This window comes from Schistocerca nitens, chromosome 6 (assembly GCF_023898315.1).
Source record: "Schistocerca nitens isolate TAMUIC-IGC-003100 chromosome 6, iqSchNite1.1, whole genome shotgun sequence".
Classification (NCBI taxonomy): Eukaryota; Metazoa; Arthropoda; class Insecta; order Orthoptera; family Acrididae; genus Schistocerca; species Schistocerca nitens.
The window spans coordinates 79,002,989-79,075,077 of NC_064619.1; positions in this window are offsets into that span (position 1 = coordinate 79,002,989).

The window sequence follows — 72,089 nt, forward strand, 5'->3', positions numbered from 1 at the left end:
AGGTGCAACGGAAGAATTGAATTGTTGTGCATTAAGATGTTGGTGCTGGAAGATTTTTAGTTCTCGCCTAGGGCGACAAAACACCTAGCAATAGCCCTGTTTAGACATGGCAATAAATTCCTTACGATGACGTTCGGGATCTGTTTGCTTCCACGCTGCAATGAATAAAATATTGTATTCGTGGCCATGGTAGGTCATACCTCATACTTATGCTGACGACGGACATCGGTTTAATAATTTAATATATTTTATGCGAGGAATATCACACAAAGTTTTGTGATTTTTGTGTTGGTGCTTCATGGTAAATCACTTTCCATTTCGTTCACTGTATTCACGTTTTCTGACAATAAGCTAGCATCAATTTTCTTGAATCAGCGTGGTGTGTCAAGCAACAATTCCACAAAAACTTCTGCAGTGTAGTGTTGCGTCGGGAGTGTAGCACGCATTACTAAAAGGAATGGATGTGAAACCTAATATCAATACTAATTAGGAAGGCGGCTAAACTGAACATTCTCGTAAGCTGGATGTATCAGGATGAGCTGGCAAATACACTGTGATGTAGTTTAGATGAACGGACGTAACCCACATTAATGATGTATGGTATTTTGATCGGGAACTGACGTCCCTCTCCTCAACACTTTGGAGATTCTAATGTCGAATAGCTGTACTTCCGCCATTAGCTGAACCTTCAGACTGATAATAGCAAACTTCGTAAGTAATACCGACTACAGTTACAGGATTTCTCACTGAATTGGTCAACATTTTACAATTAAAGATTGTGGATTAACAGTTATTGTGCCAAAACAAACATTTTAAATGAATTTGAGTAACGGTCCTATTGTTTAAACGATATTACGTTCCAGTTATTGAAACCTGGTGGTCAAGGAAGGCAGGATTCGGTAACGATTCTGGACGGGGCCGTAATCGGTTACTGTTGGTTGCCTTTTGCAATTACATACATTTAGTTTAAAACGATAATTCCAAACTCAGCAATAAATAAAGATATCACACGTTATTAATGAAGAAATAATCAACTGTTTAATTAAAAGTGCTTTCAGTGCGCTACAGTTTACCAAATGAGCATAAAATACAGACACAGCAAATAATGTTTTAAACCAAGCCAATGTGATCCCAGTTAGAATTTTAAGGCAAGTAACCACAGTCATGGCTGAAGGCCTTCAACGTCAAGAACGGCTATTACACGAAGTTTAACAAACATAGTGTAAAACAGCAATGCAACAGCAAGGTTAATTTAAAAGTACAAGCAACTGATCACCAAACAGGTGAGACAAAACGATGGTAAACTTGGTAGCACAATTATTTAAACCTGCTATAACGCCAAGAACCCCAATAATATAAAAAAATTTAGAAACATACAACAAAACAGCAAATACAATAATAAAACACAAGGGCCAGTCACAGATAGTGCACTAGGAATCGACCTCTGAGTAGGTCTGGCAAAAAAACATTTTTGCGAGCGATGAGATATGCAGCCATGAGTTGCATTTGCTTCACAAGATGGTAACTTAGACTAGTGGCAGTCTAACGAATGACTAATGATAATCTTGCTAAGGCTACCTGACGTCCAAAAACCAAATGCAAAGATGTAAACATACGCCAAAGCCAGAACCGGCGTTCTGGACTCCTCCTGCAGAATACTGTGCTTAGAGCGCCAAGAACGAGAAAGGAATCATTAGCACCAGAGTAGAAGAATCGACAACCTACCTACAATCAAGAAAGCTGTCAAAACTACATGCCTCACTGGACAGCAGAAAACGGCGAGGAAACGTATACTGGCGTTAGATACCCTAACCCCAGGGCAGGTAATTGGGGCGTTAGCTGCCACAAGGTAGGAAAAATACCGCTGGTTGAACTTAACAAATAGTAAGAAACTGAACGCAATAGAAGTCCAGGAAAGCTAATCAGATCCGCCTTCCCCAAGCACTCCACTCGCTGCTCTTCGCCTCGGCAACACAACGAACAGTAACACAAACCCAAGTCACAGGAGAATCGCATGAACTCACAATGGTGGAGGTTTCTCTACTTGAATCCAAATGCACTCAACTTAAAACTTTCAGGATCCGGTTTACGACGAGATCGTGCACCCTCGTGAACACAGTCCTTTGATCCAGCAGTCCATGAGCACCGCCAGTGGTCGCGGCGTGTTCGCGCACTGCACAGACCTGGCTCCTCCTGAGTCTCCAACCGAGCTGCATACGGACGCGACCCAGAGCAAGCACGACGTCGCCCCAAAGATAGGGCCACAGTTACTACATATCGATAATCGCCGCTACTGCCACTAGTGGACAGGCAACGCTTGCGAAACCAAGTGGGGCCAGTCAACACGAGAAGAAGACAAACAACAGCAACCATGTCAACTAAACGATACGGTCTGGCCTCCAACAGAGGACAGAAACCTACAAATAGCACCAACGTGAGCCGCAATACGGCTCACTTGTGGCTTCCTACATTTTATTGAGCTTTATTGCAATTCCTTAGGATCGAATATAAACGTGTTATCAACCCTTTTTCGAAGATGTCTGTTTGCACTGCAGCTTTGTGCGGAACTGAAACGTGAACGATATACATTTCAGACAGGATGAAAATGCGAGGTTTTGAAAAGCAGTGTTACAGAAGACTGCTGAAGATAAGTTAAGTAGATCGTATGGTAATGGAAGGGTACTGAATCGCATTGTGTTCTTGTTGTGGTCTTCAGTCCTGAGACTGGTTTGATGCAGCTCTCCACGCTACTCTATCCTGTGCAAGCTTCTTCATCTCCCAGTACCTACTGCAACCTATATCCTTCTGAATCTGCTTAGTGTATTCATCTCTTGGTCTCCCTCTACGATTTTTACCCTCCACGATGCCCTCCAATACTAAATTTGTGATCCCTTGGTGCCTCAAAATATGTCCTACCAACCGATCCCTTCTTCTAGTCAAGTTGTGCCACAAACTTCTCTTCTCCCCAATTCTATTCAATACCTCCTCATTCGTTATGTGATCTACCCATCTAATCTTCAGCATTCTTCTGTAGCACCACATTCCGAAAGCTTCTATTCTCTTCTTGTCCAAACTAGTTATCGTCCATGTTTCACTTCCATACTTGGCTACACTCCATACATATACTTTCAGAAACGACTTCCTGACACTTAAATCTATACTCGATGTTAACAAATTTCTCTTCTTCAGAAACACTTTCCTTTCCATTGCCAGTCTACATTTTATATCCTCTCTACTTCGATCATCATCAGTTATTTTGCTCCCCAAATAGCAAAACTCCTTTACTACTTTAAGTGTCTAATTTCCTAATCTCATTCCCTCAGCATCACCCGACTTAATCTGACTACATTCCATTATCCTCGTTTTGCTTTTGTTGGTGTTCATCTTATATCCTCCTTTCAAGACACTATCCATTCCATTCAACTGCTCTTCCAAGTCCTTTGCTGTCTCTGACAGAATTACAATGTCATCGGCGAACCTCAAAGTTTTTATTTCTTCTCCATGGATTTTAATACCTACTCCGAATTTTTCTTTTGTTTCCTTTACTGCTTGCTCAATATACAGATTGAATAACATCGGGTACAGGCTACAACCCTGTCTCACTCCCTTCCCAACCGCTGCTTCCCTTTCATGCCCCTCGACTCTTATAACTGCCATCTGGTTTCTGTACAAATTGTAAATAGACTTTCGCTCCCTGTATTTTACTCCTGCCACCTTCACAATTTGAAAGAGAGTATTCCAGTCAACGTTCTCAAAAGCTTTCTCTAAGTCTACAAATGCTAGAAACGTAGGTTTCCCTTTTCTTAATCTAGCTTCTAAAATAAGTCGCATTATGGGAAAAATAAATTAGCGGCACACTTTGACTAGAAGAACGGATCATTCGAGAGGACACATCCCGGAGCACCAGGGCATAGTCAGTTTCATAATGGAGAAAAACGTGGAAGTGAAGAATTTTAAATGGGTACGGAGGCTTGGGTAGAGTAACGAGGTTGAAACAAATTTGGTTCCTTTATCTATGCAGAGATTAAGAGGCTTGCAGGGGACAGAATAGCGCAGAGAGCCCAATCAAGCCAGTCTTAGCAATTGCGACCTTAACAGCGACACTGGTCCAGTTACATGCACGATTAATTTGTGCTATTGCACAAATTACAGGTGATGTGAACTGTTGTGTATTACGTCACACTATTAGAAACCAGTAGAAGTAGTAAAGAAAACAACTAACGCAACAGACATAACTACTGCAGTCTTAATCGCTTTGTGCAAACTGAAACGCAGATGAGGCCTTGCAAATTAGAGTCACGTCATAGACGCGAGATATCATCTCTCACATTACGCATATGCACGCAACGGCACCGGTACAAGTAAATCAAGCAACTGCATAATATCAAATCAGGAAAAGTAAGTTATTTAAAAAAAGGTAATTCCATCTATAGTCCTTAATCTGTAGTTAAGACAATACGGAGAGAAAGAAAACAAACACATTATAATAAAAATTGTTCTTCAATACACCAATATTCCTAGTAATACCCTTCAAATTACACAAACCAGAAGAAAAATATTTGGGTAGAACCAAAATATTTCCAAACTGTTGATAAATTTGGTGGTTTTGGTGTCGCAGTCTAAATGATCATACCACAGTGAAAAAAATTGACAAGTTTTATAGAAAACTGCATTACAATATGTCACAAAGACTATCGTGAATTTACATACTTCCAAATCTAAGCAATGTGGTCTCACATGGATGTTCGTCATTCGATTTGGGTGCAACCGACGCGTCTGCTAAGTAGTAAGATACATCTATAACGGACAATCTCCGTTGACAGGATAAAGACATTGAGGTGCTAAGCATACACAGTCAGAAAATGTTCCTCGCGTTGAATTCCTAAGGCGCTGTCCGTATCACTGCCCGTCACGAAATCATCTAGTAGGCTCTAGCGAATGCGCAGAAAGCACCGCCGCAGGAAGGTAAGCGGGTAATATAATTTGAAACGAAAATGGAGCTTTAAATGAGGATGGGGAAGGGAGAGGAGGGCTTAAGTTTACGCGCGGTGCAGTTTTGGCGCCGTCGTCGCGACGCTAATGTCGCCTAATGCCGAGTAATTCGCCGGGGCTTTGCGGCCGGCAACAGCCGGCGAAGGGGCGGTCACCCGAGGGCAGCCCGCGCGGAAAACACTGTCCGACGGGCGCTTTTATCGCAGCCATTCAGAGCTGTCCACCTGCTCGGCTAATTCTAGCCGAAGCGACTTCTTGAATATGGCTGCTCGTTTCTGGATTCACTACCCCACTTCCTAAAAAATATTTGGATAGGCGCTAAGTAAAGTAACACAGCTTCCGTCAAGAGAAAGCAGGAGCGTCGGCACAGGACGAAGTGAAGTGGCGCAATGTTTAAGTTAATCGACCCTTGCTAGGGAAACGCTTATCAAGCCTCGATTCGGCCACCCAGAATTACGATTTCTGTAGTATCCCTAAAACGAATGAAGCGAAATTTAGGATGGTTTCCTTCAGAAGGATCAATCGAACTCCTTCCCTGTTCTTGACGATTCAGAGCCCTCCCCCACCCCTCCCTCCTCCAGTATTCTACAGGTCGAGTAGTTGTCAAACTTAGTATATGTCACTAGAGTCCCGGACAGGTTACGTAAAACAGAGAATCTAACAGCATCTTGTAGCTACCGAAGACAGTGGTACGTTCGTCGCTCATTGAGCTGATCCGGGTTCGCCACGCCACACCTCTGCTCTGAACACCTCTATTTGATCGAAAACTTCTTTCTGAGGGCTGTCAACAACATCACTATGCACTGAAGAGCCGAATAAGTTGGTACACCTGTATAATATCGTGCAGGGCACCGCGAGCACGCAGAAGTACTGCGAAACGAGGTGGCATGAGCTCGACTAATGTCTGAAGTAGTGCTGGAGGAAACTGACACCATCAGTCCTGCAGGGCTGTCAGTAAATAAGTAAGAGTACGAGGGGTGGAGATCTCTTCTGAACTGTACGCTCCAAGGCATCCCAGATAATCTCCATAACGTTCATGTCCTGGACTCAATCTGTAGCAGTTCTGCATGTGTGGGGTGTCGCATTGTCCTGCTGTAATTGACAAAGTCCCGCGGAATGCACAACGGATATGGATGCAGGTGATCAGCCAGGATGCTTCCGTACGTGTCAACTGTCAGAGGAGTATACAGACGTATCAGGGGTCCCATATCACTCCAACTGCAGACGCCCCACACTATTGCAGAGCCTCCAGCAGCTTATACAGTCCCGTGCTGAGATGCAGGCTCCATGGATTCATGAGGCTGTCTCCACATCCATACACGTACATCCGTTTGATACCACTTGAAACGAGACTCGTCCATGTTTCCAGTCATTAACAGTTCAATGTCGGCACTGACGGACACAGGCGAGGCGTAGGAATTTGTGTTGTGCATCATCAAGGATTTAAGAGTGGGCCTTCGGCTTCGAAAGCCCATATAGGTGATGTTTAATTGAATGGTTCGCGTGCTGACAATTTTTGATGGCCCAGCATTGCAATCTGCAGCAATCTGCAGTTATTTCACGTTGAACGATTCTCTTCAGTCATCGTTGATCCCGTCCTTGCAGGATCTTTTCCCGGCTTCAGCGATGTCATAGATTTGATGGCTTACAGGATTCCTGATATTCACTATTGAAAGGTGGCTACACTGAGTCACAGCACCAGAGATTGCACCAAAGAGTATTATTCCGCGGCCTCCACTGGGGCAGTTGTAGTTCAGAGGTTTTCGTGGGCAGTGCTTGTTGAGAGGATGTCGAGAGCTGTACTAGTTGAGAGCATGTCGTGTGCAGTTGTTCTGCTGGCTGAGGGAGTTGATGCTGTTCGGTTGGTGTAATGTATACAGGGTGAGTCACCTAACGTTACCGCTGGATATATTTCGTAAACCACATCAAATACTGACGAACCGATTCCACAGACCGAACGTGAGGAGAGGGGCTAGTGTAATTGTTTAATACAAACCATACAAAAATGCACGGAAGTATGTTTTTTAACACAAACCTACGTTTTTTTTAATGGAACCACGTTAGTTTTGTTAGCACATCTGAACATATAAAAAATACGTAATCAGTGCCGTTTGTTGCACTCGTAGAATGTTAATTACATCCGGAGATATTGTAACCTAAACTTGACGCTTGAAACCTCCGACGTTCAGTTGCGTGTTGTGACAGACACAGGCCACGGTCGGCGAGCAGCATCTGCAGGGACATGTTTATGATGGCGACCGTGTTTACGAGTGTGGCTGTAATGCACTGTTGTGGTTTGGTCTAGCTGTCGCAGTGTCCGCATGTAGCGCTTGCTGCTATTGTTATTCTACATTCGTCTCCGCACGCAGACCAACTGTACTACACCGTGTTACCAGACGTCTGTGATAGTATAGTGTTGTAGGAACTGTGACCATGGTGTATTCGAACTCTGAAAAGGCGGAGATGATACTCATCTATGGCGAGTGTCGACGAAATGCAGCTGAAGCTGCAGGGTATATGCAGAACGGTATCAGGACAGAGAGCATCCAACGTGCCGCACATTGCAGAACAACTACCGCCAACTGTATGCAACAGGTATGGTCGCAGCACGCAAACGGGTCCGTTACAGGCCCGTCACAGGAGAAGCGGGTGCAGTTGGCGTGTCAGCTGTTGTTGCCATGAACCCACACATGAGTACACGGAACACTGCGAGAGCCGGTGGACTGAGTCAAAGTAGTGTCATGCGCATACTGCATCGTCACCGCTTTCACCCGTTTCATGTGTCGCTACATCAGCGATTACATGGTGATGACTTTAATCATAGAGTGCAATTCTGTCAATGGGCATTAACAGAGGATGCGTTGCAGTTCTACCTGTTTACCGATGAAGCGGGTTTCACAAACCACGGGGCAGTGAATCTACGGAACATGCATTACTGGTCCGTGGACAATCCTCGCTGGCTCAGACAGGTAGAGCGACAGCGACCGTGAACTGTTAATGTATGGTGCGGAATCATTGGCGACCACCTCATTGGTCCTCACTTCATTGCAGGGGCCCAAACAGCTGCAACATACATCGCGTTTCTACAGAATGATCTGCCAACGTTGCTCGAAAATGTCCCACTGGAAACACGTCGACGTCTGTGGTATCAGCATGATGGTGCACCTGCACATTCCACAATTAACACCAGGCTGACCCTTGACAGGATGTTCGACGGGCGTTTCATAGGACGTGGAGGACGCGTAAATTGGCCAGCCCGTTCTCCTGATCTTACACCTCTGGACTTCTTCTGTGGGGTACGTTAAAGGAGAATGTGTACCGTGATGTGCCTACAACCCCAGAGGATATGAAACAACGTATTGTGGCAGCCTGCAGCGACATTACACCAGATATACTGCGGCGTGTACGATATTCATTACGCCAGAGATTGCAATTGTGTGCAGCAAATGATGGCCACCACATTGAATATCTATTGGCCTGACATGTCGGGACACACTCCATTCCACTCCGTAATTGAAAACGGAAACCACGTATGTACGTGTACCTCACCCCTCATGCTAATGTACTTGTGCGTCAGTGAAAAAGACCAATAAAAAGGTGTTAGCATGTGTACGTAATGTGCTGTTCCAGTCTCTTCTGTACCTAAGGTCCATCACCGTTCCCTTTGGATCCCTACGTAATTCGGTGCTCTCCGATACACACGATCGAACAGCGGAGGAGTGGTACTCAAGCGTCAACTTTAGGTTACAATATCTCCGGATGTAATTACCATTTTACAATGCAACAAACGGCACTGATTACGTATTTGTTTATATGTTCAGATGTGCTAACACAACTAACGGGGATCCATTTAAAAAAAACCTAGGTTTGTGTTAAAAAACATACTTCCGTGCATTTTTTTATGGTTTGTATTAACCAATTACACTAGCCCCTCTCCTCACGTTCGGTCTATGGGATCGATTCGTCAGTATTTGATGTGGTTTACGAAATACATCTAGCGGTATTGTTAGGTGACTCACTCTGTATATGGAAGATGTTGCAATGATCACAGTGTATTTTTCGTCAATATATATGGAGGTAACAAAAAGTTTTTATTTCAAATTTCCTAAATAACAATGCGTCTTGGACACAGGTTCAGTCAACAAAGCATCTGGCTCGTGTTCATGTATTAGACTTGTAATTCTGATTTCTATGTGCAATTTTAGTATTTCTTGTTTTTTAATTACTTCATTGTAAATGGTGTTTAAAATTTCTTGTCGTATTGAGGAAGAACCGTGCCAGATACATGTACGTTGAACCACGCTACCACACACAGAACAGTTACACTTGTGCTTTGTTGTTTCGTAGCTTTTATAGTTGCATGGGACTTAATTAATCAATTGAGTTAATGGAGATTTCCTTTCATTCTTTATTGTTATTTTATGCAGTCAGATTGCGTACTAATACTACTCAGGGCCAACCGGTTACGAGACTTCGTAACCGGACACACAGCTACTAAAATTACATTTTCATTCAATAATTAAGCCGCCATGCACGTGGCGACCGCTGCTTCGGATCGTCACTTGGAATTCTTTTGATAGTAAAAATATCAGACAGTATTATTGTTGTAGTAATTTGTAGTATAGTAATTGTAGTCTGTATTACATGTGTAGATTTGGTAATTGAACATTTGTAGTTGTCTTGTCATTCTTCTAATGGTATTTTTGCAGAATTTAATTTTTGATGTCTCGTATATGGGTTTGACAATTTTGTGCAATTGTGAAGGTTTTAATTGTTCGTTAATCGTCTTTGTCGGGAAGCATTTCGTGTGATAAAGTGTTATATTGTGTGTAATTTTCGTATAGTGACGGGTTTTGTATGTTTTGTGAATGATCACGTGATCGATGAAAAAGGAAAAAATGATGGATAGTCATAATAACGAAATTGTTAATATGGCGAAATCGCCAACACAGGAGAACAGTAGGATGAATAATGAAGTAGAAAACTATTTAATGAGCCGGGAAAATAGTCCGGAACCAGTTCAAAATTTTTCACAATCGGAAAATTTTCAGAATATGAGATTAACGATAGAAGATTCTGAAATAGTATCGAACACAGATAGCTTTACAGCTATGCCGAAGGAAGTTAGTTTTACGGGATATATTAGGGGCGAAAAGAATTTAGAACCATTTAATATGGAGCAGTTGATGGGTGCAATATTAAATTTGGGATCACAAGTAGGAACAATTAAAACTGGTATGGGAACAATGGAAACACAGTTAAGATCTGAATTAAAAACAGAGATGGGACCATTGGCAGCACGGTTAGACTCGCAAATAGGAACAATTAAAACTGATATGGGAACAATGGGAACAATGGAAACACGGTTAGACTCACGAATAGGGACATGTTTCAAAAACATGAAAGATGAATTACAGAAAGAAATTAGAGAAGAAGTACAACCGATTTTGAATGCTCACAATAATAGATTAATTTCAATAGAAATCAGACAAAAGGAGCAGGATACAGAACAGGAAGAAAGAGATCGCGTGATAGTACAAAAATTTTCAGAGTTAAATTTACAACTTGCACATGATAAGGAAGAAATATTTGAAAGAATTGAGGAATCCGTACCAAATGACAGAATAAATAACCTAACACAACAATATGAACAGTTAACTACTAAATGTGTCAATACTGAAACCCGAGTCGCGACACTTACGGAAGACGTAAACAAACAGAAAGAACACATAGGTGACTAATTGGAAAGATTTGAGGAGATTTCAGATAAATTGACAAGTCTTAGTTTAAATGGGGACGGAGATTCAGATGATACAGCTCCACTGCCATTTACAGAAACCGAAGAGTACCAGAACATAAATAAACATGTTGAAAATCAAGGAAAATTTAATGAACGCGTTAAAAGGGAATTTGAGGCGTTACGAAAGCAAGTTAAACAAATTGAAAGCGAAATCGTACGAAAAGACAGTAGAAGAAATTTAGAATCACATTTAGCAGCGGGGTTTGAAGAAAATAATTTATTTCATTTACGAGATGCAACAAGAGAGCGCCAGGCGCGCGAACTTGACAATAATCGACATTTGGACTGGGACAGACGCGGTAGGTCTTTGTCGCCACGAGGTGAAAACTTTGACTATAAACACTGTTTAACTTCTCAGAAATTAAACATCTTTCGCAATTCTAAGAATGACATACATCCATGTTCATGGTTAGATCAATTTATGTACGCACTTCCACCAAATTGGCCACTAAGTCACAAACTGGAATTTATGTGTGGCTATTTAAGTCCTCAGGGGATTCACTACACTAAGTGAATATGTGCCGTAGCGTGCACAGGGCCCCGAGCTCTAGTGGTGCTGTTTCCATTTTAGTTTTCTGCACTGCTGCCTACTCTTTTACTATTCCTTGTATCTATCAAAATAACTCTTCAACTATCAATCTATCTAGAAAAGGAGTCAGTAAAGAATAACCGGATATGACAATTTTACCCAAAAGTGATTTTGGAAATTACCGTTTGGACTTACTGTATCTTCAGCAGCATTCATTCGTAGTTTAAACGAAATCTTACCTGTTTATCTTCGTGACAATATTACTTCATATGTTCACGATATTCTTATTGCTAAACGTTCTTGGAGTGAGCGTAACAAAATTTGGGATTCATTATTACGTATTTTTGCAAGAGTTGGCATTACAGTGAACTCGAAAAAAATCTGGATTTGGTCGTTCTCGGGTGAAATTTCTTAGTCATATTATTTCTACAGAACGTATTCTTCCTGATCCAGAGAAACTAGACGCTATTCGTAATTATGTTGTTCCTACTACAAAACGTGATGTTCGTAGTTTCCTTGGTGTTTGTAATTTTCTTAGACGCCTTGTTAGATTGGACAATTTGGCCACACATCGTTTATGTGAACTATCTAAAGAATTCTAATTGGTGTTGGGATGAGCAAGCTCAATCATAATTTGAACAACTTCGTGATGGTTTAGTTGCTGCTCCACTTCTTTCACATCCGGATTTATCTAAAGATTTTTGTTTGGCGACGGACTCATCATACAAAGGCCTAGGTGCACATTTATTTCAAGAGATAGAAGAAAACTGCGTTGTAGTACAGAAAACTATTGCATTTGGAGGTCGTGTTCTCTCTAAATCAGAAAAGAATTATTCGATTACAGAACTTGAAACTTTGGCTGTTGTATGGGCTTTCACAAAATTTCGTATATTTTTGTATGGCAGACATACTAAGGTTTACACCGACCATCGAGCTCTGGAATTTCTTATGTCAACAAAATTAACACATGGAAGATTGTCACGATGGGCGCTGTATCTACAGGAATTTGATTTTAGTATTGTTTACATACAAGGTTCTTCAAATATTATTGCTGATGCTTTATCACGTGCACCTATGGGTTTAAAACACTGCTGAGGAGGACTGCAAAGAAAACAATTATTGTTTGATGTATATTCAAGGTGTTGCGTTTGAAAATTTTATTTCGTCTTCGCTCCAGGACATCGCTAAGGAGCAAAACAAGGATCCAATCTGGAAGGACATTAAGGAGAAGTGGAGGAGAAAGGAAAGCGTAGCGATTAGACAGTATTATTTAGTTCGCAATGATATTCTTTTTAAACGAAAATCGGTTGACAACTCTGTTTGGTTAGTTTGCATTCCTGATGAGTGTGTTAATAAATTGATTTGGTATACACATTTCAGTTATGCACACTTTGGTTCCAGAAAATGCTTTCATAAATTACGACAAAATTGCTACTTCAGTAATATAGAAAAACGTATTCGATTTGTTCTTGCCAAATGCAAATTATGTCAAAAGACTAAGCCGCCAACTATTTCTCACAGAGCACCGTTGTTTCCTATCATTCCAGTGAAATTAAAGGAGATGGCTGCAGTCGATTTGTTCGGTTCACTGGTTCGTTCTACTAATGGTTTTGCGTACATTTTGGTTACAGTGGAATTGAAATCAAAATATGTGTGTTTTACACCTTTACGCAAAGCAACAGCTCCTTCAGTATCTAATGCTTTCATCAAACATTTTTTTTAAGAAGTGGGTCATGTTGATAAGGTTATATCAGATAATGGATCACAGTTTCGCTCTAAAATTTGGCTTCGTACTCTACGCCGCCGAAGATTAAACCTATTTTCATTTCACTTTTTCACCCTCAATCCAACGCTTCAGAGAGATGGATGAAGGAAATCAACAAATTGTGTCGTCTTTATTGTCATCAGAATCACAGAACGTGGGATCAGTATCTTCATGTTTTTCAAAACATTCTGAATGAACTTGTAACGCCGGAAATGCATATCCTCCTATTTCCATCTATTGTACTATAATTTTTTTCCTTGTTTTGTTACCTCAAGAGATGACATTTCTGTCTCTTTATATATTGTAATTGTTTTACTGTTTGTTTATATATATACACTCCTGGAAATTGAAATAAGAACACCGTGAATTCATTGTCCCAGGAAGGGGAAACTTTATTGACTCATTCCTGGGGTCAGATACATCACATGATCACACTGACAGAACCACAGGCACATAGACACAGGCAACAGAGCATGCACAATGTCGGCACTAGTACAGTGTATATCCACCTTTCGCAGCAATGCAGGCTGCTATTCTCCCATGGAGACGATCGTAGAGATGCTGGATGTAGTCCTGTGGAACGGCTTGCCATGCCATTTCCACCTGGCGCCTCAGTTGGACCAGCGTTCGTGCTGGACGTGCAGACCGCGTGAGACGACGCTTCATCCAGTCCCAAACATGCTCAATGGGGGACAGATCCGGAGATCTTGCTGGCCAGGGTAGTTGACTTACACCTTCTAGAGCACGTTGGGTGGCACGGGATACATGCGGACGTGCATTGTCCTGTTGGAACAGCAAGTTCCCTTGCCGGTCTAGGAATGGTAGAACGATCGGTTCGATGACGGTTTGGATGTACCGTGCACTATTCAGTGTCCCCTCGACGATCACCAGTGGTGTACGGCCAGTGTAGGAGATCGCTCCCCACACCATGATGCCGGGTGTTGGCCCTGTGTGCCTCGGTCGTATGCAGTCCTGATTGTGGCGCTCACCTGCACGGCGCCAAACACGCATACGACCGTCATTGGCACCAAGGCAGAAGCGACTCTCATCGCTGAAGACGACACGTCTCCATTCGTCCCTCCATTCACGCCTGTCGCGACTCCACTGGAGGCGGGCTGCACGATGTTGGGGCGTGAGCGGAAGACGGCCTAACGGTGTGCGGGACCGTAGCCCAGCTTCATGGAGACGGTTGCGAATGGTCCTCGCCGATACCCCAGGAGCAACAGTGTCCCTAATTTGCTGGGAAGTGGCGGTGCGGTCCCCTACGACACTGCGTAGGATCCTACGGTCTTGGCGTGCATCCGTGCGTCGCTGCGGTCCGGTCCCAGGTCGACGGGCACGTGCACCTTCCGCCGACCACTGGCGACAACATCGATGTACTGTGGAGACCTCACGCCCCACGTGTTGAGCAATTCGGCGGTACGTCCACCCGGCCTCCCGCATGCCCACTATACGCCCTCGCTCAAAGTCCGTCAACTGCACATACGGTTCACGTCCACGCTGTCGCGGCATGCTACCAGTGTTAAAGACTGCGATGGAGCTCCGTATGCCACGGCAAACTGGCTGACACTGACGGCGGCGGTGCACAAATGCTGCGCAGCTAGCGCCATTCGACGGCGAAAACCGCGGTTCCTGGTGTGTCCGCTGTGCCGTGCGTGTGATCATTGCTTGTACAGCCCTCTCGCAGTGTCCGGAGCAAGTATGGTGGGTCTGACACACCGGTGTCAATGTGTTCTTTTTTCCATTTCCAGGAGTGTATATATGTTGGTTTGTTTTGTGAATATTATTTGTATTTATACGCTGGGTCTGGCCTAGGGAAAACTATGCTATCGAACGAATACATCGATAGGTCGTGTGGAGAACCAAAGTGTTTAGGATCTTTAGTAGTGTTAACTCTGTCGCGTGGAGCGCGGGCAGAGAGAGAGTCTGGCTGGAGTAGTGAGTGGAGCAGGTGTGCCGTGTGACGCTCCCGCGAGTTGCCGCGCTTTCAGGGTTGGGCAGCACGTAATTGCGCTCGACTTGCTATGATAGTTTCTGACACGGTGTCGCGGACGGGAAGCATTAGCTGGCGCACATCAAGAGCCCGTTTCGCCTGGTGACCGTGTCGAGAAGAAGGCGCGCCAACATCCAGCTTCTGCAACAGCGACAGCCGACAATGAGTGACTGTCGCCACCTCCTCGATCGACGGTTTCAAACCTTCAATCAACCAACAAGGAAGACTGGAAGCACGTAAAGTTTTAGAACTGTATGGCAGACCTCAGCTTTTCAAACTGTTCCATTTTCGTAACTACAATTACAGCAACTTAGCATGAGCATTTGTTGCTCATTGTCCCAATTGCATTACCAAGCAGGGTCCCTTCCTTTTCCAGAATGAAACCGAGTGTCGTTGAAATTCAAATGCCAGCATTAAAATAATATTATTCCATTTCACTGCTTTAAAGTTCAGTAAGGTATTCATAGCTGGCTACAATATTTAGATTACACAAGCACAAATTAAGAGTGCGAGTTTTGTTACCATATTTTAGCTTACCTGAGACTGCAGCTCAGCTTGGTACGTACTAAATTTAACTATTTTTAATTGTTCAGAATCATTTAAATCAAGTTCAAAGTTAAATCTCTTATTTCTAAATTGCGTAGATTCAAGTGGCTTTTGAAATGATTGTTGAGGTAGTCCAAGACTAACCGTATGTTACTGAATTTCTATGTGCTTCAGAAACAAAGCTCACTATTAACTTCAGTCACTATATTAACTTTCGATTTTCCGGTTTTATTAATTCTTTTGCTAAATTAAGTCAGAGTGTAGCGAAATTTATTACTTCTGGCAAACTTTCAGTTTACACACTACACGTGTCAACCTTCAGTTGCCACGCTTCTAGTGCTAATTATATGTGTAATAACCTTCCTTTTTCAGTTACTATAGTAATTGTCCATAGGACTGGCGACCGTCATTTCCCCCAAATCTCAAATATCTAATAACCGCTAGTTGATTGTTAACGTAACGGCCGCACATTTACTTTCTTTATTAACTTTACCCCTTTTCAAAATTAATTTCCACCAGTTTCACTGGCATTTTTTCTTTCATTTAGATGTAACCCTTTCCTCCCTCTTTACCGACAAATTAACTTCCGTGACGATTGCTTTTCCCAAATTTCCATTAGGTACACGCGGTTTAATTTTTCACTGTCATTAAGGACGATAAGTGAGGGGGAGGTTACACGTGGCGACCTGGTGACAGGACAATCTTCAAATTTGAGGTTGTTCTGGACACGAATTTTGTATGGTGCAAATGTTGTAACAAAGTATTGGTTACGAACAGGTAGTTACGTCAGCGAGAATATTAGTGTGAGGAATCCTAATTAGATTTGAGATTTGGTATTTATATTGAATATTATTAAAATGAGTGAAGGCAACAATTGCAAAAATTTGGTAGACTTGGATACGGAACAATCAGTCGAACAGTGGGAAACGCGCACCGCGTTACCCATTGTTCAGGGGCAGGCGGCTAGCATGAAAGACGCGACCGCCGAAACGCAACAAAGAGCAGAAATGGAATTCCAAACTTTAGAAAATGTTTCGGAATCGGAGGTGAAAATCAAATGTGAATCGCTTGATGACGAATACGGGGGGACAATTAAAGAGGAAGCCGCTACGAAAGTAAAACCGGTAGTTTCCGGGAATTTAACTGATTTATTGAATGTTTTGATTAACGAAATCACGAGTCAGTCTGAAAAAATTGAACGGAAGCTAGACAATCAGAACAAAGCTATTAATGTTGTTAACAACAATGTTGGAGTTGTTAGCACAAAAGTTGATAAAATCAAAGAAGATATTGTTGTGATTAATACCGAAATCGGTAATCTTAAACAGGAAATGATATGAAACTTCCAGGCAGATTAAAACTGTGTGCCCGACCGAGACTCGAACTCGGGACCTTTGCCTTTCGCGGGCAAGTGCTCTACCATCTGAGCTACCGAAGCACGACTCACGCCCGGTACTCACAGCTTTACTTCTGCCAGTACCTCGTCTCCTACCTTCCAAACTTTACAGAAGCTCTCCTGCGAACCTTGCAGAACTAGCACTCCTGAAAGAAAGGATATTGCGGAGACATGGCTTAGCCACAGCCTGGGAGATGTTTCCAGAATGAGATTTTCACTCTGCAGCGGCGTGTGCGCTGATATGAAACTTCCTGGCAGATTAAAACTGTGTGCCCGACCGAGACTCGAACTCGGGACCTTTGCCTTTCGCGTGCAAGTGCTCTACCAACTGAGCTACCGAAGCACGACTCACGCCCGGTACTCACAGCTTTACTTCTGCCAGTACATCGTCTCCTACCTCAGTTGGTAGAGCACTTGCCCGCGAAAGGAAAAGGTCCCGAGTTCGTGTCTCGGTCGGGCACACAGTTTTAATCTGCCAGCGCACACTCCGCTGCAGAGTGAAAATCTCATTCAGGAAACATCCCCCAGGCTGTGGCTAAGCCATGTCTCCGCAATATCCTTTCTTTCAGGAGTGCTAGTTTTGCAAGGTTCGCAGGAGAGCTTCTGTAAAGTTTGGAAGGTAGGAGACGAGGTACTGGCAGAAGTAAAGCTGTGAGTATCGGGCGTGAGTCGTGTTTCGGTAGCTCAGTTGGTAGAGCACTTGCCCGCGAAAGGCAAAGGTCCCGAGTTCGAGTCTCGGTCGGGCACACAGTTTTAATCTGCTAGGAAGTTTCATATCAGCGCACACTCCGCTGCAGAGTGAAAATCTCATACTGGAAACATCCCCCAGGCTGTAGCTAAGCCATGTCTCCGCAATATCCTTTCTTTCAGGAGTGCTAGTTCTGCAAGGTTCGCAGGAGAGGTTCTGTAAATTTTGGAAGCTGGGAGACGAGGTACTGGCAGAAGTAAAGCTGTGAGTATCGGGCGTGAGTCGTGTTTCGGTAGCTCAGTTGGTAGAGCACTTGCCCGCGAAAAGCAAAGGTCCCGAGTTCGAGTCTCGGTCGGGCACACAGTTTTAATCTGCTAAGAAGTTTCATATCAGCGCACACTCCGCTGCAGAGTGAAAATCTCATTCTGGAAACATCCCCCAGGCTGTGGCTAAGCCATGTCTCCGCAATATCCTTTCTTTCAGGAGTGCCAATTCTGCAAGGTTCGCAGGAGAGCTTCTGTAAAGTTTGGAAGGTAGGAGACGAGGTACTGGCAGAAGTAAAGCTGTGAGTATCGGGCTTGAGTCGTGTTTCGGTAGCTCAGTTGGTAGAGCACTTGCCCGCGAAAGGTAAAGGTCCCGAGTTCGAGTCTCGGTCGGGCACACAGTTTTAATATGCCAGGAAGTTTCATATCAGCGCACACTCCGCTGCAGAGTGAAAATGTCATTCAGGAAATGATACGCGTTCAGGCTGAAGTTGCGAGCATAAATATTCGTTTTTATTCCGAAATTAGCAGAATCGAGAAAAGTGTAGGAGAAGCAGTTGCTCCCATCATCGAGAATGAGGTGACGGAACAAATTCAATTAGTGAAAAAAGAGGATCAAAAGGAGGTGGAAACTTTAAAAGCTTTAGTATCCGAAGTAGATACCAAAGTGACGAAGCAGGCTAATACCTGCGAAGAAAAAAGGGAAGTACAAACGCTTGCGACAACCACTTGCCAAGTAATTACGAGAGTGTCGGAATTAGAAAAGAAACTTGACGAAAAACAGAGCTAAGTGCCAATCTGTGTACATAGTTCGGAATTGTTGACGAAAGAGGAGCGGTTCGACCCCTTGAAAAAAGGCGGTATACACGCGACGGATTTCATTAAGAATTGTGAAAGAGTTTTACCCAGATCATGGACTAAAGAGAGAAAAATTAATGCGGTTATTGATGTGTTGGCTGGTGATGCCAAGCGTTGGGGCTTAAACCTCAACATTTCCAACCTGACTTTTGACGAGTTTAAAAGTTTGTTTCTGGCTGAATACTGGTCAGAGCAAAAACAGCAAAGTGTCTGGCGCGAATTTGTCGTATCGAGGCCTTTCGATGCGAATTCGCGCGGCTCGATGAAGGAGTTTTGTGAGGGCTGTATCCGCAAGTTGGAATATTTGCGTGATCGCCGCACGGAATCCGAAATAGTCTGGGAACTCTACAAGAAGCTTCCAGATGATGCAAAACGCTACGTAGGAAGCAATTACAAGACAATCAATGATTTCCTGGAAAGAGTTGAGGACGAGGACAATTGGCGCATTAATCGCGATAGTGGTAGAGGCCGTGGTAACAACAACGGGTACCACAGCAACCACAAAAACGATAACCATGGGAATAATGCATACCGCAACCGTGGCAACAATAACAATAATGGTTCGGACCGTAATAACAATCGGTACAATGCAAATAATAACAGAAATGACGGAAACCTGTATCATACTAACGTGATACGGGCTTCACAGGATAGTAATAACGCCAGAGGTTGCGATAAGCCGCCTCAGCAGCATCCGGGGAGCAGATCTGCTGGGACGAGACAGAGAAACCATTAGCCGCTCCGGTGAGGGGCCCTTGGGGCGTGGAGAAATTTTGGAGGCCCAATAACAGGAGAAAACCCAGGTGTCGTCGTTATGAAAATTCCGTATGGAATATTCAACGGTGGGTGAATGTGCCAGTGTTAAGAGAAAGGAGTGCGCCCAACAGTAGTAGATCAGCTATAGACACGGCGGTAGAAAATACATTCACTGTCAGTGAGAATAATTTAAGTAGTGTTCCGGAAAACGATTATAAAGTGGCAGCTGTAACACCCACAGCGGAACTGGAGATTGAGTTTAAGAATGATTCGCAATTGTTGAGAGAAGATCAGATGTCGGATAACACGTTCGTCATAGAGCGAGGGGATGCAGAGAGGGGTGAGGTCTGGTTAAGGCAGTTCGGTCGCTTATACGACGAACTAAGAGATTATAGGGGCCTGTACGGGAGAGGTGGTTATGGGGAGCGCGGGCAGGATTTGCCGCGTCTCGTCCCACAGGAAGATAGTATTTGTGAAGTGATAGAAAGTTCTGGCCCTAACCGGCAGACTTTACTAGAAATAGTTGATGTTAATGGGGAGCACGAGCAAGATTCGTCGTGTTTCGTCCCGCAGGAGTTGGATGTTGAAGTAGTAACGGAAAGTTCTGGCCCTAAACGGCAGACTTTACCGAACGTTATAGTGGTAGAAGTAGCCTACCCATCCGACGCAAACCTCCAGTTTAAACATTGCGAGAGTATTAAGGAGAAAGATTACGAAAATTTTAGTGATTGCCGGACACGATTGGTAGAAAAGCACATAGATTACAGCGTATATGAGGTTAGAGCTGACATTATACGATCAGACGATAGCAGTGTGGGTTGCGCAGATCCAGAGGAAGTAATTTCAGATACTACTGGGCACATTCCTCCTGGTAGATTGGCAGATGAGATCAATCTGACCAAAGAGGAATCAACGAAGGTGACAATTAGTGAATTGATAGCAAAGCAACACTCACTAGTTGACGAGTTACAGGAAAAGGTTTCGGTATTGGAGGCGAAGCTACAGACTAAGCCTCAGGACAAACGTGCTGAATTTAAAACTATATGTGAACAGAGGCTGAAAAAGCCGCCAGATAAGCCGGATTTAGGATCAAAGCCGGATGGTTTTTCCTGGAATGACCTGGATATAGACGAGGATTTACTGTGAGAAAATAAAGAAACAGACGAGGTTAAGTGTAGACAGATAGTAGTGTCTGTTAATATGCACGGCCTACAACTAAACGTGTTGATTGACACCGGTGCAGAATAGAGTGCTGTATCTGGGAAAATATTTGAGTTACTGAAAGACAGACCTGGTATCGTAGTTATGCCAGTAACAGGAGTGAAAATTATCGGTGCTACTGGGAAGGCCAGTAAACCGGTCACAAAACAGATTTTTGTCAACTTCGAGATATGTGGGGCACGATTTGAACAAGAGTTTTTCGTCGTGCCAGACTTAACTACGGAAGTAATTATCGGGTTAGATTGGCTATTAAAGTACCATGCAGTGATTAATTGCGAAAGCAAAACTTTGACATGTACGTCACAAGATAAAGCAATAGTAGTTAGTTTTGACGAGGCAGGAGACGGTGTGCATAGGCAATACCAGCCTATACACATTGTTAACTGGCCGGATGACATTGACGTAGGAATGAATTTGAACTGCCGTAACGTGAGGAATCTCGGCATTGACAAAAGTGTAGAAAGTGAATTGGAACAGATAATCAAATTCCCTCCACGGATTGACATTAATATTGGTGTGAAAAAAGATCGTTTGCGAGAAGTAATGAAGCTAAAAGCCGATGCTCGCATACGTCGTCATGACGCTAAAGCGCGTTTTGCTGAATTTGCAATCGGAGACTTAATACTTGTAAAAGCTCATGAGAAATCGAGCGAGATAGACAATGAAATCTCTAAATTTGTTTATAATGGACCATATAAAGTCATTGGTATACCTCACACAAATGCTTATTGCTTAGAGTATCCAAGCTCTGGAAAACTATTAGGTATACGGAACATTGTAGACTTGAAATTGTACCAACCTAGGATTGATTAATACCACAGAATGGGTAATTTGTACAGTATGTAAATATAGAGTGTAAGATTTAAACGATTTGCTAGATTGCCATGCTTTTGTCTGACCAAGAGGACATTAAAGAAGTTGTAATTAATAAGTAATTAATTTCTACTAAATGATTTAAGAGAGAGTCATTATAAATCAATTGAAAAATCCAAGCTGCTATTTTAAGTTTTCAGCTGAGTCACAGTAGATTAAGGAATGGAAATATGATTTTGTAACAAGCTGTAAGATTTCATGAATATGTGTTTTACTAGTCATTGCCGATGTACTTAGACGATGTTTTAAGTTTCGGGCTTGTACATGTGTGATGATGGACAGTGTTGAGTTATCCACTGTGATAGTGTTAATGGACTCCTTGAGATTACTCGGGAGTGAGTTTTTCCGAAAGAATTCAGTGAAACGGACGTTCTGGAGATGCCGTTACACAGGGCGAGTGATATAAAGCGTGCCGCACAGGCGGGCGCAACAATACTGGCGAGGCGGAGCCGCTGTCGGCTCTTGTGCAGCTGTCGGCTCTTGTGCCGCTGTCGGCATTCTTTGTACTTGCGGGTACGGAAGGCGGAATTGTTTTTCTTCCCAGACAGCTGAAAGAATTCTGCTGTCAATATTTATGGTTTTTTTCGATCTGCTGAATATTATTTTCTTGTTTAGCGTTAATTGGACTCACATGACGAGAATATTAATTATGAAAAGGTTACATAAAATGGGTATAATATGTAATTAATAATTAATTTGCGTATTTTGATCTACCTGTTTTTATGACCATGTACTCTTATTAATTTTGTAAATAGTATTCCATTTCTTGATAGTGTTACGAATTTTGACGATTTTGGAATAGCTAAACCATTTTCTATGTTTTCTATGAATTTTAATATGTTGTCAACCTGTTTTATTTTGTGCAAGATGACAGAGTGGAATAAGATTAGGAGTGTCTCCACTCAATTATTATGGTCTAAAAATTGATTTATGGTTAATTAGACGAATGCTAAATTTTGTTGATGTTTTGAGCATATGCATTTCCGCTGTTTCTTTTTTGGGACATTTTCTGAGTCTGTTTACGTTACATGAACATCCTCAGACAATGTGGGGCACGTGTAACGCCGGAAATGCATATCCTCCTATTTCTATCTATTGTACTATAATTTTTTTCCTTGTTTTGTTACCTCAAGAGATGACATTTCTGTCTCTTTATATATTGTAATTGTTTTACTGTATATATATATATATATATATATATATATATATATATATATATATATATATGTGTTGGTTTGTTTTGTGAATATTATTTGTATTTATACGCTGGGTCTGGCCTAGGGAAAACTATGCTATCGAACGAATATATCGATAGGTCGTGTGGAGAACCAAAGTGTTTAGGATCTTTAGTAGTGTTAACTCTGTCGCGTGGAGCGCGGGCAGAGAGAGAGTCTGGCTGGAGTAGCGAGTGGAGCAGGTGTGTTGTGTGACGCTCCCGCGAGTTGCCGCGCTTTCGGGGTTTGGCAGCATGTAATTGCGCTCGACTCGCGATGATAGTTTCTGACACGGTGTCGCGGACGGGAAGCATTAGCTGGCGCACATCAAGAGCCCGTTTCGCCTGGTGACCGTGTCGAGAAGAAGGCGCGCCAACATCCAGCTTCTGCAACAGCGACAGCCGACAATGAGTGACTGTCGCCACCTCCTCGATCGACGGCTTCAAACCTTCAATCAACCAACAAGGAAGACTGGAAGCACGTAAAGTTTTAGAACTGTATGGCAGACCTCAGCTTTTCAAACTGTTCCATTTTCGTAACTATAATTACAGCAACTTAGCATGAACATTTGTTGCTCATTGTCCCAATTGCATTACCAAGCAGGGTCCCTTCCTTTTCCGGAATGAACCCGAGTGTCGTTGAAATTCAAATGCCAGCATTAAAATAATATTATTCCATTTCACTGCTTTAATTTCAAAGTTCAGTAAGGTATTCATAGCTGGCTACAATATTTAGATTACACAAGCACAAATTAAGAGTGTGAGTTTTGTTACCATATTTTAGCTTACCTGTGACTGCAGCTCAGCTTGGTACGTACTAAATTTAACTATTTTTAATTGTTCAGAATCATTTAATTCAAGTTCAAAGTTAAATCTCTTATTTCTAAATTGCGTAGATTCAAGTAGCTTTTGAAATGATTGTTGAGGTAGTCCAAGACTAACGGTATTTTACTGAATTTCTATGTGCTTCAGAAACAAAGCTCACTATTAACTTCAGTCACTATATTAACTTTCGATTTTCCGGTTTTATTAATTCTTTTGCTAAATTAACTCAGAGTGTAGCGAAATTTATTACTTCTGACAAACTTTCAGTTTTCACACAACACGTGTCAACCTTCAGTTGCCACGCTTCTAGTGCTAATTATATGTGTAATAACCTTTCTTTTTCTGTTACTATAGTAATTGGCCATAGGACTGGCGACCGTAATTTCCCCCAAATCTCAAATATCTAATTACCGCTAGTTTATTGTTAACGTAACGGCCGCACATTTACTTTCTTTATTAACTTTACCCCTTTTCAAAATTAATTTCCACCAGTTTCATTGGCATTTTTTCTTTCATTTAGGTGTAACCCTTTCCTCCCTCTTTACCGACAGATTAACTTCGGTGACGATTGCTTTTCCCAAATTTCCATTAGGTACACGCGGTTTAATTGTTCACTGTCATTAAGGTCGATAAGTGAGGGGGAGGTTACAAACTCCCAAATGATTCAACTTCTTTACCGCCTATATTGATATTAAAAAATAAAGCACCGACAAATCGTATTTCTGAAATAGTTCCTTTTCCGCCTACACGGAAACTGAGGCATTCTGATGTTGTCAACCTGGCTCTACAAAATATTGCAATCTGCAGCTGCTAGAAGAGAGAAATTAGCTAAACGTCCTGGCTGTTTAAAAACCTTGTCAGTTGGTCAAAAGGTGTCTGACAAAGGAAAAGGCTTGTGTCGCAAATTTTGTTTTCTGCTTTGTAACAGTCCATATAGAGTTCGCAAAATTATTCACGATAACACTGTCGAAGTAGAAACTCTTAAATCACGGCGCTCTAGGGGAATACATCATATATCGAACGTTAAATTTTTTGTGGAATGAAACACTTTTGAGAACTTAACAGTTATACGTAAACATGCAGAGAATATAAGGATACCGCGCCGTGTTCTGACGGCGGCACATACTCAAAGCAACAGTCAAGTCTGCGCGCCGCACAAGGCAGTCGTTGACCGCAAACAATTACTTCCTACGTCACGCGTACCCACAGCTGATCGAGCTCTCAGTGCGAATGCACTGACAGCCCTAAACAAATACACAGTCTAATTTCTCCGAATAGATTCAGTATAAAGCTATAGTGACTTAATAAATTATGTTATTAACGTTCAGCTTTTTTCAGGATACAGTTGTATAAAATATTTAAAAACTCCGGGTAAATTCTGTGTGTGCCCAACGTTAACAGGACTTGCTATCGAGAAAATTTCAGGAAGAATGTAATTTCGAAGAAGAAAGTAATAAACTAAAAAAGTAACTATTAATTGAGTTTATTTTTCAGGTAACATATTTCCACTTAGGTACGTACTTTAGACGTAATTTGCTGCTACCGATTATGTGATTCATACTTTGTGTTAACTGATTTTGACAATGATTGATTAATGAACAGGGTTGTTACTTATGTATATTATGCATCACTTGGCTGGTCTGCTTTTTCACTGATGTCATATTTTTTTTATTATGTGCCTGCTGTGCTTATTTATGTAAATTATAATTGTCACCTGATTAGTTGTGCTGATATGGTTATGTATGTAAGTTATACTTTGTGATTTATCTGCTTGCGCCTTCATGTTTACTTATTAAGAGTACACATGAACATTTATTTGCTTATGCTGATATGATGCTAATGACCTGTTTATTATGTAAGATATATACTTGCTGCTTTGCGAATGGATTGCATATTTACACATTTCTGTTTTGTTTTCATAACTACTCTTTAATTTGGTATATAGAAATGCTGTTATACTGTGTACAAACATGGAGTTTAGGTCACACTATGGTATTAATTATAGATTGTTCGCTTGGCAGAGCCTCGTTATAGGGATTGTGCTACATCCACTTGTTAACATTCTGTTCTCTACTGGTATATTTACTCGCTATTGCATGTTTTGCTTACGCTCAGTTCTGTATATTTTAAGATAAGAAAATGAACTACTATAATTCTAGGAACGACATTGGTACAAGAAACTTCATTGATGTCACATGAGCTGGAGGTTTTATGGAATCTGTATAAATTTATGCTAATAGGAAGGAAGCTAACGACATGACATACCAACACTAGGTTTAGACCATTGACAGTTATTACACTGCATTCCTCGTGATCAATTGAAATAGCAAGTGACACTTGACACAAGAAATACTCCACATGTTTGCTTTTGTTTTGCCATGATTCTTGAAGTGGTGTACACACTGTGAAATATTACGATCATTCACACTCCGTACTCGTACTTACTTACTGAAAGTTATTCAAACTAAAGGCTGTTAGAGTTCATGTACGTATTTCTTTTATTTAATGATGGACAAGGTAACCAAAATGTAGTTTATAATTCATAATGAGAAGAAGATTTGGGTCAGGTGGATTACACAGAGGTTGTGTGTGGACATTGTGTCTTCGGATTGTATGGGATGATCAATTGAAGTTTGCACTAGGATTTTATCAGTAATTGTTCGAGGAGACTAACTAGAGGAAAGAGTTGTTATGGAAGTGAAATGCTATTAGTGATAAGGTTTATATGTATCGACGTATTGAAGAGGTATTATTGAGGTATTGAGATTATGTGAAGTTGATGATTATTGGAATTTCGGTGGACAAGAGGTAAGGTAAATAATATTGATGATAAGGTTTATATTATAGACGTAAGAGGTATTATTGAAGTATTAAGATTATGTGATGCTGATGATTATTGGAGTTTTGGTGGATAATAGGTAAAGTAAGTGAGGAGCATTTTTTTTTTTTGGTTTATATGGAACAAGGAGGATGAAGATGGCAGACTAGAACACTCAAGTAGAAGGAAGATTGTCTACACACACTCTTTGTTAAATCTATAAGCAGTATATACTTTTTTTCTAGAGAGGAAGTAATTGCATATCTTGGCGCACTGGCAGTTGTTCAGCACCCATACATTTTGATTGGCTTGGCAAACATTGGTCTTGACATGATGAGTATGACGTTGACTAACTATTATTGACTGTTATACACTGTTACCACTACTACTTCATACACATGTTGAACATCAAATTCTGACAGAATTGCATTTACACAGTTAACACTATTCAATTACACAGTAGTACTTAAATGTGGATGAAAGATGAGTGAGTGTGTTTTACGGGGTTTTCCTTTCCTAATCCCAAATAATTGGTACCGACCTACCTCCTAAATATTATTTTACTTGTTTGTTGTGGCTTGCACTGACACCCATAAATATTAAAGGTTTACTGATACTTGTGTATTTGTAATAGTTAATATGACAGTTATCTGATATCATTTGTGTGTTATTATAATTTGTATGTTTAGTGTAAGAGCATTGATAATAATTTTGTAAAAGCAATTGTCTGTGCATTCAAACTGTTGTTCATGCCTACACGTATTAACACTGGTGGGTGCCACTTGGAAATGTTTAATTACTGCTGATGAACTCTGATGAACTGTTTAATTATTGATAGTGAATATTATGGACTGTTACCTGCACTTGTTCAACATTGATGGGTGCCACTTGGAAATGTTTAATTTCTGCTAATGAACTCTGATGAACTGTTTAATTATTGATAATGAATATTATGGACTGTTACCTGCACCTGCTCAGCATTGCTCGGTGCCACTGATGGAACTGCTTCTACTGAAATGATGTCACTTGTTGATGTCTGCACCTGTTCAACATTGCTTGGTGCCACTGATGGACCTGCTTCTACTGAAATGATGTCACTTGTTGCTGTCTGCACCTGTTCAACATTACTGGCTGCCACTGATGGAACTGCTTCTACTGAGATATGTTACTTCTTGCTGTCTGCACCTGTTCAACATAGCTGGGCGCCACTGATGGAATTGCTTCTACTGAGATGATGTGACTTGTTGGTGTCTGCGCCTGCTCGCCATTACTTGGTGCCACTGTTGGAGTTGTTTAAATACTGCTGATGAAATGTTATGAGACTGCTATTTGCATCTGTTGATCATTGCTGGGTGCTACTGTTGGAACTGTCAACTTCTCTAAGGAGTGCTACTTGTTTATTGAACTATTGAAAAGATTTTATGTGAATATTTGTATAAACTGATTTTTTTGTATTTACTGTTTATGAAATGTTATGAGACTCTTACCTGCACCTATTCGTCATTGCTGGTGCTATTGATTGAATAATACTTGTGTAAACTATTATGTAAAATCACATGTATGCAAGCATTTGTATTCCTTACTGTATTTTATATATTAGGTTATTGAAGGGTCAGTGCAAAGCCAAAATTTATTTAGTTATGTGATATTTACTTATTAATATTATCTTTTATTTTTGTCTGTAATTTTTTTTGACGAATGTGGTGGTATTTTCACCACCGATGCTGGCAAAAATACCATCAAATTCTAGCCCGTGGAGGAGGGGCATATGAAACGTGGCTACACTGAGTCACAGCGCCAGAGATTGCGCCAAAGAGTATTATTCCGCCGCCTCCAATGGGGCAGTTGTAGTTCACAGGTTGTCGTGGGCAGTGCTTGTTGAGAGGATGTCGAGAGCTGTACTAGTTGAGAGCATGTTGTGTGCAGTTGTTCTGCTGGCCGAGAGAGGTGATGCTGTTCGGTTGGTGTAATGTATATATGGAAGATGTTGCAATGATCACAGTGTATTTTTCGTCAATATATATGGAGGTAACAAAAAGCTTTTTATTTCAAATTTCCTAAATAACAATGCGTCTTAGTCACAGGTTCAGTCAACAAAGCATCTGGCTCGTGTTCATGTATTAGACTTGTAATTCTGATTCTATGTGCAATTATAGTATTTCTGGTTTTTTAATTACTCCATTGTAAATGGTGTTTAAAATTTCTTGTCGTAATGAGGAAGAACCGTGCCAGATACCACACACAGAACAGTTACACTTGTGCTTTGTTGTTCGTAGCTTTTATAGTTGCAGGGGACTTGATTAATCAATTGTGTTAACGGAGATTTTCTATAATTCTTTATTGCTATTTTATGCAGTCAGATTGCGTACTAAAACCACTCAGGGCCAACCGGTTACGAGACTTTGTAACCGGACACACAGCTACTAAAATTATTGCATTCATTTAATAATTAAGCCCCCATGCATGGTTATTGTTGTTGTGGTCTTCAGTCCTGAGACTGGTTTGATGCAGCTCTCCATGCTACTCTATCCTGTGCAAGCTTCTTTATCTCCCAGTACCTACTGCAACCTACATCCTTCTGAATCTGCTTAGTGTATTCATCTCTTGGTCTACCCCTACGATTTTTACCCTCCACGCTGCCCTCCAATACTAAATTGGTGATCCCTTGATGCCTCAGAACATGTCCTACCAACCGATCCCTTCTTCTGGTCAAGTTGTGCCACAAACTCCTCTTCTCCCCAATCCTCTTCAGTACCTCCTCATTAGTTATGTGATCTACCCATCTAATCTTCAACATTCTTCTGTAGCACCACATTTCGAAAGCTTCTATTCTCTTCTTGTCCAAACTATTTACCGTCCATGTTTCACTTCCACACATGGCTACATTCCATACAAATACTTTCAGAAACGACTTCCTGACACTTAAATCTCTACTCGATGTTAACAAATTTCTCTTCTTCAGAAACGCTTTCCTTGCCATTTCCAGTCTACATTTTATATCCTCTCTACTTCGACCATCATCAGTTATTTTGCTCCCCAAGTAGCAAAACTCCTTTACTACTTTAAGTGTCTCATTTCCTAATCTAGTTCCCTCAGCATCACCCGACTTAATTCGACTACATTCCATTATCCTCGTTTTGCTTTTGTTGATGTTCATCTTATATCCTCCTTTCAAGACACTGTCCATTCCATTCAACTGCTCTTCCAAGTCCTTTGCTGTCTCTGACAGAATTACAATGTCATCGGTGAACCTCAAAGTTTTTATTTCTTCTCCATGGATTTTAATACCTACTCCCAATTTTTCTTTTGTTTCCTTTACTGCTTGCTCAATATACAGATTGAATAACATCGGGCAGAGGCTACAACCCTGTCTTACTCCCTTCCCAACCACTGCTTCCCCTTCATGTCCCTCGACTCTTATAACTGCCATCTCGTTTCTGTACAAATTGTAAATAGCCTTTCGCTCCCTGTATTTTAACCCTGCCACCTTTAGAATTTGAAAGAGAGTATTCCAGTCAACATTGTCAAAAGCTTTCTCTAAGTCTACAAATGCTAGAAACGTATGTTTGCCTTTCCTTAATCTTTCTTCTAAGATAAGTCGTAAGGTCAGTATTGCCTCACGTGTTCCAGTATTTCTACGGAATCCAAACTGATCTTCCCCGAGGTCGGCTTCTACTAGATTTCCATTCGTCTGTAAAGAATTCGTGTTAGTATTTTGCAGCTGTGGCTTATTAAACTGATTGTTCGGTAATTCTCACATCTGTCAACACCTGCTTTCTTTGGGATTGGAATTATTATATTCTTCTTGAAGTCTGAGGGTATTTTGCCTGTTTCATACATCTTGCTCACCAGATGGTAGAGTTTTGTCAGGACTGGCTCTCCCAAGGCCGTCAGTAGTTCTAATGGAATGTTGTCTACTCCGGGGGCCTTGTTTCGACTCAGGTCTTTCTGTGCTCTGTCAAACTCTTCACGCAGTATCGTATCTCCCATTTCATCTTCATCTACATCCTCTTCCATTTCCATAATATTGTCCTCAAGTACATCGCCCTTGTATAGACCCTCTATATACTCCTTCCACCTTTCTGCTTTCCCTTCTTTGCTTAGAACTGGGTTTCCATCTGAGCTCTTGATGTTCATACAAGTGGTTCTCTTATCTCCAAAGGTCTCTTTAATTTTCCTGTAGGCAGTATCTATCTTACCCCTAGTGAGAAAAGCCTCTACATCCTTACATTTGTCCTCTAGCCATCCCTGCTTAGCCATTTTGCACTTCCTGTCGATCTCATTTTTGAGACGTTTGTATTCCTTTTTGCCTGCTTCATTTACTGCATTTTTATATTTTCTCCTTTCATCAATTAAATTCAATATTTCTTCTGTTACCCAAGGATTTCTACTAGCCCTCGTCTTTTTACCTACTTGATCCTCTGCTGCCTTCACTACTTCATCCCTCAAAGCTACCCATTCTTCTTCTACTGTATTTCTTTCCCCCATTCGTGTCATTTGTTCCCTTATGCTCTCCCTGAAACTCTGTACAACCTCTGGCTCTTTCAGTTTATCCAGGTCCCATATCCTTAAATTCCCACCTTTTTGCAGTTTCTTCAGTTTTAATCTACAGGTCATAACCAATAGATTGTGGTCAGAGTCCACATCTGCCCCTGGAAATGTCTTACAATTTAAAACCTGGTTCCTAAATCTCTGTCTTACCATTATATAATCTATCTGATACATTTTAGTATCTCCAGGGTTCTTCCATGTATACAACCTTCTATCATTTTTCTTAAACCAAGTGTTAGCTATGATTAAGTTGTGCTCTGTGCAAAATTCTACCAGGCGGCTTCCTCTTTCATTTCTTAGCCCCAATCCATATTCACCTACTACGGTTCCTTCCCTCCCTTTTCCTCCACTCGAATTCCAGGCACCCATGACTATACCATGCATGGTACACTCGTGAAATGATCGTACGGTAAGTCCTCACTTCATTGCTACCTTGGAGATGACGTGTCCAATCGATCGTGCGCCGTCTATAACACCATTTTGAGATTCACTTAAACCCTGATAGCCTGCCATTCTAGCAGCAGTAACCGATCTAAAAACTGCGCCAGACACTTGTTGCCTTGTATGGGCGTTGCCGACCGCAGCGGCGAATTGTACCTGTTTAGATGTCTCTGTATTTGAATACGCATGCTTATACCAGTTTCTTTGGCGCTTCAGTGTGAGGGATTCCCGTCCTAAAGGCCCGGGTTCGATTCCCGACTGGGTCGGGGATTTTCTAAACTCAGGGACTGGGTGTTGTGTTGTCTTAGTCATCATTTCATCCTCATCCGGCCCGCAGGTCGCCCAACGAGGCGTCGAATGTAATGAGACCCGCACCAATGCGGCCGGACCCGCCCCGTAAGGGGCCTCCCGGCCAATGACTCCGAACGCTCATTTCATTTCCAACAACGTTTTGTCACCGATTATGTCGCATAATACTAGTTAAGACTCCCAATAAATTATTTCAACCGTACTTCAACATCCCATATGCAAGTGAGACGTGGGTGCTGTCGAAGAAAGACGGGAAAATATAGGTCGGCTTAGATGCAGTTTTTAAGGAAACTCAAATACTACAAACTGATGGACAAAATACGGAACAGAAATAAGAAAAGCGATACATATTTTCGATTTGGGAGGCTAAATTAAAAAATGTGAATTCCGATGGTGTAGCCATTCAGACAGAATGCGGTAATACCGTGTCTAGAATCGATGTGAACTGCTACCCCACTCGAAGGAGAAGTGTCGGATGTTGGAGGACAAGGTGGTTTCCAGAACAGGCGGTGCAATGAAGATGAAGATGATAATAATGATGATGATTTCTTGCAGGCGATTTTTCTTTGCTGACCGAGCGCTATATGATGGACACTGAACCAGTAATCCTCCACTGCAAAGGCAACTTGGCCACTCACTTTGGTGTTCTCTAATTTACTAAACGTATGGCCTTCTTAGAAATACACTGTTGGTTCTCTGCAAAACATTATGTCTGTTTGAAGAAAAGCACTCTCTGAGCCACCAGCTGTACAAATACTCCTTTATTCTTCATCAGTTTAGGTTAGATAGCCATCTTCACGGGAGGAAAAGCTCCACAATGAAGAGCACGAATACATTATCTTCAAATCAACCTGTCATATTTTCATAAAATTACTTCAAAAACTCAGATCTACTAAAATTATATGAATGAATGGTATCTGTTCTTTCAGACATGCGGAATCGGCAGCTGTGATACATTATGTTTCCTTTCTCCCCCCCCACCTCCCCTACACCTTCAATTTACATAGAACTAAAATTACGAGGGTCGTTCAATAAGTAATGCCTCACACTTTTTTTTTAAAAAAGGCATTAATAAATATACACAGACGCTTCACATTTGATGTTTGTTCTGTGCGGCGGTGAAGTTTCGAACCATTGTGCCGGATGGAACAGCCGTAGTACAGCGTCAAAATGGCGTCTACAAACGACTCACGTTACAAGCAGCGTACTGTTACTGAATTATTGTGTGCAGAAACAGAAACCGTGGTGAACTTCCATAAACGTTTGTGTGCAATGTATGACGACGCTGCAGTTGATAGGAGTACAGTTGGGCGATGGGTGAAGAAAGTTACAGCCTCGTGAAATGCAAAAACAGAGCTCCATGATCAGCCACGCTCAGTACGTCTTGTCTCAGTCACTGCTCCATGACAAGCTGAATCGTGCGGACGCCGGCGCATCACAACTCGACAATTTCTCTACAGTTGTCAGTCAGCATTGTAAGTGCTTCTGCAATGATTGAGACTCTCGGACATTCAAAGACGTGTTCACGATGAGTTCCACGAATGCTCACAGCGGGCCACAGGATTCAAAGAAAGGCGATTTCATCTGAATTGCCGAAGCGTTTTGAGACCGACGGAGAGGGCTTTCTGTCAAAGATCGTTACGGGGGACGAAAGCTCGGTGCACCACTTTGGGCCGGAATCAAAAAGGCAGTCCATGGCGTGGCATCACTCTCATTCAACACAAAAGAAGAAATTCAAGACAACCCCTCTGCCGGAAAAGTCTTGGTGACAGTCTTCCGGGACTGTGCCGGCGTCATTCTCGTGCATGTAGTGCCAAGAGGGTCAACCATCAATTCAGAGGCACGCGTGAAGACTCTGAACAAAATCAAGAACCGCTTCATACGTGTTCGATTGGACAAGAATCCAGCAGAAATCTTGTTCCTACGCGGTAATGCACGCCCACACACAAGTCTGAGAACCCGGGAACACATCGCCAAGTTCGGTTGGACAACATTTCATCATCCACCCTACAGTCCAGACGTGGCACCCTTGGAATTTCATCTCGTTGGGTCGCTTTAAGATTCTGTACGGGGAACACACTTTGAAGATGACGACAGTGTCAGTCACGCAGTGAAAACATGGCTACGCCTACAGGACAAGAGTATTTACCAATAGGGAACACATGCTCTTCCACATGGTTGGCGTACGGCCATAAAACGTGATGGAGACTACGTAGAAAAACATTACATGGACAAGACATATTGATGTATATTGTCACCAAATTATGACTCTTAACAATAAATATGTTTTCAGAAAAAAATGTAGGGCATTACTCATTCAACGAGCCCCGTATTTTGTCTGATACTAATAAATACTGTATAAAATGTAATCCTTACCTATATCAGCTTACGTTTTATACATTTATCGTATTCGTATTATACAAAGTAATTTTAATTCATCTAAGTTTATGCAGCAATTTTGTGGAAATATGATTGGAGTTGATTTGAAGATAACGTATTCGCGCCCCATCATTGAGGAGCTTTCTCTCCCGTGAAGATGATTGTTTAACCGAAACCGATAGGGAATAAAGGTTGCACAGCTGATGGCACAGAGATAAATTCCTTCAAATATTTGACAAATGTGAACAATTACCGTACATATTTTCTAATATCTGTTTGAGTCTGCAGTCGACTCGTATTAAAGTAGAATTGTTCTGTCCCCTACCGTCCTTAATTTCATACACGCTTATCCACCAGCACTGCGCAGAAGTGCCACGCAAAGGCGGATTTTATCCTGCATTAGGAGAAGACTTTGATGCTTTCAGGACAGCGAGCGGGTGCGGTGAGGGTGCTCGTTTTGAGCGATGCGGGCCAGCAGCGTGAGCACCCGTTGTTACAACTTGCCGCGCATCTCATGAATTAAACGAGGGGCGTTCAGTAAGTAATACGAACATTTTTTACTGAAAGCGTGTTTGGTTTTGTTCAATATTCCAATGTACCATACTATTCCCCACTATTTTTGGCGACAAAATCCTATTTTTCAACATAATCTCAATTTAATACGCGACATTACTGAGAGGTCCTCTGTGCCAGCATGGTACCACTCCACTGATCGACGTCGGAACCAACGTCTTGCTGCATCAGTAATCTCGCCGTGATCCACGTACCGCTTCCCGCGGAGTGCCTCCTTCATTGGGCCAAAGAGATGCGTCGGAAGGTGTGAGGTCCGCCGGACTGTAGGGTAGGTGAGCAGGAACAAAAATGGCTCTGAGCACTATGGGACTGAACATCTGTGGTCATCAGTGCCCTAGAACTTAGAACTACCTAAACCTAACTAACCTAAGGACATCACACACATCCATGCCCGAGGCAGGATTCGAACCTGCGACCGTAGCGGTCACGCGGTTCCAGACTGAAGCGCCTAGAACCGCACGGCCACACCGGCAGGCTGAGCAAGAACAGTCCAGTGAAGTACTGTGAGCTCCTCTCGGGTGCGCTTACTTGTATGTGGCCTTGCTTTGCCATGGAGAAAGAGAAGATCGTTTGTACCTTTGGGACGACGGACACACTAAAGTCGTTTCTTCAATTTACTGAGGTAGTACAACACACTCCAGAGTTTATCGTTGCACCATGAGGGAGGACATCAAACAGAATAACCCCTTCATAATGCCTTGAGTTTACCGGCTGAGGGCGCGGCTTCGGAGTAGCGGTGAACTGCCGCTTTGTTTCGTGTGGAAGTGATGAACGCACGTTCCACAGCCTGTGACAACGTTCGACCAAATATTGTCACGATCAGCTTCGTAACGCGCAAGCGGTTCCGCACAGGTGGTCTTTCGTTGTACTTTATGGTCTTCTACATCTACATCTACATCTGCATGGCTACTCTGAAATTCACACTTACGTGCCTGGCAGAGGGTTCATCGAAGTATTTTCATACTACTCTACCATTCCACTCTTGAATGGCGCGTGGGAAAAAGGAACACCTAAATCTTCCCGTTCGAGCTCTGATTTCTCTTACTTTATTATTACGATCATTTCTCCCTACGTGGGTGGGTGTCAACAAAATATTTACGAATTCGGAAAAGAAAGTTTGAAATTTCGTAAATAGATCTCGCCGCAAAGAAAACCGCCTTTGTTCCAGTGACTGCCACCCCAGCACGCGTATCATATCAGTGACACTCTCACTCCTATTGCACGAGAACACGAAACGAATTTCCATTCTTTGCACTTTTGCGATGTCCTCCGTCAATCATACCTGGTAAGGATCCCATACCGCGCAGCAATATTCCAGCAGAGGACGGACAAGTGTAATGCAAGCTGTCTCTTTAGTGGGTTTCTCGCATCTTCTAAGTGCTCTGCCAACAAAGAGCAGTCTTTGTTTCACCTTCCCAACAATATTATCTATGTGGTCTTTCCAGTTTAAGTTGGTCGTAATTGTAATTCCTAGATATTTAGTCGAATTGACAGCCCTTAGATTTGTGCAATTTATCGTATACCCAAAATTTATCGGATTTCTTTTAGTACCCAAGTGGATGACCTCGCACTTTTCTTTGTTTAGTGCCAATTGCCACTTTACACACCTTACAGAAATTCTCTCTAGATCATTTTGTAATTGGAATTGATCGTCTGATTATTTTACTAGACGGTAAATTACAGCGTCATCTGCAAACAATCTAAGGGGGCTGCTCAGATTTTGACCTAGATCATATAAATCAGGAACATAAGATGGCCTATGACACTACGTTGGGGAACGCCAGATATCACTTCTGTTCTACTTGATGATTTACCGTCTATCACTATCAACTGTGACCTCTCTGAGAGGAAATCACGAATCCAGTCACACAACTGAGACGATACTCCATATACATGTAAACTGATTGGTTCAAAATGGCTCTGAGCACTATGGGACTTAACTGCTGTGGTCATCAGTCCCATAGAACTTAGAACCGCTTAAACCTAACTAACCTAAGGACAACACACATATCCATGCCCGAGGCAGGATTCGAACCTGCGGCAGTAGCGGTCTCGTGGTTACAGACTGTAGCGCCTACAACCGCTCGGCCACTGGCGCCGGCGCAAATTGATTAATAGTCGCCGGTATCAAAAGCCTTCTGGAAATCTAGGAATATGGAATCGATCTGAGATCCCTTGTCGACAGCACTCATTACTTCATGGGAATAGAGCTAGCTGTGTTGCACAAGAACGATATTTTCTGAATCCGTGTTGGTTATGTATTAGTAAGTCATTTTCTTCAAGGTGATTCATAATGTTCGCGTACAGTATATGCTCCAAAATCCTACTGCAAATTGAGGTCAGTGATATGGATGTGTAATTCAATGGGTTACTCCTATTTCCTTTGTTGAATATTGGTGTGACCTGTGGTACTTCTGGACCATCTGGACCGGAAGACTTGCCTTTCTTAAGTGATTTGAGTTGTTTAGCAACACCGAAGATATCTACTTTTATGTCACTCATGCTAACAGCTGTTCTGCTTTCGAATTCTGGAATATTTACTTCGTCTTCTTTCGTGAAGGAATTACGAAAAACTGTATTTAGTAACTCCGCTTTAGTGGCACCATCCATCGCTATCGCGCAGTGACGGTATTGACTGTTTTTTGCCACTGGTGTACTTTACATACGACCAGAATCTCTTTGGGTTTTCTACCATATTTTGAGACAATATTTCACTGTGGAAACTATGAAAAGCATCTCGCATTGACGTCAACAATAAATTTCGAGCTTCTCGTGAAACTTAGCCAGTCTACGGGGATTTTGCGTTCTTCTGAATCTGGCATGCTTTCTTCGTTGCTTCTGGAACAGTGTTCTGACGTGTTTTGTCTACCATGGTGGATCAGTCCCGTCTCTTATTAACTTATGCGGTATGAAACTATCTATTGCTGTCGATACTGTATCTTTGAATTTGAGCCATATCTGGTCTATAATTACATAATTAGCTTGGAAGAAATGGAGACTCTCTCTTAGGAAGACATTAAGCGAATTTTTATCTGCTGTTTTAAACAGATATCTTTTGCGTTTATTTTTAATGGTTTTGGTTGATATTGTTTTGGGCCTCGCTGCAATGACCTAATCCCTGTATGCGTCATGACGCTCTCTATTAGATCTTGTGTTAGTAGGCAAGAAACCCATCTGGCACACGCCTTTGAGTACCATAACTGGTAGGCGAGAGTTTCAGGACAACTAACAGAGACGTCTATTTGTGCAACGGCGAGTCTCACTGTGGTCTGTGGAGCATCTCGAATGAGAGTGTCCGCACGTTCCAGCACTGCAGAGTCAGGGATGTGTGCGGCCGGCCGGCTCGCGGGAGATCTGAAAAGTTTGTGAGACAGTTTTCCGATGACGACCGACTCCTCGCCCAACGACTCACCGTGCTTTTGTTCACTGCCAGTTTTCTATAAATTCTGCAACCGTTTGTGAACATCTGCGATGTTCTGATTCCCGCCAAAAGAAACTCAATGACAGCTCTCTAGGCTTGGAACACATCACCGTTACGGAAGCCATTTTGAACGCTACGTACAGCACCAGCATTCATCGGAACTTCATCAGACTAGAGGGACTGAAGCGGGAACATTCCACGATGTTCCACAACAAAGTCCTCATTTTTTCAACCGAAATTTGCCGAGATTTGTTGCACTAATTACTGAAAGCCCCCCATACGTTGTAGACGTCGCAGTAATCGACCCGACAGTGAATTGCTTGTCATCTCGTATCGACAGCGGTGAGGCAGGTGGTGCGCGCCGCTGTATCCCAGGTGGCCGCGACGCGCCGCGGGCCGCCGCCAGCCTGTCGCGACGTATCGACCGGCGACGCCGGCAGCTGCTGCGGCGGAGGCGGAGGCGGAGGCGAAGGCGGCGTCGCTGACCTCGGGGGGCCACGCATGCCGCGGCGCCGCCCGGACAGCCGACCACCGAGCCGTCCTGTCGCCGTTCTCAGACAGTGATTAGCTTAGCCAGGCGCAGTTACTAGCTGTCAATACGGCGGTCAGCACCGCTGTATCGTCCCACTGTGGGTTATTCCGCAAGTGTCTGGGCCTCAGGCCGCTACTAGTGACGCCAGTAAAAGCAATGAACAGAGTGCAAGGAGAAGTTCTCCTCAAACTGTTATGAGCTTTTGCCACTCTATCTGCAGAGGCACTTCAAGTAACCCTCGGACTGTGCCCACCTGACCTACTAATACAAAAGAAAGCAACCACGTACTGCCTGCAAATAAAATTGTTACCACAGTGTCCCAAACCTAATTGGAGTGCGGGTCACAGACTGAAAACAAGAAAGGAAACGAATACTCCTCCTGCTCCAGACGGTGCGGAACAGTTCCGGACAAAAGGCAAAAATAAATGGCTAATGGTTCAAATGGCTCTCAGCACTATGCGACTTAACTTCTGAGGTCATCGGTCGCCTAGAACTTAGAACTAATTACACCTAACTAACCTAAGGACATCACACACATCCATGCTCGAGGCAGGATTCGAACCTGCGACCGTAGCGGTCGCTCGGGTCCAGACTGCAGCGCCCAGAACCGCACGGCCACTCCCGCCGGCCAGACAAAAATTTATCTTATTCGGGCACCCGTGCTATTTACCAGATACCCGAGCTGTAGACTACCTTTAATATTGAGATATCAGAATTCCGTATCTCACATTCACCTTTCCACTTAACCACATTCATGACTGGCCATCATACGCCCTACGACCCTTTTCTTTTTTTAAATTTATTGGCTTTCGAGACGTGCCCTGTAGCCATCTTAATTGTGGAATGTTACTTAGGACGATGCGAACGTAAAGACAATACAACATCCAATCCCCGAGTGGAGAAAATCTTCGACCCCCTCCCCCCCCTCCACACCCCCGGTAATCGAATCTGGGCCCTTCAATTTGCAATCCGATGTGCTGACAGGGTACAGACCGAGGCGGACTGCAGTATCACTTGGTAGGTGTACTTAAAAATGTGTATACGGAATATTGTAACATTTACGGCAGTTCTGAAATTCTGCCCGTTGTGATGCTGGAAGTATACGAGCACATTCGGGCTGGATGTACACTGTTCTCGCACAGGTCAACTGCAGCGGCGGAGCTTTACCAGCTGCTTTGGAGTCATTGCAGTGCTCTCCATAATTTCCGGACTGTGTCTGTTTAATACTGTTGTTCAAATGTCATCCTTTATTAAAGATTTCATTCGTTTCGTGTCCGCCGTAATTTAGAACCTACGTTCAGTGAATATCGGGGGTGTGTATACAAATGGTTCAAATGGCTCTGAGCACTATGGGGCTTAACATCTGAGGTCATCAGTCCCCTAGACTTAGAACTACTTAAACCTAACTAACCTAAGTACATCACACACATTCATGCCCGAGGCAGGATTCGAACCTGCGACCGTAGCAGCAGCGCGGTTCCGGACTGAAGCGCCTAGAACCACTCGGCCACAATGGCCGGCGGTGTGTTTACAACCAAGTGCTAACTCCTGCCCACCGTCTAATTGTTACATGAGTTGGTGCATTCTTTACGGCACTTTACTACCTGACCACGATTTTATTCCACTTGCCATCCCGTGGCCGTTCTTGGAAACAGGCGGTGAATTACAGTAAACAAGTACAGAAGATCAAGGAAAACGCCTAGCATTGTGAATGATTTCAAGACTGCTGTGAATATACTGTCAAGTGGTTCAACGTGTCCTCGTCAAACATCACGATGAAAACTCACGATAAACCGAGCGAGACGCCTTCATCCCAGGTGCCATAATATTGTGGTTGACTAATATATAATTTCCTGATAGCATCGATGTAAGATTTACTGTTATAAATTATCGTGATTTTAAGTTTTCATTCACATCATGTCTTGTACTACCTACTTTCAATGAATATTTGTCCTGTTATTCTGCGTCTACCTGCTGCCTGGAACGTAGCTGCACAGCTCAATGAACGATAGGTTTTTGCTAATTACTGCTTTATTACAGTTTAATTCTGTTGTAGAGTTTTGTAGTTCAATGTAAGAGTAGCGTTATGTGTGAGAAACGTGGATGTTGTCGTAGGTTAATTAGTGTGGGAGAAACAGAATGTGGCTTGGTGTTTCACTGGGGATGATGCAACGTGAAAGGTAAAACAGTGTCAAATTAGACTCGTCCATGGAGATGGATATTATACAATAAAACAAAAAACTCGTGGAGCAAGGAAGATTTTTGTGCTCCAGGCAGAATTAGAAATGATATATTTTGGATTAAATAGGTTTAAGGGAAAAGAGACAATGGGAGCTGGAATAAGATGACAAGTAATAGACAGAAGGAAAAAACCTCAGAAATTATATTTCAGATTCGGGTTAGCAGTCTGTTTGACTTGTTACATGAAGTAGGAGAAGAGCATCAACCAGTTTTTTAGATTATTGGCGTCTAGCATTCTCGTCAGAACACTTTAAGGATAGATCATTTGAGAAATCATGTTGAAAGAAAATATTCTTGCTGCTAAGAATCTGTCAAGAGAGAAGTGTAGACCAACAGCTACAGGGAACGCTACACAATGTCACAAGCGTCGTACTACTTAGCGCCAAGCTTAGACAGGTGACAGAGAACATAGAGGCCGTGTGCAGAGATTTTGAAGGCGAGTGGACGGGGAGCAGGAAGTAGCCTTGCTAGAAACTTACAACATTAAAGGTGACCTGGAGAAAACAGGAGCAGCAACAGCACGAAGTCGCGTGGGGTTTTCTAGAGATTTTGCAGCGACATGGCCAGCATTGGGTTAACACGGCTGTTACCCGCTTTACCAAACAGCTGCTGCGACTCGTAAATGGCGATAAATTAACCTTGGACATTAAGTATGGCCTGCACCTGAATAGGAGGGGGAAGGAAAGATCTACTGTACATTTTGAAGAAAGTCTAAGGGGGTCACGAGCACACAAGACGAAATGCCTGTGATTACTAGAGTCGAATGGGCACATTTCTTAGGTTAGAGTCAGGCTACAGACAAACAGTACTGAAAGAAATTTCAGCATAACAGGACCATAATACATGTAACAGTTTCAGATAAATGAAATTCCTTTCTTTCGTCAGAATATTAGAGGATTGAAAAACAAGATAGGTGACCTTCTCGTATGCCTAGAAGATGTGAAAAATTCTGAAGAGATAGATGTGTTCTGCCTCTCTGAACATCGCGTAACCACAGGGATGGAGAAGTCAAATATAAGGGACTAGAGAGTTGCTCCATTTTCGTGTACAGTTAGCTCGTAAAAGTTTGACACGATGCGAAAAATATTCAAAGAAATAGTTTTTTGTTGATTAGAACCTAGAAGCATGTGCTTATGAGTTGTTACTGGAGAATACTTCTCCGATAACTGTAATAGTGTATAGATACCCCATATGAAACATTCAGCTACCTAGACGCAACATTCACCTACCTGTCAGACAAAAAGAAACAGTTACTACTCTGTGGAAAAACGGACAAAGAAAGTAAACCAGAATTATTATTTGAGTGTTCCTCTTTATTTACAGAAGTCAGTTTCCCAACTTATGTGCAGCAAAATAGTAGGAGACTGACGGATACTACCTTTACAGATGGATTCCTGGCTGAAACAATTAATGTGTACCCAGTTGCTAGTGGACTATCTTATCATGATGGGAATAAACAATACGGCACCTTACGAATCTGAGGCAGGTTCATAAACGCAGTGAGGGTTATTGATGAGAAAGCAGCATTATGTTTTAAGAGTACGTTAAAAAATGTAGTATGGGATGAGGTACATATAGAAAGAGTTGCTAATGTCAAATTCAGTTTACTTCATAGTAAATCTGTGTCATTACTTGAAAGACGACTTCTTAAAAAATTATATAGAAGATTCATTAAAAAATAAATGACCCGCAGGGGTAGCCGAGAGCGCTAATGCGCTGCTTCCTGGACTCGGGTGTGCGCGCCGGCCCCGGATCGAATCCGCCCGGCGGATGAACGACGAGGGCTGGTGTGCCGACCAGCCTGGATGTGGTTTTTAGGCGGTTTTCCACATGCCGATAGGTGAATACCAGGCTGGTCCCCACGTTCCGCCTCAGTTACACGCGTCGCAGACATTTGAAACGAGTTCGCACTATTTCACGATTTACACTACATGCTGACAGCTGGGGTACACTGTTCCCATCCCTGGGGGTACGGGGTGGCGGCAGGAAGGGCATCTGGCCACCCCTAACACTAACCTTTCCAAATCCGTTCTAACCACGCCGACCCTGCGATCGCTGCGGGACTATGGCGTAAGCAAAAGAAAGAAAGATCATTAAAAATATGTAAGCCTTGGTTAACCAAGGGAATTATAATTTCATATAAGAGGAAGATGTAATCTCCCCACGGAAAATTACCCTCTACCAAGCAATAATTAATAATTATCAATCAAATCATCCACATTTATTCCCTTTTGGAAAGTATCTGATCGGATTTTCTAGTAATATATGCGCCGACAGCTCGTCGACGCCAAGGTATTTTTCTAGTACGTTTATTCTTTGGAAGAACAGAGATACATATATGTATTCTCCATGGTTGTCAGGGACGGATAACTAGAACAGCTTCGGAAGTATCTGTTGGAAGATTATCGGGCTGCTAAAAGAGACATATTTGCTCTTCTTCTCGCGGTAGCGAGCTATTAACGTTTGTGCCACTAGCGGGTTATTTGGAGAGAGAGAAAAACCGTAAACGCAAATTAAGTAAGACTTGGAATCAACAGAAAACGGAACATGTACTGGAGATGGATTGAATATACAATTTTTCCTCAGAAATAAGGTTTGTGACCCTTTTATTCTAGAGTGAATGACGAATGAGTTCTCTGTCTGAATCATTGATGATTGTCTTGGCCCTGTAATTAGTGGGGAAGTTTCAGTTGTGACGAAGAGAGCCTGCAATCACCGCTATTTTAAAAAATCGTCCAAAAAGGCTTCGGACACATCTGAAATTCTAAATCTGTCGTAAAATGAATTGTTCAAACGATCGATTTTCCCAACTGAATGCAGCGCTTAACAAAAATAATAGATATAAAGATCTTTTACAGCAAGCCAGCCGCTGAATATTAAGACGAAGGGCTCCACCAGAGATTCTATTGGGCTGAGTTCACGTAATTAAATAATATATTTAAAACTGTATATAGATAAAGGACAGAGAGAGAGAGAGAGCGGATGAAATTAGAGAAAATACGCAGAATCCTCCATTAGTATAATTGTTTGCCTGTCTTATCACGGATCAGCCTAAAGATAAAAACAGGAGGCCCTTAATTTGCTGTACAGGTTCATGTGTGAGAGACATTACACCAAGTTAGCGGCAAGCTGCATTCACGTACTTTCATCATTTACAGTATAAATCCAATTATAAAGAGGGAAAGTAATACATAGACCAAAGTAAGTTAAGATCCGACATTACATACTACATATAATTCTGTAACATTTTAAGGAAAGTCATTAAAATGTATAGAATTTTGCACATACTGACAGAAGTAAATAGATTAAAACCATAAGGGGTATAGTCAAACGCAGACCGTAAGGATTAAACTAGATACCGTAACAATTAAACAAGACTTCAATGTGAGTTCACTATAATGGTCCTCGACGCACAGTAGCACGGTTCTGGCTCTGTCATCGCTGTCAGGGAAGACACCAAGCATTAAGGGATGCAGGTGGTCCACAGCTGTCAGCGTGTCTTCGGTTTCTACCACAGATCGCGTGCAAGCACAGGATAATGTCTCCCATGGCATAATGCTGCTCCCAACAGCCTGCGTCAGTGGCGCGGTGCACGTTTCGAACCGCCGTTCACATTGATCACGGAGTGTGTGAAAACGACCAGCGAATTAGTGAAGCAAAACTGTGATTCACCAGAAGAGCCGACACGTTTCCATTGATCATCGATCGAATCCCAATGGTCCCGTGCCCACAGAAATCGTAACTAACCGACGTCGTTAGGTTATATTGTGAACACGTAAGAGTGGTCCGATGCGGAGCTCCATGTTCAACAATGTACGGTGAACGGTATGTTATGAAACACTTGTGCTTGCACCAGCATTGTGCTCTTTCAGCAGAGATGCCACAGATCATCATCTATTCTACACTACAGGCCATTAAAATTGCAACACCACGAAGATGACGTGCTACAGACGCGAAATTTAACCGGCAGTAAGAAGATGCTGTGATATGCAAATGATTAGCCTTTCAGAGCATTCACACAAAGTTGCCGTCGGTGACGACACCTACAACGTGCTGACATGAGGAAAGTTTCCAAGCGATTTCTCATACACAAACAGCTGTTGAGCGGCGTTGCCTGGTGAAACGTTGTTGTGATGCCTCGTGTAAGGAGGAGAAATGCGTACCATCACGTTTCCGACTTGGATAAAGGTCGGATTGTAGCCTATCGCGATTGCGGTTTATCGTATCGCGACATTGCTGCTCGCGTTGGTCGAGATCCAATGACTGTTAGCATTATATGGAATCGTTGGGTTCAGGAGGGTAATACGGAACGCCGTGCTGGATCCCAACGGCCTCGTGTCACTAGCAGTCTAGATGACAGGCCTCTTATTCGCATGGCTGTAACGGACAGTGCAGCCACGTCTCGATCCCTGAGTCAACAGATGGGGAGGTTCGCAAGACTACAACCATCTGCACGAACAGTTCGACGACGTTTGCAGCAGCATGGACTATCAGCTCGGAGACCATGGCTGCGGTTACCCTTGACGCCGCATCACAGAGAGGAGCGCCTGCGATGGTGCACTCAACGACGAACCTGGGTGCACGAATGGCAAAACGTCATTTTTTCGGATGAATCCAGGTTCTGTTTACAGCATCATGATGGTCGCATCCGTGTTTGGCGACATCGCGGTGAAAGTACATTCGAAACGTGTATTCGTCAGCACCATACTGGCGTATCACCCGGCGTGATGGTATGGGGTGCCATAGGTTACACGTCTCGGTCACCTCTTGTTCGCATTGACGGCACTTTGAACAGTGCACGCTACATTTCACATGTGTTACGACCAGTGGCTCTACCCTTCATTCGATCCCTGCAAAACCCTACATTTCAGCAGGATAATGCACGACCGCATGTTGCAGATCTTGTACGGGCCTTTCTGGATACAGAAGATGTTTGACTGCTGCCCTGGCCTGCCATTCCCCAGATCTCTCACCAATTTCAAACGTCTGGTCAATGGTGGTCGAGCAACTAGCTCGTCACAATACGCCAGTCACTACTCTTGATGAACTGTGGTCTCGTATTGAAGCTGCATGGGCAGCTGTACTTGTACACGCCATCCAAACTCTGTTTGACTCAATGCACAGGCGTATCAAGGCCGTTATTACGGCCGGAGGTGGTTGTTCTGGGTACCGACTTCTCAGGATCTATGCACCCAATTTGCGTGAAAATGTAATCACATGTCAGTTCTAGTTTAATATATTTGTCCAATAAAACCCGATTATCATCTGCATTTCTTCTTGGTGTAGCAATTTTAAAGGCCAGTAGTGTAATTTATAGAGCAGACAACCTCCGAATTCCACGTTCTGTGAAGGGTCGTGTAAGCCCAACTATTTAATGCATAGTTCTAGGTTCAGTGTCCTACCACTTTCCGTAGATGCTCACACCAGTAGCACGTGAACGTTTAACTAGCTTCGCCATTTTCGAGATTCTCGTTCACATGCTCTGCGTAATAATAATCTGCCTCCTGTCAAAGTCGCTTATCTCAATCGATTTCCCCTTTGCAGCCCATATCTCCGCTAGGGTGATCTGCCGTCATTGTATGCTCCGCTTACACTCATTTGTCACCGCGTCACGTGACCACAGTGCCACCAGGAGACATCCAGCGCCGCGGTGGGCAATGTCAATAATGTTTTGGCTTATCAGTACATTACTTTACATGATCGATGGATTGTATTGTGCGAAACAAAGGTCTGGTCAAGGTGGGAATACCATCCTTTCAAAGATGTATTGGCCAAACAGAGAGAACAGCAGAATGAATAACCACTTCAGAGTTAGAAAAAAAAATTTACTGGAAAAAGTTTACGTAAATGTTGAAGGGCGGTTTTCTACCTATCAAGACACTTGCTTGTGAATAAAGAAAAAATAAAAATCTGTATGTATAATTCTTAAAAAGATATACTACGAAAAGTTGTTTAAACAGGGAGTGGAAGCTTGTGAAAGCACCGCCCACAAAAAATGAATCTCACTTTTTTAAGAATGACAGGAAGTTTGCAGTGGTCGGCCCCAGAATGTAATTCGCGATGTCGTTAACGAATAAGCAAGTCAGTGTAAAGATATTGTAACACTTACATCGATTAGAAGTAGGTTTATATTATGCAACTGTGTAGCTGCAATTGTGGAGTGTGTAGTCTGTGTTTGTTAAGATCACTGATTTGCGACAGGCAACTTAGAGTATTGTAATATATATACGAAAAATGCCAAATAATTTGTTAAAATAATGTATTTTTATAATAAGTGTATGTTTATAAGAAAGACAATGTTAACTGGAAGCTAGTTCATGCTTAGGGCACTTGTATTGTAAAATGTAAGTGGCATGGCGCGATGTAAAAGGTGGGTTTGGAGCTCGAACTGGGCGGCCCCTTGTTGGGAACGGTACGGTTCACTTCTAGGGTGCCGATAGAGGCAATTGAGAGCTGCTTTGCAAGGAATTCTGCCTCGTATGTGGATTTGGCTACTACTGGGTATTCTCGTCAAAAAGGAATGGCTCTAATATGTGGAAAATCCGACGCCAAGAAGAGATTTTATATAGAGTATTCGAACATCAAGAGCCGTGAGTACAGTTAGCCGCCATGTCGCTTGCCACCAAAACTTCGCCACTGCGTCGCTCACTTCATACATCCAGATATGTATATGGGCATGGACCAGTTAATTTGTGTCAGTGGTTTCAATAATAATCCAAATGCTATGAATATGCGTTCGGAACCATATCTTCTATCCTGATCATGAACCTAAGCTGGGTCCTCTCCTAAATGCTACTAAAACCGAGTATATTGTTTGAAAGAACTATTATTGCTTTCACGTGTTCTAAAGTGGTTTCTTTTTGTTTGTCAAATGTGAAAGGAGTAGCAAAAGTTAAAGTTAAAACCATAAAAGTGAAATCAGATAGGATTTTGCTAAAGCACTCACAGTTTACTGCGAAGTATAGTTTTGCAAGAATACAATGCTAGATTGTACAAATGTTATCGTCTAAAATACCTGCTTCACAGGTTGCAAAAAGGAGACAAATAAGTTAAGATTGTTTTAAAAATAGTTGTGTCTTCATTCCTATCATGAATGATTTCTTTTTTTAAGTTAATTGAGCTCAGTGTTGAATTTTTTTGCCTTGCAAAGTAGAATATAAACTATTCCAAGTGAAGTTAAGGAGTAGCTTTGTTTGAACTAGTCTTTTCTACTGAAATAATCATAGAGCTTGACTAGTGGCATCATCCTAGTTTATGGGTCCCCATCATATTCTTCACATATTGGAAAGATAATTGAACTATTACTGCTGCTCAGGAAATTTGATGTACGTATATATTTAAAAATGAGTATAAACAGTGTAATGATGTTATTAATTATCTTTATTTGTTGTTTCACATGTCAGTTAATATTGAATTCCCTCATATCCAAATGTAATTCAGCACTTCATGCAGTAACATTTCAGCATTGGTTCAAGTAAATATCTTGATTGTAGCTGTTATTAGTATGACTTTAGTGCAAATTTCCTTTCCATTAGAATTTTTTTAATTAACATATGAAATTTATCACTTTCATTAACTCCCAAGGTTAAAGTCTGTTTAGTTTTTCTGTTAAGTTCACTATATTCAAAATTATAGTCCAATACCTTCATCCATTAAACACACGCGCGTTCAAAATTTAAAATCCTCACAGAGGGTAACATTAGTTCATTCCATGGCAATTAAGCGTTATACGTGGCTTTTCCCATGACAATAATAGCAGGTTAGGTTATTAGGGAAGAGTGCTTATGAACGACAGGCTTGTGTTATAAGATGTCATTCTGCCCTGAATTTTAAATACAACGTTGGCTACTCTTTATATGCAGTAATGAATGGCCTAAAATGAATTATACGCAAAGTCTAGGAAATCTGATTGTACCTCTGAAAACTCTTAAAAGTTTCGTGCAGTCATTTACGTAGTTTTGTGCAGCACAGCAATTAATTATTCAGAAAATCATTAAGTGATTCTCTGCAAATGGGCTCTCATTAAACGTTGACAAAACACAGATTAAAAGTTTCGTGGAGTCATTTACGTAGTTTTGTGCAGCACAGCAATTAATTATTCAGAAAATCATTAAGTGATTCTCTGCAAATGGGCTCTCATTAAACTTTGACAAAACACAGTGCATACAGTTCCACACAGTAAATGGAATGACACCATTAATAAAAAAAGACTTCGATCAGAAATCGGTAGCTAAGGAAGAATATTCAAAATTTCTAGGTGTACGCATCGATGAGGGGTTGAACTGAAAAAACACACTGAAGATCTGCTGAAATGTTTGAGTTCAGCTACTAGGGTCATTGCAAATTTTGGTGATATACATCTCAGTAAATTAACTTACCACGCCTATTTTCATTCTCTGCTTTTGTATGGCATCATATTCATATTTTCATTGCACAAAAGCGTGTAATCAGAATAACTGCTGGAGCTCATCCAAGATCATCCTGCAGACAGAGATCTTCACTGTAGCCTCACAATATATATATTCACTTATGAAATTTGTTATTAACAATCCGAACGAATTCAAAAGTAATAGCAGTGTACATGGCTACAACACTAGGAGAAAGATGATCTTCACTACTCAAGGATAAATCTAATTTTGGCTCAGAAGGGGGTAAATTATGCTGCCGCAAAAGTCTTTGGTCACTTACCTAATAGCATCAAAAGTCTGACAGATAGCCATATAGCATTTAGATGAATTTTTGGATATGGTAAGTGGGTAATTTCCCCAAGCCCACACAAAAAAGAAATTAAAAATATTTAGTGTCATGTAATATTCTGCGAAATGTAATTTCTTCTATAGACACCTTTTATTAACCTGACACGTTCCACATCATTACGAAGTGTCGTATTCATGATCTATGGAATAAGTACTAATCTAAACGAATCTAACTTAAGACGAATAACGAAAATAAATTTAGTCCTTCATCGGGCGTAGACATCAAGCCGTAAGATGTAGAAGAATCAGATTTTTTCACTGAATAGATTTCTTAAATTAGTTTTATAATTATTTCATAGCAGCCGGCGCATCCACTACAGTGCTTTGCCGTAAAGGCACGTAGTTGTCGCTCCCACTGTCGTGCGTGCTCCAGCGACAAGACTCTCAAACACGTTTCAATTGAAACGTCACCGAGAACATGCAGCACCCGGAAGTTGCTCATCTAGGAACCTTCCGTAACTACACCTGCGGTGGTGTTTTGTCGTCTGAACCTGGCGTGGTAAGTTAATTTACTGAGATGTATATAACCAAAATTTGCAATGACCCTAGTAGCTGAACTCAAACATTTCAGCAGATCTTCAGTGTGTTTTTTTCAATTCAAACCCTCATCGATGCATACACCTAGAAATTTTGAATATTCTTCCTTAGCTACCGATTTCTGATCGAAGTCTATATTTATTAATGCTGTCATTCCATTTACTGTGTGGAACTGTATGCACTGTGTTTTGTGAAAGTTTAATGAGAGCCAATTGCAGAGAATCACTTAATGATTTTCTGAATAATCAATTGCTGTGCTGCACAAAACTACGTAAATGACTGCACGAAACTTTTAATCTGTGTTTTGTCAAAGTTTAATGAGAGCCCATTTGCAGAGAATCACTTAATGATTTTCTGAATAATTAATTGCTGTGCTGCACAAAACTACGTAAATGACTGCACGAAACTTTTAAGAGTTTTCAGAGGTACAATCACATTTCCTAGACTTTGCGTACAATTCATTTTAGGCCATTCATTACTGCATATAAAAAGTAGCCAACGTTGTATTTAAAATTCAGGGCTTAATGACATCTTATAACTCAAGCCTGTCGTTCATAAGCACTCTTCCCTAATAACCTAACCTGCTATTATTGTCGTGGGAAAAGCCACGTATAACGCTTAATTGCCATTGAACGAACTAATGTTACCCTCTGTGAGAATTTTAAATTTTGAACACGCGTATGTTTAATGGATAAAGGTATCGGACTATAATTTTGAATATAGCGAACTTAACAGAAAAACTAAACAGACTTTAACCTTGGGAGTTAATGAAAGTGATAAAATTCATTTGTTAATGAAAAAATTCTAATGGAAAGCAAATTTGCACTAAACTCATACTAATAACAGCTACAATCAAGATATTTACTTGAACCAATGCTGAAATGTTACTGCATGAAGTATGTAAGTAGGCTGTTTAGGTTTTCTTATTAGTAACGCCACATAGCGCTCTTTATGAAAATCACTGGCTGTGCTGTGTGCAATCTGTGGCTAGTTTGCATTGTTGTCTGCCATTGTAGTGTTGGGCAGTTGGCTGTGAACAGCGCGTAAAGTTGCGCAGTTGGAGGTGAACCGCCAGCAGTGGTGGATGTGGGGAGAGAAATGGTGGAGTTTTGAAATTTGTAAGTCTAGATGTCATGAACTGCTATACATATTATGACTTTTGATGACTATTAAGGTAAATACATTGTTTGTTCTCTATTAAAATCTTTCACTTCCTAACTACGCCTATCAGTAGTTAGTGCCTTCCGTAGTTTGAGTCTTTTATCTACCTGGCAGTAGTGGCGCTCGCTGTATTGCAGTAGTTCGAGTAACCAAGATTTTTGTGAGGTAAGTGATTTGTGAAACGTATAGGTTAATGTTAGTCAGGGCCATTCTTTTGTAGGGATTTTTGAAAGTCAGATTGCGTTGCGCTAAAAATATTGTGTGTCAGTTTAAGCACAGTCATTTATAATTGTTTAAAGGGGACGTTTCATATGTCGACCCTTAGCCGAGGATACCTCACTGGATTCTTCTGACTTTTTCTTGTAGTTTGTGTAATTAGTGTAGCTTTTGTTTATTGCTAGCGCGTAATTATAGAGAGAATTTCCTTTGTAGTTGTAGTTTTTCATTGTCGTACACAGTTGTGGCATGCATGTAGATTTGCACCAAGTAATTCGCAGCTGCGCTTGCAATTAACTAGATATTATTTTCAATGCTTTGTTAATGTGTTTTGTTATTTTGCTCTTCAAATTGTGCTTTTCTGTGTTGTCGTGTGAAATATTGTGACAATTATGGCGTGTGAAAAACGTAACACTAGGCTCCAAAGTAAACTGAGAAATAATAGTGATGACGAGCGTAGCTTACCGGCACCACTGTGTAATGAATTAACAGACATTCAAAGTAGTAATTTGGTAACTGTGCATAAGGAAATGGAGCGGGCGTCAAATAATGGTGCAGACAGTGAAACAGGTGGTGAACAGGGAAGCATTATCGATCGATCGGTCGGCAACAGCTCGCCTCAGGAATCGGGAATGACAGAACACAATATTGCAAATACTGTAGACTCAGGTTTTGGGTTCTCACCGTTTTCTCAAATGAGTCAAGACACATTTTCCGCTTGTCAAAATGTGAATGTTGCCGGTGCAAATTCACTGCCGAAAAGCACTGAGAAACATGTTTCAGGCACGAGTGTATTGTTATTACAATTAATGCAACAAATGGGACAAAATCTTCAAAAGTTAGACACAATGGAACAAAATCAGAGACAAACACAGCAAAAGCTTTAAAAGTTAGACACAATGGAACAAAATCTTCAAAAGTTTGACACAATGGAACAAAATCTTCGGAAGTTAGACACAACGCTTGAACAAACACGTGAAGATTGAAGTACTGAGTTACATAACATTGAATCTAAATGTCAAAAAGTCTGTAATGACGTAAAAACACAAATTTGTGAGCATTTTCAACCTATTTTTTCCCGGCATGAAAATGCATTACAGAACCACGAAGCAGCCATAAAAGAACTGTAAACTATTGTTCTTCAAAATCATGAGACCTTGTAAGCTAAAATTGACTCAGTTGCATCTACCGATTCGGTTACGCAACTTGCAAAAACTCAGGAAAACTTAAAGGACACAGTAGATACTCTGAAAATTGGTTCAGAAAGACACATGGAGGAAATTAGTTCATTATCAGAGAAAGTAGTCGAACTTTCGGATCAGCTAAATAATTTATCTACAAAGGTAGATGATGATCTGAATGACACAAGACCTGTAGCCTTCACTGACACTGAAGAGTATGAACAAATTAGAAAATTCAAACAAAATCAAAATCAAATTAATACGCAATACAAAAGAGAAATCCGGGAAGTACGAGATCAGTTGGCACAAGTAATACAAAAATTATATATTTCAGAGGACACTCGCGCTCCAACACGGGAAGAGGGACTCAGAAATACGGAAAAGCCACAAAATAATAACACAGGGCATTTCGGAAATTATGAAAAAAATTGGTAAGGTGCACCGAATTTTGAGATGGAACCGGCGACACGATGTAACAATGACCGATATGCTACTCGCCGACACGATGATTTTGGCTATAAGCTGTTCATTACTACACGTAAATTCAAAGCATTTAAGAATTCTGGCAACGACATTCATACACAAGCATGGCTCCATCAATTCTCTCATTGTTTTCCTCCCAACTGGTCATTAGAGCACAGATTAGAATTTATGCGTGGCCACTTAGAGAATGAACCAGCTGTGAGAATGCGATCGGTCATTCACGATTGTCACAGTGAAGGAGAATTTTACCATGCCTTCCTCTCAGCATATTGGTCTCAAGCTACACAAGACCGAGTAAAACATAGCATCATAATGATGAAACATTTCGAACAATCTGAATTTTCCAGTCTTGTGAAATATTTTGAAGACATGTTGCACAAGAATCAGTACCTGTCAAACCCATACAGCCCCTCAGAACTCATCCGCATTTGCTTGATCAAATTACGTGAACATTTATGACATATTATTTTGGCAGGACGTTGCAAAGACGACATTGAAGTTTTTCAGGGACTGTTACAAGAATTGGAAATTGACACTGACAATCGCCAAACGCGAAAACAGGAGCACAACAATTACAGGTCACATCCGTCACAATTCCCCAATGACAGAAATAATACACGACAAGGCTATTCTTACAACATAAATCGTGACCAAAACAGACACCACCCTTATGACAACCGTTAGCAGAATAATAGTTACGGAGAAAGATCGCACTTCCATAGTAATGAATATGACAGAGATAACCATAGAAACAGACAATATGGGAACAAAAACAATTATTATCAAGGGAGACAGAATAACTTCAGACGCAACAGTTCAGCGCGCAGTTACGATTCATGAAGAAATTCCCCACCACGTGACCGGCAAGAAAGAAACTATGGAATCTAGCGACATGACGACAGACTATATAATCGTAACGACAGACCTGAATTGCATCAGAACTGGTGGGATTCAGACAGGGCTGGGCCCTCTCGGCAAGGTGAATTTGTAAAAGTTAGGTCTCCTAATCCCAATAACGACGCGCGCCAACAAAGAAATAGACAATGACTCGCACCGCAGGTAGCCACGTGCGCCGGCCACCTCAGAGAAAAATAACATAGACGCTAACCTTGAGAAAAATTCCAGCATTCTTTACCGATGTATACAACATGATAATTGCGTTGAAGTTGAAACTCTGCGTACTAGGAAGAGTAAAGGTTTACACCACATTTCACATGTAAAACCGTTTATTGATAGATAATCTGCTTTTTAACTTTGTCTTTGACATAAAACTTTTCACTTCACATTTCTAGTATGCATTGTCAGACTTAGAAACTGTTACCATGCAACAATGTTTGAAGTTAAATATCCAATCAAGTACCAAGAGAACTTATTTAAACAGAAATTACGAATGCATTGTTATAGTGAACAGACGTCACAGTGTTATTGTGTGTGTACATTCTTGCTTGTTAGTTGCACGATTACGTAACGACTATCAGGCTTACATACTTAGAACATATACTGGTACTACTAATGAGATTTTAATGCAACATTTTGGTTTACTTGAAAATACATTCTGGATTTAAAGTACCTTCTGTGAGATACCAGATGACACAGTGGTTAGTTTATGTGACAGCTACACGATTTTATCACGATGCTACTAATGAGTGAGAATTTACAATGTTGCTTTTGTGCTGTATCTGTATCAGTTTTTCTGAATTATTCTGGAAAGTAAAACATGTTTTAGTAGTAACTTTTGTGATATAGCTACAATGAGACAGCCTTTTCCTTAGCACAGCAATACGTTACAGCACAGTACTTTTTTCATCATGGCAATAAGTGTAATAACTAAGATATCTATACGCAAAGCATTTCACTTTTGTTTATGATGAGGTAAGTACATTGACTTCTGCAGAACGTAGCTTTCGGAGGATGATAACTACGACACTTCCACAGAGATTATCTTACAACAAGACGCACAGTTTAGCGCTACAGTACACGTATCTGAGTGATTAATTTTATACTTAAAACATTAATTTTTAAAGATTTTTGAATTACAAAGAAAGTTTTCCGTGATACATTTCATTCCATTGCTGTAATCTGTAACACGTGAGGGTATAATTACATTAATCCTCAGGGGGTACACGCTTACTTTGTGTACCATGTGTTTGGCAAGCACAAGGAGCCCTAGCTAATATGCTATTTGCTTATACAACTTTACACATCGGTACCATATTTCTCTAACACATAAATTACACAGCTATCTGAGTATTTAACAGAGAAAGAATCATTTTTTTTTACTACATCAGTGACAGATGTTTATGTAATTACACAGTTGGATAACTTCACACTTATGAAATTGTATTTTGTATGTACTTTGTGAACTCTTCATATTTCTTCAGAACCATTGTGATACTATGAGAGCTTTGAATTATGTATTTGGTATGAGATCATGATTTTTAAAGTACATTTGAAGTAGATGACACTATTGAAATGAGCAGAGAATATTTTTTGGGTTTGAAGTTATTGCAGAAAGCTACGACGTTTTTGAGATTTGACTGAGGTGTTATGATGTTATTATTACAACGACGATGTGTATTATACTGTTGAGGAATGTTTATTATGATATGTATTTATTATGATGAAATATTGAAGAAGTGTCGACGAATATGTATATGTGTAAGGTAAGAAATAATGAGTAGTGGTTAGCGACTCTGGTTTGTGAAAAAGGATGTTGGAAACCAAGAATCGTACTTTAAGAGTTATGAAATGTGTGTATATGCGTAATGTATCGCAATGCTGGCGAAAATTTTTTGGACACTGTTATATTTATAGGATTTTGTTTCTACACATTTGTAACACAAATTCTCAACTTGTGAAATTTTTTGTATGATACTGCCACTGTAGCGGAAACTTCTGTCGTAAATATTTCGGTAAGAAAGGTAAGTGACCTTGACGTAATGCGTTTTGGGCACCCAGCTGAGAGATAGTCGTCAGACAAATGAAGCCATTGGGTGGAGAAGAAAGGGGCCATTATCCTCGCTATTGACATTTCTTTGTAGAAAGCATCGCAAATACGACACGCTCAAACTTGAAAACATATGATTACACTGTGGAGCTGTTAATTTATGATATTTACTAAAATTCCTAATGAAATGATGAGAAACATTTTACATCTGTTGTCTTTGCAGTTGAGAGATTGCTCATTTTGTTTAATATCTAGTTTCTAGCTGCACTGCAGCATTGGTTAAAATAAAATTTCATAGATGTACTAATATAAATATTTTATGCCTACAGATCCAGTAAATAATAATTTTGTGATATACTTCAAAGAAAATGAGGGAGCACAAACAGACATTTACCTTCACAGGAACTGCATACATAATTTTCTTTTCAAGTACTTGGTGATTTATTTCATAGAATAAGTTTTTGTGGTGCACCACTTTAATTACATAGACATTAAGATGTGAATATACATTTCCCTTATCTGCATTATTGTCTTTAATGTACTATTTTTTCTGCTTGTGGGTTTGGCATGTTTAGATGTACGTTTCTACATTTACTGCTGCTTGCTTTGCCAATTTGAATTTTTTGTCATTGCTGTTTGTGTTAATTGTTTTGTGCTGCTGCATTGCCTCGTCCCTTAGTTTAGCAACTGAAATCAGTAGATTTAAGTTAGCTTAAGATAGGGTAGGCTATATAAGAGAACGAGTTGTAATGAATTGGAAGAAATGCATCGAGAAGCTATAAGAAAATGGTTTGGCCAAAAAAAAGTATTTTGAAAGAGGATGTGAACAAAAAAGTAGTGTACAGTGGAGAAAAACTATTTTTGAAAGAGGATGTGAACAAAATACAGAAAGCATGTGTGGATAGGACTTTTTGGAAATAATGAAGAACGAAGGGAGATCTCCAAGAAGTAAAGAAAGTTTTGTCTGCAAAATACTGCAGTAAAACAAACACTGTCCTTTCCTTGTGCTATCCCACTATGTGTTTGTGTACTCTTGTATATTTGTGTTTTTCCTGTCTTAATGTGTTTAGCTAATAAGATTTATGTTCTAGAATTTATCTAATACTCAGATACATTCACTATGATGAGGAATACTATTATCCTCAAATATAATTTGCAGTAATAATATGTTATTTTCTTTGTAAAGATGTTTAGACATTATTTATTCTGTTTTGTTTTACTGCTCACATGTGAAGTTGATGTTTCGAAAGGTATTCCGACATTTTATATATTTACTTATGTCATTATCCTGTAACACTGATTTATATGTTACTTCGATTCTTTTCTAAAGCCTGTTTTACTACAAATGTTATCTGTATTGTTATGTTCTTTAATGATGTATTTTGTACCTTTCTTATTGTATTCTTATGTTGTAAATTTATAATTGTATTGACACCAGTTCTTCAAATTAAGTATCATTTCACTGCACACGTTTCTGTTGGTCATAATATATGGACGGGATAACAGCATTGCTGGTTCTAAGGACATTTTTAAAAAAATTTTTTGTGAATGCACAAGTGGTGGTTTATGGACTTGCTATATTCTCTGCATGTCTTCAATGGTGATTGTGTGCCTGCACAGTCGCAATGGATGGCTGCTAGCCATATCTACAAGGACTACAGTGGGTCTGCATCTTTGATGACCCACCAATACCATTATTTCTACAAGGACTGCAGTGGGTCTGCATCTGCACCTCTGGTGGCCCACCAATACCGTAATCTCTACCAGGACTACAATGGGTCTGCTCTGTGATGACCTACCTACCAATATTCTTCAAAACTTCGACTGACTCTGCTGTGGGTTTGTTCTGTTGTGGCCCATTACCTGTCTGCATGTCAAGTGTCAGCACAGTCTTTCCGTTGGAAGGACAACACTACTTCTTCAAGACTGCATGGAAATCCACTACTTCCGTGTGCATTCTCTTTTACTGCTCAGACTTTGAGAAAAACACTGCAATTTTACTGTGATGAACGATCAGGACTGTCTTTATGGTCTGTGAGAAAATTATAGCTTTTGACCAACATTGTATCAATAAGTGTGTGCATTTGATTTCTTTGTTATTGTAATAGGAAAATTTTTTTCAAATCTGTATTGGCCACTGCCCAAAACAATTTGTAAAATTTTTTGTTGGGAGCATGGGGGCTATGTAGGTAGGCTGTTTAGGTTTTCTTATTGGTAACGCCACATAGCGCTCTGTATGAAAATCACTGGCTGTGCTGTGTGCAATCTGTGGCTAGTTTGCATTGTTGTCTGCCATTGTAGTGTTGGGCAGTTGGCTGTGAACAGCGCGTAAAGTTGCGCAGTTGGAGGTGAACCGCCAGCAGTGGTGGATGTGGGGAGAGAAATGGTGGAGTTTTGAAATTTGTAAGTCTAGATGTCATGAACTGCTATACATATTATGACTTTTGATGACTATTAAGGTAAATACATTGTTTGTTCTCTATTAAAATCTTTCACTTCCTAACTACGCCTATCAGTAGTTAGTGCCTTCTGTAGTTTGAGTCTTTTATTTACCTGGCAGTAGTGGCGCTCGATGTATTGCAGTAGTTCGAGTAACCAAGATTTTTGTGAGGTAAGTGATTTGTGAAACGTATAGGTTAATGTTAGTCAGGACCATTCTTTTGTAGAGATTTTTGAAAGTCAGACTGCGTTGCGCTAAAAATATTGTGTGTCAGTTTAAGCTCAGTCATGTATAATATTTCTAAGGGGAAGTTTCAGAGTTTAGTGCAAATTTGCTTTTCATTAGAATTTTTTTTCATTCACAAATGAATTTTATCACTTTCATTAACTCCCAAGGTTAAAGTCTGTTTAGTTTTTCTGTGAAGTTCACTATATTCAAAATTATAGTCCGATACCTTCATCCATTAAACACATGCGCGTTCAAAATTTAAAATCCTCACAGAGGGTAACATTAGTTCGTTCCATGGCAATTAAGCGTTATACGTGGCTTTTCCCATGACAATAATAGCAGGTTAGGTTATTAGGGAAGAGTGCTTATGAACGACAGGCTTGTGTTATGTCATTCCGCCCTGAATTTTAAATACAATGTTGGCTACTTTTTATATGCAGTAATGAATGGCCTGAAATGAATTATACGCAAAGTCTAGGAAATGTGATTGTACCTCTGAAAACTCTTAAAAGGTTCGTGCAGTCATTTACGTAGTTTTGTGCAGCACAGCAATTAATTATTCAGAAAATCATTAAGTGATTCTCTGCAAATGGGCTCTCATTAAACTTTGACAAAACACAGTGCATACAGTTCCACACAGCAAATGGAATGACACCATTAATAAATATGGACTTCGATCAGAAATCGGTAGCTAAGGAAGAATATTCAAAATTTCTAGGTGTATGCATCGATGAGGGGTTGAACTGAAAAAACACACTGAAGATCTGCTGAAATGTTTGAGTTCAGCTACTAGGGTCATTGCAAATTTTGATGATATACATCTCAGTAAATTAACTTACCACGCCTATTTTCATTCTCTGCTTTTGTATGGCATCATATTCATATTTTCATTGCACAAAAGCGTGTAATCAGAATAACTGCTGGAGCTCATCCAAGATCATCCTGCAGACAGATATCTTCACTGTAGCCTCACAATATATATATTCACTTATGAAATTTGTTATTAACAATCCGAACGAATCCAAAAGTAATAGCAGTGTACATGGCTACAACACTAGGAGAAAGATGATCTTCACTACTCAAGGATAAATCTAATTTTGGCTCAGAAGGGGTAAATTATGCTGCCGCAAAAGTCTTTGGTCACTTACCTAATAGCATCAAAAGTCTGACAGATAGCCATATAGCATTTAGATGAATTTTTGGATATGGTAAGTGGGTAATTTCCCCAAGCCCACATAAAAAAGAAATTAAAAATATTTAGTGTCATGTAATATTCTGCGAAATGTAATTTCTTCTATAGACACCTTTTATTAACCTGACACGTTCCACATCATTACGAAGTGTCGTATTCATGATCTATGGAATAAGTACTAATCTAAACGAATCTAACTTAAGACGAATAATGAAAATAAATTTAGTCCTTCATCGGGCGAAGACATCAAGCCGCAAGATGTAGAAGAATCAGATTTTTTCACCGAATAGATTTCTTAAATTAGTTTTATAATTATTTCATAGCAGCCGGCGCGTCCACTACAGTGCTTTGCCGTAAAGGCACGTAGTTGTCGCTCCCACTTGTAACGCCGGAAATGCATATCCTCCTATTTCCATCTGTTGTACTGTAAGTTTTTTCCTTAATTTGTTACCTGAATATATGACATTTCTGTGCCTTTATATATTGTAATTGTTTTACTATTTGTATATATATATATATATATATATATATATATATATATATATATATATATATATATATATATATATATATATATGTATTCATTTATGTCGGTGTATAATTGGTTTGTTTCGTAAATATTATTTGTATTTTTACGCTGGGTCTTGCCTAGGGAAAACTGCTATCGAACGATTACATCGATAGGTCGTGTGAAGAATCAAAGTGTGTAGGATCTTTGGTAGTGTTAACTCTGCCGCGTGGAGCGCGGGCAGAGCAGTTGGAGTCTGGCTGGAGTAGCGAGTGGAGCAGGTGTGTTGCGTGACGCTCCCGCGAGTTGCCGCGCTTTCGGGGTTTAGCAGCATGTAATTGCGCTCGACTTGCTATGTTAGTTTCTGGCACGGTGTCGCGGACGGGAAGCATTAGCCGGCGCACATCAAGAGCCCGTTTCGTTTGGTGACCGTGTCGAGAAGAAGGCGCGCCAACATCCAGCTTCTGCAACAGCGACGGCCGACAATGAGTGACCGTCGCCACCTCCTCGATCGACGGCTTCAAACCTTCAATCAACTAACAAGGAAGACTAAAAGCACGTAAAGTTTCAGAACTGTATGGCAGACCTCAGCTTTTCAAATTGTTCCATTTGCCTCGCAAAATTACAGCAACTCAGCATGAACCTTTGTTGCTCATTGTCCCAATTGCATTACCAAGCAGGGTCCCTTCCTTTTCCGAAATGAAACCGAGTGTCGTTGAAATTCAGACGCCAGCATTAAAGTACTATCATTGCATTTCATTACTTTAGTTTCCAAGTGCAGTTAAAGCATAGCTGGCTACAATAGTTAGATTACACAAGCACAAATTAAGAGTGCGAGTTTTGTTAGCATATTTTAGCTTACCTGTGACTGCAGCTCAGCTTGTTACGTACTAAATTTTATTATTGTTAATTATTCAGAATCATTTAATTCAAGTTCAAAGTTAAATCTCTTGTTTCTAAATTGCGTAGAGTCAAGTTGCTTTTGAAATGATTGTTGAGGTAGTCCAAGACTAACCGTATTCTGCTGGATTTAGATGTGCTTCAGAAAGAAAGCTCACTATTAACTTCAGTCACTAAATTAACTTTCGATTTTCCTGTTTTATTAATTCTTTTGCTAAATTAAGTCAGAGTGTAGCGAAATTTATTACTTCTGACAAACTTTCAATTTTCACACTACACGTGTCAACCTTCAGTTGCCACGCTTCTAGTGCTAATTATATGTGTAATAACCTTTCTTTTTCAGTTACTATAGTAATTGTCCTTAGGACTGGCGACTGTGATTTCCCCCAAATCTCAAATATCTAATTACTGCTAGTTAATTGTTGACGTAACGGCCGCACATTTACTTTCTTTATTAACTTTACCCCTTTTCAAAATTAATTTCCACCAGTTTCACTGGCATTTTTTCTTTCATTTAGATGTAACCCTTTCCTCCCTCTTTACCGACAAATTAACTTCCGTGACGATTGCTTTTCCCAAATTTCCATTAGGTACACGCGGTTTAATTTTTCACTGTCATTAAGGACGATAAGTGAGGGGGAGGTTACACGTGGCGACCTGGTGACAGGACAATCTTCAAATTTGAGGTTGTTCTGGACACGAATTTTGTATGGTGCAAATGTTGTAACAAAGTATTGGTTACGAACAGGTAGTTACGTCAGCGAGAATATTAGTGTGAGGAATCCTAATTAGATTTGAGATTTGGTATTTATATTGAATATTATTAAAATGAGTGAAGGCAACAATTGCAAAAATTTGGTAGACTTGGATACGGAACAATCAGTCGAACAGTGGGAAACGCGCACCGCGTTACCCATTGTTCAGGGGCAGGCGGCTAGCATGAAAGACGCGACCGCCGAAACGCAACAAAGAGCAGAAATGGAATTCCAAACATTAGAAAATGTTTCGGAATCGGAAGTGAAAATCAAATCGGAATCCCTTGATGACGAATACGGGGGGACAATTAAAGAGGAAGCCGCTACGGAAGTAAAACCGGTAGTTTCCGGGAATTTAACTGATTTATTGAATGTTTTGATTAACGAAATCAAGGCTCAGTCTAGCAAGATAGAAACTCAATCGGCAGAAATTAAAGCTCAGTCTGAAAAAATTGACAGGAAGCTAGACAATCAGAACAAAGCTATTAATGTTGTTAACAACAATGTTGGAGTTGTTAACACAAAAGTTGATAAAATCAAAGAAGATATTGTTGTGATTAATACCGAAATCGGTAATCTTAAACAGGAAATGATAGGCGTTCAGGCGGAAATTGCGAGCATAAATACGCGTTTTAATTCCGAAATTAGCAGAATCGAGAAAAGTGTAGGAGACGCAGTTGCTCCGATCATCGAGAATAAGGTGACGGAACAAATTCAATTAGTGAGAAAAGACGATCGACAGAAGGTGGAAACTTTAAAGGTTTTAGTATCCGAAGTAGATACCAAAGTGAGGAAGCAGGCTAATACCTGCGAAGAGAAAAAGAGGGAAGTGGAAACGCTTGCGACAACCACTTGCCAAGTGATTACGAGAGTGTCGGAATTAGAAAAGAAACTTGAAGAAAAACAGAGCTATGTGCCAATCTGTGCACATAGTTCGGAATTGTTGACGAAAGAGGAGCGGTTCGACCCCTTGAAAAAAGGCGGTATACACGCGACGGATTTCATTAAAAACTGTGAAAGAGTTTTACCCAGATCATGGACTAATGAGAGAAAAATTAATGCGGCTATTGATGTGTTGGCTGGTGATGCCAAGCGTTGGGGCTTAAACCTCAACATTACGAACCTGACCTTTGACGAGTTTAAAAATTTGTTTCTGGCTGAATACTGGTCAGAGCAAAAACAGCAAAGTGTCTGGCGCGAATTTGTCGTATCGAGGCCTTTCGATGCGAATTCGCGCGGCTCGATGAAGGAGTTTTGTGAGGGCTGGATCCGCAAGTTGGAATATTTGCGTGATCGCCGCACGGAAACCGAAATAGTTTGGGAACTCTACAAGAAGCTTCCAGATGATACAAAACGCTACGTAGGAAGCAATTACAGGACAATCAATCATTTCCTGGAAAGAGTTGAGGACGAGGACAATTGGCGCAATAATCGCGGTACTGGTAGAGGCCGTGGTAACAACAACGGGTACCACAGCAACCACAACAATCATAACTATGGGAATAATGCATACCGCAATCTTGGCAGCAATAACAATAGTGGTTCGGGCCGTAATGACAATCGATACACTGCAAATAATAACAGGAATGACGGAAACCAGTATCATACTTGCGTGAGACGGGCTTCGCAGAATAGTAATAACGCCAGAGTGTGTGATCAGCCGCCTCAGCAGCATCCGGGGAGCGTATCTGCTGGGACGAGACAGGGAAACAATTAGCCGCGCCGGTGAGGGGCCGACCGGGCGTGGAGAAATTTTGGCGGCCCAATAACAGTAGAAAACCCAGGTGTCGTCGTTATGAAAATTCCGTGTGGAATAATCAACGGCGGGAGAGTGTGCCAGTGTTAGGAGAAAGGAGTGCGCCCACAGGTAGTAAATCAGCTGTATACACGGCAGTAGGAAGTACATTCACTGTCAGTGAGAACAATTTAAGTACTGTTCCGGAAATCGATTATAAAGTGGTAGCTGTAATACCCACAGCGGAACTGGAGATTGAGTTTAAGAATGATTCGCAAGTGTTGAGAGAAGATCAGATGTCGGATAAAACGTCCGTCATCGAGCGAGGGGATGCAGAGAGGGATGAGGTCTGGTTAAGGCAGTTCGGTCGCTTATACGACGAACTAAGAGATTATAGGGGTCTGTATGGGAGAAGCGTTTATGGGGAGCGCGGGCAGGATTTGCCGCGTTTCGTCCCACAGGAAGATAGTATTTGTGAAGTGATAGGAAGTTCTGGCCCTAACCGGCAGACTTTACTAGAAATAGTTGATGTTAATGGGGAGCACGAGCAAGATTCGTCGTGTTTCGTCCCGCAGGAGTTGGCTGTTGAAGTAGTAACGGAAAGTTCTGGCCCTAACCGGCAGACTTTACCGAAAGTTACAGTGGTAGCAGTAGCCAACCCATCCGACGCAAAACTCCAGTTTAAACATTGCGAAAGTATTGAGGAGAAAGATTACGAAAATTTTGGTGATAGCCGGACACGATTGGTAGAAAAGCATGTGGATTACAGCGTGTATGAGGTTAGAGCTGACATTATACGGTCAGACGATAGCAGTGTGGGTTGCGCAGATCTAGCGGAAGTAATTGCAGAGACTACTGGGCACATTCCTCCAGGTAGATTGGCGGATGATATCAATCTGGCCAAAGTGGAATCAACAATTAGTGAAATGATAGCAGGGCAACACTCACTAGTTGACGAGTTAGAGGAAAAGGTTTCGGTATTGGAGGCGAAGCTACAGACTAAGCCTCAGGACAAACGTGTTGAAATTAAGACTGTATGTGAACAGAGGCTGAAAAAGCCGCCAGATAAACCGGATTTAGGATCAAAGCCGGATGGTTTTTTCTGGAATGACCTGGACATAGACGAGGATTTACTGTGGGAAAATAAAGAAACAGTCGAGGACAAGTGTAGACAGATAGTAGTGTCTGCTAATATGCACGACCTACAACTAAACGTGTTGATTGACACCGGTGCAGAATTGAGTGCTGTATCTGGGAAAATATTTGAGTTACTGAAAGACAGACCTGGTATCGTAGTTATGCCAGTAACAGGAGTGAAAATTATCGGTGCTACTGGGAAGGCCAGTAAACCGGTCACAAAACAGATTTTTGTCAACTTCGAGATATGTGGGGCACGATTTGAGCAAGAGTTTGTCGTCGTGCCAGACTTAACTACGGAAGTAATTATCGGGTTAGATTGGCTATTAAAGTACCGTGCAGTGGTTGACTGCGAAAGCAAAACTTTGACATGTACGTCCCAAGATAAAACAATAGTAGTTAGTTTTGACGAGGCAGGAGACGGTGTGCATAGGCAATACCAGCCTATACACATTGTTAACTGGCCGGATGGTATTGATGTAGGTATGAATTTGAACTACTGTAAAGTGAGGAATCTCGGCATTGACAAAAGTGTAGAAAGTTTAGTGGAAGAGATAATCAAATTCCCTCCACGGATTGACATTAGTATTGGTGTGAAAAAAGATCGTTTGCGAGAAGTAATTAAGCTAAAAGCCGATGCTCGCATACGTCGTCATGACGCTAAAGCGCGTTTTGCTAAGTTTGCAATCGGAGACTTAGTTCTTGTAAAAGCTCACGAGAAATCGAGCGAGATAGACAATGAAATCTCTAAATTTAAGTTTGTGTATAATGGACCATATAAAGTCATTGGTATACCTCACACAAATGCTTATTGCTTAGAGTATCCAAGCTCTGGAAAACGATTAGGTATACGGAATATTGTAGACTTGAAATTGTACCAACCTAGGATTGATTAATACCACAGAATGGGTAATTTGTACAGTATGTAATATAGAGTGTAAAATTTAAGGATGTGCCATGTTGCGATGCTTTTGCCTGACCTAGAGGTCATTAAAGAACTTGTAATTAACAAGTAATTAATTTTTGATTAGACGTTTTAACCAATTGAAAAATCCAAGCTGCTAGTTTAAGTTTTCAGCTGAGTCACAGTAGATTAAGGAATGTAAATATGCTTTTGTAACTAGCTGTCAGATTTCATGAATGTGTGTTTTACTAGTCATTGCCGATGTACTTAGACGCTGTTTTAAGTTTCAGGCTAGTACATGCGTGTGATGATGGACAGTGTTGGGTTATCCACTGTGATAGTATTAAGGGACTCCTTGAGATTACTCGGGAGTGAGTTTTCCTAAAGAATTCAGTGAAACGGACGTTCTGGAAATGCCGCTACACAGGCGAGTGAGATCAAGCGTGCCGCACAGGCGGGCGCAACAATACTGGCAAGGTGGAGCCGCTGTCGGCTCTTGGGTCGCTGTCGGCTCTTGTGCCGCTGTCGGCATTCTCTGTACTTGCGAGTACGGAAGGCGGAGTTGTTTTTCTTCCCGGACAGCTGATGTGAAAGTATTCTGCGGTCAATATTTATGTTTTTGTCGATCTACTGTATATTATTTTCTTGTTTAGCGTTAAGTGGACTCTCATGACGAGTTAATAATTATGAAAAGGTTATATAAAATGTGTATTCTATGTAATTAATAATTAATTTGCGTATTTTGATCTACCTGTTTTTATGACCATGTACTCTAATTAATTTTGCAAATAGTATTCCATTTCTTATAGTGTTACGAATTTTAATGGTTTTGGAATAGCTAAACCATTTTCTATGCTTTCTATGAATTTTAATATGTCGTCAACCTGTTTTATTTTGTGCAAGATGACAGTGTGGAATAAGATTAGGACTGTCTCCACTCAATTTTTATGGTCTAAAAAGTTGATTTATGCTTAATTAGACGAATGCTAAATTTTGATGATGTTTTGAGCATATGCATTTCCGCTGTTTATTTTTTGGGACATTTTCTGAGTCTGTTTAGGTTACACGAACATCCTCAGACAATGTGGGGCACGTGTAACGCCGGAAATGCATATTCTCCTATTTCCATCTGTTGTACTCTAAGTTTTTTCCTTAATTTGTTACCTGAATATATGACATTTCTGTGCCTTTATATATTGTAATTGTTTTACTATTTGTATATGCATTTATGTCGGTGTAGTACGTACAGAAAACACATGATTTCAACTCCTATCGCAACGCGCCGTATAGCAATGACTATCATGACAGACGTAAAAGTAATGCGCACAGATTTCAGCGTACATTTAATAACAGTAGGTCTTACCAGAAGTAGAATCATCCGCAACAACAGATTATCATGAATGAACCAGACAGTCGGTATCATCCCGACCCTAATACGTTAGGAAGAAATAACAGAACAGTACAAATAGTCGAAATGCCACAGCATCCTCCCGCAAATAACAGCACGTCAGATAGAATTTGATTAGATACAGTACAGGTTGCATCCTCCAGCAACGTAAGCAATACTTTTGATACACAGAATATTGTTCACGAAAATTTATTACTTTTGACAACATCCGAGACATACTTTTGCATGAAAAACCAGTTATTCAAATAGCCATTTCCCACCCTGTAATTGAAGTAAAGATTGGAGCATCCACATTTTCAGCAGTAATCGATTCTGGATCACCTATGTCAGTTATAAATGAAGAAACCTTCAACGAATGTAACAAAGAGAATATTTATCCTACGTTTCCATTAGGCAAAACTAAAGTAAAAGGAGCAGTATCTAGTAAAGGAGTAGATATAAAATTACAAACACACTTATCATTTTGTATTGCAGGTCATACGTTCCACTCAAATTTTTGGATTGTTCCCTTATTGACAACAGACCTTACTTTTAGGTACGAATTTTCTGGTACAACATGACGCAATTGTTGACTTTCAAAATTCCTGTGTAATGTTAAAGGATGGGAATGTACAACTGGCATTAGAATTTCAGCACCCTTTATCTGCAGATGAACTGGCAATTAATCGAACAGAGGTCATTTCTACATCGCGTAACACGGCCTGTCATTCCACATTGTTCACAGATACGTACGTACACAACTATAATACACCAGACGAAGCTGACTATGACGTTATGCAAATGATTTCTGATAAAGTAAAACAAAGAAGCGCAAATACAGACGACGAACGTACGCAACTACGCAAAATTCTTTTACAGCAAGCTCCAGTTTTTGACAATATCCTTGGTACTATGTCTGTTTTTATGTATGAATTTCAAGTTAAACAGCACGACACATTTAAAGCCAAACATTATCCTATTCCGTATATCTACAGAGAACAAGTTAAGAAAGAATTACAAGCTATGCTAGACCAAGGAATTATTGAACCGGCAGTTAGTCCGTACATAAACCCGCTCCATATTGTTAAGAAAAAGGATGGCTCACTTCGCCTCGTACTTGATTCGCGTCACCTCAACGACATTATTATTAATGAAACAGATCGCCCACAGACAGTAGAAGAACTTCTACAGAAATTTCATGGTACTGCTGTTTATTCCACATTAGATTTAAAACCGGGATTTTGGCAAATTCAGCTCCATCCGAACCGCAGGAAGTACACAGCTTTTCTCTGTTTTGGTGATTGTTATCAATTTTGCAAATTACCGTTCGGATTAACAATTTCTTCAGCAGCATTTATTCGCGGTTTAAATACTATACTTCCTACAGAACTCAAAGACAGAATCACTACATATGTAGACGACATCCTTATCGCAGAAGCTAACTGGTCTGAACACAATCTGATTCTTGAACAACTGTTGCAAACTTTTCGTGCAGAAGGATTCACAGTTAATCTTAACAAATCACACTTTGGCAAAACTTCCATAAAATTTCTTGGACATGTAATTTCAGCAGAAGGCATTGCGCCTGACCCGGAAAAACTTCAAGCTTTACGTGACATTACAGTTCCTACTACTAAGAAACAACTACGCAGCTTTTTGGGTTTAATTAACTTTTTCCGTAAATTTATTCATTATTCTGCTTTAGACACCCCTAGATATTGCCAACTGACGGGTAAAAACGCTATTTGGTCCTGGGATAGCCAAGCACAGTCTGAGTTTGTTAATTTGAAACATGTCTTCTTGAATGCACCACTTTTATCACACCCAGATCCTACCAGAAATTTTTCCATTGCCACCGACAGTTCTAACACCGCTTTAGGCGCACACATTTTTCAGGAAATTGAAGAAGATGGCACTACAGTAATTAAAAATATCGCTTTTGCAAGTCGCGTTCTGTCACCTGCTGAACACAATTATTCTGTTACAGAACTTGAAACATTATGTGTTGTATGGGCATTTACGAGATTTAGGCATTTTCTTTATGGAAGACACACTACCGTTTACGCAGATCATAGAGATATTCAGTTTTTACTTTCCGCTAAATGTACACAAGACAGATTAAGCAGATGGAAACCTTATTTACAGGAATTTAATTTTACAATTGTTCACATTCCCGGTACACAAAATGTAGCAGACGCACTATCCCGTTGTCTCAGCAACAATCAGCAAGACATCGCAACCAACTTCTACCAAGCAAATTTTAGCGTCATGTATATTCAACAAGTTGCATTTGAAAACTTTATTTCGTCGTCATTACAAGACATAGCACAAGAGCAGAGTAAAGCCAACGTATGGAAAGAAATTAAACACCTTTGGCAAGATAGGAATAACGTTACCATTAGAAACCATTATACTGTACGCAAGAACATTCTGTTTCGCCGCTCTCACCTGACAGCAACAATTGGTTATTATGTATTACTGACGAACTTGTTAACAAATTAATTTGCTATACTCATTTAAGTTACGCACATTACGGAGCCAGAAAATGTTTTCTTATACTAAGACAGAACGGTTATTTTGCCAACATGGAGAAACGTATTCGACGAGTTTTAGCGTCATGTAAAATCTGCCAGAAGGCTAAATCACACACGACTTCACATATTCCTCCGTTACATCCCATTGTACCCGTTAAATTGAGACACATGGCCGCTGTAGACATTTTTGGTCCAATTCCCAGAACTAATAGAGGTTTTTGCTACATCTTTGTCGCAGTTGAACTCACTTCGAAATTTGTTACCTTCACTCCGTTACGCAAAGCTACTGCTAAATCTATTTCTAATGCATTTGTAAAAGATTTTTTATTTCATGTAGGGCATATATTCAAAGTAATTTCCGACAATGGACCACAGTTTCGATCTGCTATATGGACACGTATGTTGCGAGCAAGAAACATTTCTCCGATCTATATATCCAGGTACCACGCTTCTTCGAATCCTGAACGACTCATGAAAGAAATTGGTACACTATGTAGAATATACTGCTATAAAAGACATATTCATTGGGATACACACATACTCTCATTCCAGGAAGTAATTAACTCCATACCAAATGAATCTACTATGCTATCTCCGACTGTTGTATTGAAAAATGTTGAACTACCTAACAAAATTAAAGAATTAGTATCTTTTCCTACATCTCGTCGACTGCGCAACCATGAAATAATTGACATTGTGCTCAACCACATCAAACGTGCCGCAGAGCGCCGGAGAAGACAGCAAAAACAGGTTTGTACACGCCGTGACTTTCACATTGGACAGAAGATATTAGTACGCACACATTATCTATCCAACAGAGGAAAGAGTAGATGCAGTAAATTTGAGCTTGTATACGCAGGTCCATATAGAATTCGTAGCATTCCTCACCCCTATGTAGTACATGTCGGAACTTTGAGAACGAGAAAAAGCAAAGGCAATCACCATGTCTCAATATTAAACTCTTTATTGAATGAACATACTTTATGATTTATCACACTGTAATGCCATTTCCTGATATTTATATTGTGGTGTCACCGCCAGACACCACACTTGCTAGGTGGTAGCCTTTAAATCGGCCGCGGTCCATTAGTATACGTCGGACCCGCGTGTCGCCACTGTCAGTGATCGCAGACCGAGCGCCGCCACACGGCAGGTCTAGAGAGACTTACTAGCACTCGCCCCAGTTGTACAGCCGACGTTCGTAGCAGTGGTTCACTGACAAATTACGCTCTCATTTGCCGAGACGATAGTTAGCATAGCCGTCAGCTACGTCATTTGCTACGACCTAGCAAGGCGCCGTATTCAATTGATATTTATTACTGTGAAGCATGTATCATCAAGAGCGATGTTCTACAATTATGGATTAAAGTTAAGTATTACATCATCTACGTACTTTATTTGCAATTCTCAAGACATTGTCCTGTTCTAGACCTCACGCCAGTCTGTGTGTAATTAAACGCGTGCATTTCGGCCTCCTCTAGCAACACAGTGTTGGCTCTTCTGCCAACACTTTATATATGACCACTTACGCAATTATATCTGTGATGATCATATTTTTTCTTGGCAAGTGCCCGGCAAGGAAAGGTTAGAAGGTCGCTTTTCTTGTCGTTACACATCAAATCGTGCTCATTTTTCATTTTTTTATATGTATGATGTTTTCCTGTAGAAAGTAGAATTTTTGTCTGTATGCACTATGAAATCTTTAAGATACAACAAACGCCAGTTGACTTTGACATTTTTCCTTATGATATCTCACTATCTTGACTATTCTACATTTTTTGCTACTACAGTATGATACTGTGTGTCCATTTTTTTTTGCACTTGAAAACTGTCTATGTTTTTGACATAATACGTTTTCTGTCATGCTATGCTGTATGCTTAGTTATAACACTAGAAACAAGGTTTTATTTAATGGGTATATTAATTAAATGCAAGACATTAATCCATATTCATCATTTTCTGAAAGCAATACCGTGTAAAAGAAGTAAATTAAACAACCACAGTGGTTTACTATGAAATGGAGATTATACCATCAGAATGAAGGAAAGAAAATGCAATGTCTTGTCATGAAGAGTAAATGGATCAGAATTAACAAGCATTAACCA